Raw genomic sequence first — 72,089 nt, 5'->3', positions numbered from 1 at the left:
GACTTTTGTGAAACTCTTCTGCCTTTCTTGCTTCGTGCGCACTAAATTATTCATTTCTTTATTTACACCTTTCAAAGACCATTTTATCCTTTTTCACTTTTCACGACCAAAAGAAAAAGACATTGTTATATACTACTACTCCTACACTAAATAGCATAAAATCAAACCTTTGCCTTTGTTGGAAATTTCTTTTTTCTTTTTGACAAAAGATAAAGATACCTCATTTATTCAATTCAAATGTGTTGGACAAAAATTTGCATAATATTTGACTAACATTGCTTGTAACTGCACTAAGCCAGGCTTTCCCTGTGACAAATTTGGCCAAATAATGTGCATTTGAGTTGTTTGGAAATGATCTATATTGAATATTGAGAGAGGATAAGTGGTTCTCAGAAAAAGTATTAAAATAAAATGTTTATATTTGTTCAAAGATTTTATGCTCTCCAACTACTTTGTCTAAATTAAACCAGCCTGCACACACGCTATAATAAAAGTTTTTACCTGTGTGGATGATAAATATTTTTCATTGCAAATAAAGTTTTTACCTGTGTGGAGGAGTAATTGGTCTAATTGCATTAAAAATGTTCATCTGTAGTTTACAGGTATTTAAAACTACCACCAAATATATACTGTAAAAAAGACACCTAATATACTAAAATACTAATGGTAATACCAATTAAAATCCTGGCTGGAGCAATCAAAGTAGCAAGAGAATGGAAGATCAGGAAATAAATAATAATGTTAAAATTTGATACAAATATTTTTCTCACAAATTGGCCATTTGTAATGCAAATAGTGTTAATTAGAAGATATTATTGAAAAGATTACCTAATCTTGTAATAAAAAGTAAAAATACCATTCACTTTGAAATTATATTGTATTTTACAAATTCATCACTAATTGTAAGATAGATAGAGTGATAATAATATGATTTAAGGAACGGATATAGTGTGATACATGTCGGAGATATTTGAGTCCTTAGACTATTTTGTTTAGAGTTTGATTTCTAATTAATGTGTAGTGAAAAATGTCTGTTAGAAGACACCAATCTCTTAGATTTATCTTAATTATTTTGAGGGGATTCTTCTCTGCAATTGAATACATATGATAACTTAGGTTTAAAAATAAAACACAAGATCATTTAAGAAGGTTATGGTCACTAGTGATTTTATGTATGAAAGTTTCACTAATATTTTTTTTTTAACTAGTTTAGTGACCAAGATTTCACTCCTTAAGATAAATAAGTGAAAAACCGTGGGTTTAAATTTCAACCTTTGCGTATTGTAATGGATCTACCAACAGAGATATACGTAGTGAATATTGTCGTTTTAAAAGAATGTGTTTATTTGTTTTTGAAACGTAAAATATTAGTATTGTTAATTTGCATTAAAATTTTGAGATTCTTATTACTTCTTTCCTCAACTTTTTTATCCCTAATCACCGAGTCATTTTTATACTTTAATGGGGTTTATATTCGATCCATGAAATTGAAAAATATCTTGTATTACCAACAATGTAGTCGGGACCCTACATAGAATCTGTCGGATGGTGAAAGAATTTAAACACGAGGGATGTAACATGGTTCATAAGTAGGATCAGTAGGTTGTTGATAGAGTTGAGAGAAATAGATAGTAAAAATAGAGGAAAAACATAGGAACCAAGCATAAAAGCAGAGGTAATAGAGAAAAAATTGAGGGACCAAGCAACAAAATAGAGAAAAACGGAGGAAACATAGGAAAAACGGCAAAAACAGAGGAAAAATGACAAAAAAAAAACAGTGGAAACATAGCAAAAATAAACTAGAGTAAAGTCGAAGCACGGTCGAATTGTTGTGGGACGTAGAACCGTACGATCCTACGAGCCAACGCTCTATCTTGACTACACTAATTACCAGAGCAACACTTGCTTTATAAATGATTTACACATAAACATACATATCAATTACTCAATCCGATCACTATTATAAACAAATTTCTTTTTTTAGATACATTGAATAATTAATGTATCTAAACTTTATTATATACTAGATACATTAATTATTCAATGTATCTAAAAAATCAAATTTTGCTTATAATAGTGACCGGAGGGAGTAGTTTTTTAAAATGATGTTACTTTTCTCACCGATGCATGTGTCCACACATCATTTTGATTTGGGATCATGATCAAACAAGTTTTACTCATAATTCAAACGGGCAATATCACTCTTCAAAGAAACATAAAAAATTCATGATTCTTGCTAACTTGTGTCCTAGAGACCCTATGTTAATAAGTTTTAAAGTTGAAATTTGACAATATAACAATTTGCATACCTTGGAAAAACTAAATACACAACAAAATTATTACATGTAAGGGCAAGTAATCAATCTTGTCTTTGAATATGTAACGAGTAACCACAGTAATCTTTCAATGTAGCGAAATTATAAAATTGTCTCTCATTTGATACTTCGTTAATCGAAATAGTTTTTGACGTTAAAATGCTAACGTTAACGCTATGACTTTGGAGTTCTTGAAGTTTTAGAGCGTGGTGGGTTAACACAGAGTGGTTAAAATGGAGGATAGATACGAAAGATATAAACATTTGTTTTCATAATAAACTATTTTGACTAATAAAATAGACAAAAAATAGGATTGTCGCTATTGGTTACAAATTCAAGAACAAATGATTATTTATCTTTGTATGTAATCACAATATTGAAAAAGAAATGCTCTTGATAAAAATCCGGCAAAATTATACTTTTAATCCCTTAACTTTATTTTAGGTAACAATTTAGTCTTTATCTTTTTTTCATTTCAATTTTGTCCTTTTGGTCCATCTACATATGAATTTTTAAACTTAAAATTCATGATTTTATTTTCTTATGGTATTTCAGTCTTCAAATTTATGATCTTTGTCTATGTTTGCATAAGAATATTTAATTTGAAGCTTGAAAATGTATATGAAAATGGACAAAAAAAACCAAAATGAAATGAAAAAAAGATAAAGGACCAAATTGTTATCTGTAATTAAGTTAAAGGACTAAAAATGTAATTTTACCTAAAAAACCCCCCAAAGGAGTATGATTATAGTAGTCCTAGTAGTGGATTAGCAAAGAAAGAAAAGGAAAGTTTACGGCGACAGATTAGATAAGTGCACGTGTGGTGCACAAGCCTAGACAGTCTCATTTCATTGACCGGCTAAACCCCATACTTTCCCGGTTATCCATTTCTTGAAAAAATCATTAATTACCCAAAAAGATTCAATTATTTAGTTTAATCTTCTGCTTTGTTGACCAAATGCCCCCAAAAGAACATTGAAGAATAGCACTAACATTATTTACATTTGTTGCTTCTTCTCTCACAATCACATGTTATGTTATGTTATGTTTCTCTCTCTAACCTAACTCAACTCAATGAATGAGTGAGTATGAGTTGAAACAACAATAAATCTCACAAAGTACTTGTTTTAATTTCTATTAATCCTTAACTGTTCATTCTCTGATCTGTTTCTCAATTATTTCTCTTCAACCCACTCACCCATCTTTGTTTCAACTCTTTGTCAGGTTTTTTCCTTCTGCCATTCATTTCACTTCTTTCTTTCTTGTACTATCACTGTGGTCACCACTGTTTCTTCTTTCTTTCATTGCTCTCTTCTCTTTCAACCAAGTTTTTATTATATCTTCATGATTTGAGATTTGATTGCATTATTTTCCTTTTTGACCATACCAAAAAAAAGTGATTTTTTTCTACAGTGAAATAACCCATTCTCTCTCTCTCTCTCTCTCTCTCTCTCTCTCTCTCTCTTTTCACTTTTGTCATAGACTGTAATGTAATGTGATTTGATGACCCTTTGAAGAGTTCTTGTCATTGAACTGATTTTTGGGTTGTGGGTTTTTTCATTCATAGCTTTCTAGGTCTAAAAAAGGGATTTTTTTTTTTTTTTTAGGGAAAAATGCCTATGTATCAGCCTTCTAAAAGGGATATGGTAGTTGGGTATGAGGGTGGTGGTGATGGTCAGATTCTAGATCTGGACACAGCTGTTAAAGATGGGGTTTTGGGTGGTGTTGATTGTGGTGGTATTGTAGGAACTGGTGTTGTTGGTGAGAAATTAGATCTGAGAAAAATGATTCAAGAGCTTGAGTTATGTGAAGTACCAAGTGTTTTCATTTGTCCAATTTCTCTTGAACCAATGCAAGACCCTGTTACTCTTTGCACTGGACAAACCTATGAGAGGAACAACATTCTCAAATGGTTTAATATGGGACACTTTACTTGTCCTACAACTATGCAAGAGCTTTGGGATGATTCCATCACTCCAAACACAACACTTTATAGGTTGATATATACTTGGTTTTCTCAGAAGTATCTGTTGATGAAGAAGAGGTCCGAAGATGTTCAAGGAAGAGCTTCTGAGCTTGTGGAGACACTCAAGAAGGTGAAGGGTCAAGCTAGAGTTCATGCTTTGAAGGAGCTTCATCAAGTTGTGTCTGTTCATGCTACTGCAAGGAAGTCTGTGATTGATGGAGGTGGTGTTTCTGTTTTATCTTCTTTACTTGGTCCTTTTACTTCACATGCTGTTGGTTCTGAAGTTATTGGTATTCTTGTTAGTTTGACACTTGATTCTGAATCTAAGAAGAATCTTATGCAACCTGCTAAGATTTCTTTGATGGTTGATATCTTGAATGAGGGTTCAATTGAGACTAAAATCAATTGCACGCGGTTGATTGAAACGTTAATTGAAGAGAAAGATTTTCGTTCCGAGATTATCTCCAGCCATAGTTTATTGGTTGGATTGATGAGGCTTGTTAAGGATAAGAGACATAGCAATGGAATCTGTCCTGGATTAAGCCTTCTCAGAACAGTGTGCTTCTATAAGGAAGTTAAGATTTTGTTAGTTAGCATTGGCGCTGTTTCTCAATTAGTTGAATTGTTGTCTGGTATGGACCATGATTGTTTGGAATTAGCCCTTTGTGTTTTGGATTCGTTATCGTCAATACCCGAAGGCAGGGTAGCTTTGAAGGAATGTGTTAACACAATCCCTATCATGGTGAGACTTTTGATGAGGATATCAGAAAGCTGTACTCAGTATGCATTGTCAATTTTGTGGTCTGTTTGCAAGCTCGCGCCCGAGGAGTGTTCGTCGATTGCCGTTGATGCAGGGCTTGCAGCTAAGCTCCTTCTTGTGATTCAAAGTGGTTGCAATCCAATATTGAAACAACAATCTGCTGAGCTTTTGAAACTATGTAGTTTGAATTATTCAGATACCATCTTCATTTCCAAGTGCAAGCTTACCAGAACCATCCAATGACACTGGATTAAACTTGGTGGTGGTGCCAATAATTTTGTAAATTCACAAGGGGCAAGAGTAGAATTAAAGGTTAGCAGCTTCTCAAACCACAGAACAGAACTCCAATAACTTCCAAAATGTGAAAATGGGATTGAGGTGCAAGTCTCTCCTGTAAATATTTTTAAGTATTTTGGTTCCAACAATTAATTTGATGAATGAAGAAGAAATCATAATGTGGAAATTGCACACCCTTGCTTCTGTTACAATAAGCCCCATCATGAAGATACTTGAATTATTTATACTGCTTTTGGGGTTTGGTTATATGGATGTAGAAGTCATGCTGTTGTTGTTGTTGGATAAAGATACTTGTTAGGAGAGTGATCATCACATAGCAAAGATGGAGCTTGCAATTTCAATTGTAATTGTTGAGGAGTTGCTTTGCTCCAAGCCCTTACTTTCATTGTATCTTCTTCCTCTTTGGATCTTTTCAGAGGCCTCCAATTTTCCATTACAAAAATACTGGAAATTTTGCTTTTGATCTCAATCATGTGTAGAGACAATGGAGAGCCTCTGAAACCTTCAATTTTTATGTGTACAATGGAATTGGAAACAACTATTTCATTTTTCATTTAATTTAATTTTTCTGCACTTCAACATCTCAAATTGTGATATTTATTTTACTTTAATAATTGCTGAGTTCGAATTCCGATTTATTTTATTTTTAAATTTTACTTAATTTTCAGCCGAACTCTTGATTATAGGTGGTCTTCTTTGGAGGTTATATTCAAAAAATATGTAACTTTGGTGTTGCTGTAATTGAAATGACCAATGAGGGGAGGGAACAAAGTGAAAAAATGAGGGGAGAAGAGTGGTAGACCATGAACATCCACCAGAAGTGGTGAAGTTCACACAGTATTTATGGATGACTAGACGTTCCAGTTAGTGAATACTTTTGCTTTTCCTTTTGTAGGTAGTATATTTAAGGACAAGACCCAATTTAACCATTCACTGAATCAGTGGTTGATTGAAAAAGATAGATAAGAAAGCTTTAGAGCTTTCAAGGAATAGGAACGTTGAATTGCTGTTTGGCCATAGGAATACCTACAAATCACAAAACATCCTTTTCTAAATGTCTATGCAAATAATGCTACAAAGTAGGATAAATGCCAAGTCTAAAAAATAAAAATAGCCTTAGGGGCTTAAGGTAGTAGAGTAGTAGTGTTGATCATAGACTGTTTTATTTGGGGAAAATTAGGATATTCTTGTTGCTCAAAATGATTATATGTCTCTTTCTCTTTAATGTGATATTCAAACGATGAAAATAACATTTTCTCCTTTTCTATTCTCTCCATTCATTTTGTTGACACATTTTTTAATTTTTGGATGAAGGGTTATTTGATTCTACAATATAGATATTTTTGGTCGGGTAGTTCAGTGGTTAGAATTAACCTTTAAGGTGAACAAGTCGGACATCCAAAATTTGAAACTCGACCCCTATATATTACAATGCATTATCTTTGTCATCTCAGCTACGCTTGGAAAGACTACTATACATACATTTTAACTATAATTATCCCAAAATTATAGTACTTTCTTACAAAAGCATTGATTGGTATGTACTTATGAAAACCAACTATGATCATAACTTCGCCTTTTGCTCCTCCATTTATAAGGTGTGTACTAATGTTCTGCAATATTCATTTGGTTCTATTTAAGCATATCATTGAGAATTTTGACTTCAACTATTATTAATCATCTTCCCTGATTAACGGTACAAATTTCATTAACTCAACTAAATTAGAACATGACAGGACCAACTAGGATTTTAAAGTACATATGATTCATAATGCTAATAAGGACATACTAGCAAATCAGCACTCGGTGGTGGTCAACAGTCAAAACTCAAAACCATGTTGTCTGCTCAACTGTCTCACGTGTAAAAAGATTTAATATCTTATTACACCTCGTGTTGTTGACTCAAATAATTATGAGGAAACAAGTTGAGCTTTGCCTTTGAGCGCAAAAAGATTGACTCATATGCTGCCATGCTGGGGCAGATCTATAATCTAGAGATGGAGCATCTGCATCTACATCTACTAAGCTTGTGATAAACTCATTATTATATTTAAGGTTAGATGTATTTTTGGTCCCTATAAATATATAATTTTTTTATATTAATCCATCTAAAAATATTCTTTGATTTTTAGTTTCTATAGAATTTTCAATTACCACTTTGGATCCTTATTTTTAAGTGAATTCATGTGTAACATTTGAATTTTTTTTAACAAAATTATGTAGAATATTGTGAAAATCTGTCCAATTTTTTTTTTAGAATTTTTCAACAAAATATGAATTAAATAAGAATTTTTAACCGTCAAAAATATAAAAATTCATATTTAATTTATATTTTTGTTAAAAAATTATTATAATATTATAAATTTTATTCAAAAAATATGAATTCTACATGTTTACTGATACGGAGAGATCAAAAGTGAAAATGTAAAACTTTTGAGGATTAAAAACTGAAAAAATATTTTAGAGGAACTAAAACGAAAAATTGGTATATTTATACGAGTCAAAAAGGTTTACACCAGTAACTTTATGGGCTTAAGAGTCGTAACCTAGATAATGATTAAATTAGAAGGTTACTTTATAAGCCTCCCTCATATCTCTAGGGCCCCTAAAGTTACAAAAATATCCTCAAATAACACATTCTGTACATACCTACGGAAGGTGAATGTTTTTAATTTTATTTTTGCAGCTTCTGTACATACCTACCGGACAGAGAATTGAGGCAAATATTTAGGAAACTAATATGAAAAAAAGCCTGAAACTGAGTCCACGAATTATCCATTGATGAAAAGCTTTTAAAACTTTATAGTTGGAATCTTTACAAAGGAGTCTAAGATGATGTGATTTGCCATCTCTATTTCTCTGTCTACCTTTCAACAGGGACTACAAAGAGAAAATTTTCAATTGAGAAAAACTATGAACTTCCTGATGAACAAATGGACAAGTTATCACAATTGGGGCTGAGAGGTTCCGTTGCCCAGAAGTCCTTTTCCATCCATCTATGATTTCAAAATATCTATTCGGAATGTAACTACAGAAAGTGTAAATCTGAAAATGTGAAAATATGCCTCCGGTATGTACATACCGAAGGTGCAAAATGTGGAGAGAAAAAATATGCACCACCGGTTTGTATCTACTGAATGTGTGTTGTGAAGGTTATTTTTGTATTTTTAGAGGGCCTAAAAAGATATTGGAGGGGCCTAAAAAGTAACCTTCATTAAATTAAGCACCAAGAAGTAATCAATATAGTGGAGCAAAGATAACAAATGAAGTCCAATAAGGAGGAAACCCAATGTTGATGCATCGGCTAGACAGGAAGACCTGGCACGAAAATTGCTCTTAACGTTATCGTAGAAGATAAACAGATAAGGACTAAGGATTACAGTTTTGCTGTGCATTCGTGAAGTTTTGTTTCGCTTCATATAGCAGTACTGGTCTAGAAAATCCTCTGTGTTTCAGATCGGAAAACACCATAAAAATGGTATTTGTTCTATATTATATGAAAATTGTCCTACAACTTCAAACTATACATATGTTTTAAAATATGACTTTAAAAAAAATCTCACCGGTTCTTTTTATAAGATTTCTTTCCATATTTTTTGGTTTAGTGGTCAAAATCTCAACCCTTAATAAGATGAACAAATGAGCAATCGTAAATTCGAACATCAATCTCTGTATATTGAAATATTCCTACAAATTGAGTTATGTTTACGGGAACAATCTCTTTCAAGTTTTAGCTACATTAATAATTTTCATACAACTTGCAATAAATAGTAAATACTATGAGAAAATAAAATTAATTTTCTCTCCAAAAAGATAAAGTATTAAAAACAAATTGTCAAAAAATTTAATACTACTAATTTTTCTTCTTAATTCTTGTAATTTAGTCAACTTGATCATATATTTAGGGACGAGTGTAATATGTAAAAGTGTTATATCCACGGACCACATCTTATTTTATTTTTTATATCCAAGACATAGATCATGGAAATCCGAAGGATTTATCTGAGGGCCCTAATTTCCGAGGGAGTTTACACAAGAATGAAAGACCATTGTAGTTTACATTGTTTATACTCAAGCAAACAAGGACAAACAAGATCACACGATTAAGAATCAAGAAGAAACAAACAATAACCAGCAAGATGGATTAGAAGAAGAAGACACACTCTTATTTTTTATTTTTATTTTTACGGTATGATTGATTTACATGTCAAAATAAAAGATCATTAATATCAAAATGATTAAGCAGTACAAGGGCGTTCCCCAATTCTGATAAGGATGCATAAAAAGACACAGTAACTTTATAATTTTTCAAAATGTAGAGTTCAGAGACTTATTATCAAACTACACAGAAGTATCCTTCGCCTATTCTTGAACTAGGATCCAACAACGCAAAAAGGGCACAGTCAAAGCCACACCAACAAGAAACCCAATTGGATATTGTTGTAAGGATTCCAGAATTGACAATGTAACAATTGAATAATTGCAAATTGGTCATCTATTCTAAGGTAAAATTGATAGATAAGAACTCAATTATAGTTGGTGTTTTTAGTACATATATAAAAGAAGAGAAAAGGAAAGATAGAAGAGACTAAGTTTAAAGACTCGTCGTCAATTTTCTTCATATCTCTTATTTAGTGACATGTGGAAGAGGGGCATATGAGACTGATGTTAGAGTGAGAGGGCAACATATTTATTGGATGTAGATTGAAGATAATTAGAGTGATCCTAGTCCCCAATTCCAGGTGGGGGTGGTAGTTATGCTTTGAGAATTAGACTCGACTCCTATTTGCGGGAGAGAAAGCCTCCACCCAGACTGGTCCAACACATATCAAGACCTAAGATAAATTTTAAGATAAGGTCCTATTAAAGTTCAAAATAGTACTTTAATAAAAGTACTATATTTTAATTATAATTAATTTTTTCATGTGTTTTAAATACAAAACCATAAATTAAAGTAATGTAATTGGTTTCATTTTATATTTAATTTTCTATTGATAACAAAATCAACATATTTAATCTTTGTTGAAATAATTTTAATTTAGATAATATTTTATTAATTTTAGTAGAATATGGGGTCTTTTATCGAGATATTGTTGATTAAAAAAATAGAATATAAGATATTTATATCAAGTACTCCTGACTCTTAGGTTGGCCCTGACCTCTACAAAAGAGAAGGTGAGAAACCCATGACGACACAAGGGAGAAACCCTAATAGAGACGTAGGAGAGCAACACAAAGTTCATTCGGAAAAAGTAAGAAGACACCACTTTCAATCCATGAGGAATATAGAATGAAATGTCAAATGTAGAATCATCAAAAAGATGAAGTTGATCTTTGATAAGAATCTCAAGTTCATTCGAGAAGAGCCATACTCTACTCGCACTAAATCCAATTCAAATTTAAAGTTAACGACAGAAAAATCTTTTAAACAATACTTAAAAAAAAAGGGAAAAACACTTCTCCAATGAGATTAAGTCACTAACCCATGAAGTTTGGCCCTCTTAAGCCCCTCTTAGGCTCATATCATCCAACCTTAACATTCAAACGAAGGATTTTAAGCGATATCAGTGTATTATATTCTTTTAGTAAACTAAAAAGGATTTTAAGCTGGTCCATATACATAAATGCAAAACAATAACATGATCTGTTGAAAGAAACAAACCAATTAGAATATACAATTGTTTGAGCTGGTATATGTTTCTTTCCCTCTTCCTAACATGGACCAAGTCAAAATCAGACTGTGGCCAGCGCAAGCCATTAAAAAACTAAGTGCAAATATAGAACTAATTTGCATCACTGCTCTGCTCTATTCTTTATTGTTATGTCCACGTTTAATTAATTAAGTTCTCTTAAGTTTGATTTGGGTGGTTAATTAGTCCTTGGTTTGCTAACAAACTAACTATAAATGTATATATATATCTTCTTTCAAAAAAAAAAAAAACTATATATGTATATATTAGTTACACTCGTGCACATACATATTCTTCAAAGGCAACGGCATGTTGAATTTGATACTGCGTTGGCTCCTAACTAATCAATCTACACATGACTTGACTAACTTTTATTTTTCTAAATTAAAGTACTACGTCTAGGGGGAACGGAAGTATGTATCAATTTGAAGAACATAAGAAAAATAAAATAAAATAAAATAAAATAAACAATAGTTACTAGTGTGGGTGAAATTAAGTGAAACACTACAAATTCTTTACGTGAGGAGGCATGCATGCATGTCAAATGCCGTAAGAGGACTTTCGCTACCATGCAATAAGCCATCATATGGAAAATTTTCTGCAAGATTATTCAATTATTTTATACGTTAAATTAACTTACCAATTAATATGAACAAGATTACAAGACCGATGAGCAGCAAATTTGGAATTTGATTTAAAAGAGTTCATTGGTCATTCAAGAATAAAATATATTTATGGCTAGCTTTTGAAAGGAATTGAAGAATAAAATATTTGAGATCTAGAAAGATTATCTCAAATGCTTTAAAAAATGATTTTGTTCATGTTCAGTTTGCAAATCATGTCTCCCTTTTATAAACTTCAAAGGAGAATTCTACATAATCAAGTGATAATTTTACACACGCTCCAAGGAAGACTTCTACACCTTTCTCTTGAATTTTCTTTGCACCAGCTAATATATATGTATTATAACAAGAATATGATTTCTGAATGTAAACTCTGTTATTGATGTACAAAAGAGACTAGATCACATAATGAAGGAAATAGGTGTCTATATCACTACTAATATGTTGTATTATCTAATTGGATCTAACTTGATTAGTGCATTAGACCAATCAAGTTTAGAATAAGACACACCCACATATTCCTTATGTTTTTAAATAACCATTTTGCTAATGGGTGTCCTAACAGAATTAAGTTATTTGGCCTAACACCTTATTAGTCCTAAATTGACAATAAGACAATGTACACTATTTTAAAATCATGATTTTGCTAATGAATGTTTAAGAGTATCGGGTTACAAATCTATAAAAAGGATGTTTGTTTTATAACATCTATGAAAAAATGTTTGTTTTTAAATAAAGTTAAAATTTGTTGATACAATAAATATATCATTTTTTCATAAAAGCTTATTTCTTTTGATTTCTTAAGTAATACTTGAGGTACATACCATTCTCATTAACATAATTGTAAATTAAGATTTAGTATTATTTAAAAGTTCAAAATACTACAAGCATAATTTTGCACACACAAAGGGATCCTTATAAAAATAACCGAAATAAACAATCCATTAGACCGCAACCATTAACGGATGCAACCATCAATTATTAAAATTAAAAGATAAACAAGATTCTTAGCTTTCAACCACGAGTAGTTGATCAACTGATTCCTCTTTGTTATTAAAAAAATGGTTGTTCGTTTCCTTTCAAATTATCCACACATAGTAAAGAGATTCATCAAGTAGATACCAAACCATTGCCTTGCTACCATCCAAAAAAATCACATCCCAAAAATAAATTATTCACAGCTTCTGAATTGCCGCATCCCGCAACGCAAACATTGACATTTTGATAAATAATACCACGATGAATTAAATTATCTTTCTCGAGAAGTCTATTTTGAAGAAGCCGCCACAACGAACCAAATTATTTCTTGCATTTCCTATTGAGAATTTGACTATGATGTGATAAACACCACTAACCATATAACCTTGTTCCGGCGTCAACCTCCACCTCCCTTATCCTCTACCCCAACCTGCACTTAAATGTTAGATAACACCTGGTTACACTCCTCCACCACTTCCTCATCCCGAACAAATAAACGTCGTTGTCAATTCCAAACCTCTTCACCTATCCCCGAATCCAAAGCACTCATCTCATGTGAGTTGCAACAGTTACAAGTATCTTCAAGAATATTTTATAAGACACACATTTCAAAAAGAACTAAAAGCTCAACGGTAAAATAACTAAATTTCATCTACTCTTATTAAATAATTAAAAGATATAAGCTGCTTTTATATATATTAGACATGTTGTAGATACAAATATTCGATTTTTATAAATATCTTAGATTTTATTTTTAGTTTCACTAAAAAAAATTCAACGAGTTTGAGTCCTTAAATATTTTCCATCACAATTTTTTATCCTCACTTTTAAAAATACTCATGTAGCAATCATATTTTTGAATGATTTTTTTACAGAAATGTTTAGAATAATATAACAATAACTCCCACAAAAATGTAGAATTTGTTAGCAAAATAAGATGAAGCATAAATTTTTAAACGCTAAAAACATAAAATTCGTACCCAATTCATCACTTGTTAAAAAATTCAAACTTTAGCTAGAGAGATTAGTATAATCTACTAATCATGTCTCAAAAAATAATTCAAAATTCAGAATGATACACGTAAGTTTAGTTATAAATAAATATAAAAAATTGTGACATAAAAGATTTTGTAGACCAAAATTTGTTGATATGTTTTAAGGAACCAAAAAAAATTAAGATATTTATAGGGAATACAAATTTATTTAACTGTTATATTTATGATTTCGTGAAGGAAAAAAGAAAAGAAAAGAACACATGAGATATAAGTTTAATTTGGATGATGTCTTTAAACACATTATAGTTGAGCCATTCAACAACATAATGTTGACCAGAGCAAATTGAATTTGTTAATTTTCTTATGTCATGGCTAACACAGAATCAAATAATACTGATTCAGCCGACGGTCAAGACAAAATATACGTCAGAATCTCATCCTTTAAAGTTTAATCAATCCATCGTTGGCTTTATTTGACTATCAACGCAACACACATACATAAATCAGCACATTTCATTTTATTATATACTAATAACTTATAATATAATATAGTTGCCCTCACTTGTTAGGCTGCTAACAACAATCTATAAATAGTTGAATCAAAATATATTACAACACAAATTATAAAGTGGTCTTATAATTGAATCAACACTCTAAACTTTTATACAACTATGGAAGCTTATTCCACCACCTCTTATCCTAAGTCTCATAATAATTCATTACTCCATTCCGTTAGAAAGCCACAATCAAAACCATGGAAGAAAGCTTCAATGGCACCACAGCCTTTAACAGCAGTTAGAGTTTATGAAGTTGATGTTATGAATTTTCGAGAACTAGTTCAACAACTCACAGGTGCACCAGAATTCAAGCCTCAACAACATCAACAAAATCAAGTGGTCTCAACTAGTTGGAACAAGGGGGTGCAATCTCAGGAGAGTAGTGGTGTGACAAAGCAATCAGGTTTGTTGGAATTGAATTTGTCTTCACCATCTTCTCAGAGTTGGTGGTCTTCACTCTCATGAAGCTAAGAACAGAACAGTGACCGATTGATTAAGACATGGCTGTTGCATGTTACATTACAATTATACATTGTTATGCTTTTTTGGATTTGATTAAGACATGTGCATGTAAAATGCAAGATGAAATTTAATTCGATAAATGCTTAATTTAAAGCATATTAACAGACCTTTTGTCATTGCTAAGCTATACTACAATTACATTCTGTATCGATCATAACATTGTCAACAGAACTACATATTTAACAATGAATTTAATGTTGATGCAGAATGCTTATTTTATTGGACAATATACTAAATATTCGATCCTTGGCCAGTTAGTGGTCCTATATTTCAAACTTCACATTCTTAGAATTTGGATTAGATCTAACTCATTTTATAAACAAGTCACGTCTCGTCACACTTTTTATGGGTGATAAAAATACCTTATGGATGAAGCATCAACATGCTATTTTTTTTTTTTTAAGTTGATTAATGAAGAAAGAAGAGCCACGAATCTCTTTTAAAGAGGAATTCAAAAAGAAAATTGAAAAAAATTGTGACAAAATTGATGGCATCACAATTTTCAATTTCCATACATACAATATGGTGCATTTGTAAATCATGAAAAGTTATGGCGCATATGCTCATGTATCCCATAAATAGACAAAAAATTGTGGCCCCAAAAGAATTTTAACTTGATTTTGCTCGAATTCGTGACATTCCTATGCCTTAAAAAACATCAATAATTAGATCCCTCCCTTGTGTGTTGAATGTGAATACAACCACAATACATCGCCATCTTAAGTTAGGGCTCATACAAAGACATTCAAATTCTATAAAGCCTTTTCTAAATGAAGAGAATAAAAGAGCTAGATTACATTCTTATATATCAATGCTTGAAAATGTCATCTTGATCCAACTTGATGTATACCATCATTCATGTTGATGAGAAATCGTTGTATATAACAAACAAGTCTGAGAATTGCTACTTACTACAAGATGAAGATCCAAAACACACTTAAAGAAGTAAAAAATTTATTGGAAAGTTTTGTTCTTAGTTACACTAGCTCACCCAAGGTTTGATGCAAAGTGAAATGGACTATTGTCTAAAAAAATTGGTGTATCTTCCTTTGTCACACAAGAGAAGACTAAGAGGTCAAACTATAATAGAGTTACGTGAACACTATAGATCATATTTAATTTCCACTTGATTTTTGTTTTTGAAAAGATGATTCCACATAAATATGTAAAAGTTGAGTTTTCTTTTCTTCTTTCTTGATCGTTACCTTCCTCGTATTTCAATTTTGCTTTTATCTAAGTTACTTGCTACAATTAAATTTATATCAAATTTAGCTCCATTTCATAGCTAAATTTTTGAACAAGTTAATCCACCAACTATATACCAAAATAGGATAAATTGGATGAGAATTACTACTAAAACATAAATAAGAAAGTATCAAATTATACCATACTTCCCCACAAATATACTACTAACACAATTTAAACTTATCACAAAATCATGCACTCTAATCCATCCATTTCAAAATATAAGCAAAATTCACTTTTTAGATTCATTCATTTAATGATGTATGTGGTTCATAATATGGACCACATACATCATTAAATGAATGAACCTAAAAAGTGAATTTTGCTTATATTTTGAAACGGAGGGAGTATAGGCCAACAATAATTATGTCAGGCTTAACACGTTTGTTTGACGCAAGATTTTAGTGACATCTTCGATACTCTCGAATCTCGATATATTGTTTGCTCCCGAGGTCTTATGATAATTGTCACTTTTGCATTTTTTCTATCAACATAATTTTCACTTTCCAATACTAATGAAATATTAACTATTTTTTCAATCATATTTTTATTAATTGAATTTCACCTAATATTTTGTTTGGAAGAATTGAGTTCAATTTCTAAATAGAATTTTTTTTATCAACTTTATTTTACACTACATAATTTACCAATAATTTTTTCTTTGGAATTAACTAACATTACTCTCTCGGTATAATACTAAAAATAATACTCCCTCCGTCCAAATTAGGTTTAAATATGTAAATTAGTCCTTTTTTGTTTCTTCCTAAAACAACCCACCCATGTAAGTTAATAAGTCTTTGCTTTTCGCCCCTCTTGTCAAACTCTGTTACAAAAACGTCTTGATATCTAACGATGTGTGACATGGCGGGTGCTGACTTGGCTAAACACGTTTATGTGGACTGACAGATGATCCCTGACTAAATTACAAGGACCAAAATCAAAAACAAAAAGGTACATAGGGATGAAATTAAAAACACCTAAGTAACACAATTTAAAATTTAGGTGGTCTTCCAGATGATCCTTGACTATATTACAAAGACTAAATCAAAAAACAAAAAAATTAAGAATCACGAATTTACAAAATTTAAAAATAAAAACCCTCTCTCTCTCTCTCTCTCTCTCTCTCTCTCTCTCTCCTCTCTCTCTCTCTCTCCTCTCTCTCCTCTCTCTCTCTCTCTCTCTCTCTCCTCTCCTCTCTCTCTCTCTCTCTCTCTCTCTCTCTCTCTCTCTTCTCTCTTCTCTCTCTCTCTTTCTCTCTCTCTTCTCTCTCTCTCTCTCTCTCTCTCTCTCTCTCTCTCTCTCTCTTCTCTCTCTCTCTCTCTCTCTCTCTCTCTCTCTCTCTCTCTCTCTCTCTCTCTCTCTCTCGTCTCCTCTCTCTCTCTCTCTCTCTCTCTCTCTCTCTCTCTCTCTCTCTCTCTCTCTCTCTCTCTCCCCCTCCCTCCCTCTTCTTCTTTTGCGCCCTTGAAAACACATGTCCTGCTAACAATGTCTTCATCAGCCATCAAGTCTTTTTCTCCACAACTTCTTCTTCATGGCTTTTAATTTCGTCCCTCTATAACTTTTTATTTTTGGTTTTGGTCCCTATAATATAGTTAGGGATCATCTGAAAAGTTACCTAAATTTCAAATTTTGTTATTAGGTGTTTTTAATTTCGTCCCTCTGTACCTTTTAGTTTTTGGTTTTGGTCCCTGTAATATAGTCATGGATCATCTGTTAGTCCACATAAGCGTGTTTAGCCAAGTTAGCACCTCCCACGTCACATGTCAGTAGCCTGCAAGACGTTTTTTAACAAAGTTTGACGGGATGTACGAAAAGCAAAAATAATTAACCTACGAATGTTGTTTTAGAAAGAAAAAAAAAAAAAGAGACAGGACGAAAACAAAAAACAACTCAAATTACCTTGAATTACACATTTAAGCTTCTAAATTATAAGAAAACAGTTTTTTTTTTTAACAAGAAAACAAGTCATTTTTTTAAGGAGAAAACAACTCATTTTATTTGTCCTAAATTATAAATAAATATTAATTAGTAGTATTAACATCATCATGATTGTTGTTGTTTGTACTAAAACGGCGTCGTAGCTTGGTGTCTTATCTGGTTAAGAAATCATCACAAAACAAAACACTTGAACGAATGAAGTGATGGTAAAACAGCTTGTGAGAGATTGAAAATTGAGATCAACGAATCATGTCATGGTTAGCAAGAACAATCGCAAACTCTCTCAAAATCGACGAAGAAAACGAAGAAGAATCAGAAAACCCTAACAACAACAACAGCAACAATCCTAACCCAAAATCCGAATCACAAACCGATCCACAGCCCGAATCAGAATCACCATCCGCATCAAGCCCCACCGCACGCGGCGTCAAAGACGACATCTCCGAGCTAACAAAATCCTTTTCCCGCCAATTCTGGGGCGTCGCTTCTTTCCTAGCACCACCTCCCGATCACGATCACGATTCTAAAACTCGCGATTCCGATCCGAATCTCGCTGATGAAGATGTTATCGCTGGAATCCGAAGCGATTTTGCTGAAATTAGTGGAAAATTCAAAAGCGGAATCTCGAAGCTTTCTGGTAATAAAACTGTTTCTGAATTCACGAAGATCGCTTCGAGTTTTCTTCAAATTGGATCTGAAGAGGAATATGATCTCAACGGTGTTGTTGGAGTGACGGAGGAGGTTGTTAATTTTGCCAGAAATTTAGCTATGCATCCTGAAACTTGGCTTGATTTTCCTCTTCCAGATGATCCTGATTCTGATGGTATATTCTTCATTCATATCGAATATGCTTAAATTCATATTCAATATGCTTAAATATTTGTAATCTAATTTTTTATGTAATCATGATATTATTATTGTAGCTTACAAATTCCAGCTATTTTAGATATTCTAGTATGCATAGTGAATTGCTCTGTAGCACCGCGAACACTTATGATTGAACGCATGTTAGTGTCGGACACTGAGACACCTTAACACATGTGAATATGTGATTGCATTCAATTATGTAATTATTTCAAATAATTATCAGTGTGGACGTGTCGTCATACCTGATTTCTGTGTCTGTGCTTTATAGGTGAATTCATGTTGTAATTTTGTCCTTTTGCAGATTTTGATTTGTCTGATGCACAACAAGAACATGCTTTGGCTGTTGAACATTTGGCTCCAAGGTTAGCTGCTCTTAGAATGGAGCTTTGTCCTGGATATATGAGTGATGGTTGCTTTTGGAAGATTTATTTTGTACTATTGCACCCTAAACTCAGCAAAAATGATGCCGTTATTTTATCAACTCCGCAAGTAAGTTAAACTTTAGTTGGAATCCGTTTTGGATGCATCTGTCTCAGTATTTGTTTTTCAAATTTGGATGCATCTGCTTCTGCTTATTTAACTAATTTTGTGTTATTTACTTGTTGTTTCCGATCGTTTTAATTTTAATCATGTGTAACTAATGACTGAATTAGAGGCAGTGAAGGTGTTTTAGTTGATTATAGTATTGGAATCTAAATAGAGTTTGATCTTTTAAAATTATGGCAGAAACGGGTAACAATGCTCATATCATATGGTCAAATCAATTTGTTAAGAACCCTTGTGAGTTGTATGTGATTGTTCTATGTCACAACTAATAGGTGTTTAATAAGATGTTTTGAAATTTGAAATAAACACACACATGCTTTTCAAATTTTATTTTCTACTGCATGTTACTTGGTATTTTTAGTTCTTATTGTATTAACAGCAAATCCTGATTTGCTCGCAGATAATGGAGGCTAGAGCAACGTTAACTCAGGCAATAGACCGAAGAAGTAAGGAAAAGAAAGAAGTGGACTTGAGCAACATTCCCTCAAAAGTGGAGGAACAAGAACAACACCTTTCTGTACCAAGCAATGCTCAGCTTGAATCAGTGCCTCTTCAGACCTCTGCTGTTGAAGAAGCTCCGCCTATGGTTGTGTCTAATGTGAAGACGGAGGAACATTCTGTTAAAAGCGATGTAACACAACCTATTGAGAAGTCTGTGGTTAAAGAAACCCCAATTAATCCATCTGCAGAACAGTCATCATCTAGTTCAGCAAAACGATTCTCATATGAAGAATCAGACGAGGATGATGCCGATGATTGGTTGAAAGAGGAGGATAGTTCTGAAATAGTCGGACCCAGTGGAACTACCAATCATACGGGTGATGAAGAGGATGTCTCATTTAGTGATCTCGAGGAGGAGGAGGATGGTGATGTACATGCAAGTAATAAGAAAACATCAGGTTCTGATTCATCCACAAAAGACTCCCGAGATTGGGTTCAGTTAGGTAAAAGTTCACCTAACTCTGATAAAGATATAAACTCTATGGAAAGCAGACATGCAGGCTCTGGGCTTTCCAGTGCTCGTAATTCTGTGTCTAAGGATTCAAATGATTGGCTTAATGTTGATGATATTGATGTAATTTGATAATGCCACGGTAAATGTCCTAGAGGTAATTTCTTTATATGGTTCTCTTCTACTTTGTGAATACTTGCATACACCTTATCTGTACTCTATGATTAACCTCTGAAGGCCGTGCTTTGTGTAAATAAAGCCAGTCTCCACTGGGCTTTGTGCTATGTATGGTTACTACTGCACTGTACTTGATTCTTCTATTTGAATTTGATATATTGAAATATTTATCGATTATTCAAGTTTATTGGTCATTTTAATGTACTGAACATATTTCATACGTTCCTGAATGAAGCCTGGCTTGAAATGATTTTGTTTGTAAAAGGCAAAAGAGAATTTTACCGCTCACAAGGTGTACCCGTTGAACTGACAAACATCAGTCCAACTAATGATAGAAATGTAAACAAATCCATACAAGGCAGCAAAATAATTGAAACGTCTTACTCTTTTATCCAACGCAAAAAGAATCTGCCACCCTACTTCACACAGCCTGTACCTGGCTTGCAATTATTGGCGGACGCCATGATGAATACTTATTTATATATTATATCTTGATAACAACTTCCTCTTGTAAAATGCCATTCAAAAATTAAAAACCTTGTAAAATATAGTGTCGTATAGTCTAAGCAAGAATTATCAATAGCAGAATTTTTTAGCGTGTGATACATATAATCTTCGGTGTATTTAAATCCAAGGTACGTAGATGTTTCACTTAAAGGTTAACCTCTGGCGAACACCAAAGAGTTTACCTACACTGCCAGAATTTCCGCTCTAAATAGCGGCTGCGCCTAAACATCAGAACTCTGAATTTCTGAAGTCCAATGCTTAATGCTGTTGTTCATCTTTTGTTTTAACTTTTAACCCACTTCGGTTTGGGGCTTTTGGAGTACATGAGATTAGATGTTCTTAGATTAAGTGTCTTCTAATTGCATACTCTCTACGCGCTTATGGTTGCTATGTTTCCGAGAGAAATATTTTGAAAAATATTGTTGACACTACTATACCAGAAGTGGTGTGTGCAGTTGTTGATATACTATTTTTATTTTGCGTATCGGCTATCTATTGCTTTGATTCAAATTGCTGGATTGATTATCTTATCTCATATACATCTTAAATGGGAGTTGCTGATTCTTATTTGAGAATTCATCCTTTCACAGTAAAATTTTGGCAAAATTGCAGTTGTTGTCCTTTAAGTTATGTGTTCAACCAAAAATGTCTTATAATTTTTTGTCTCACATAGGTCTTTTAATTTTTAAAAGTGTTTGCACTTTTAGTTTCTGTTAAGAAAACCATGTGGCATAGGAGGTTGTTATTATGTATTATCTTCTATGTAGTAACACAAGATTTCAGGAAAACTACTTAATAACTGTTTCTGCGGCTATACAACCATGAACATGCGTCGAGCTATTGCTGCTAGTTGTAGCTTCTTAGAAATCACGTTGGTTTTGCTTTGGGATGCGAGAAACGTATAGGAAATACTTAAAAAAAACTCAGAAAAATCATCCACCAGTAAACACCATTCCCTCTTTTCCTCTCCCGTCTTCATATGCCCACACCATACCACACCCGTTCGATTCTCTTCTCCATCAATCAACCACAACCAATTTCACTTCTTTCCCTCTCCATATATGTGATTTCTATGTTGGGTTACTGTTTTTGCGTTTACTGAAGAAACTTTGTCCACAACTGTTTTATGTAATGTCTGTCTTATTTAGACTATCTTGTATATTTGATCTATTACCTTTGTTGGACTTTTATAGGTCTCTTCACTACGTCTCTTTCTATCATTTTATTTTCTTACAATGCACGTGTTATTTCTACTCTATTGTTTTAGAATTCAATTCTGCCTTGAGTTCCAAGTTATTCAATCATCTAGAGAAGTCACGCAATTAGAGTCTATAGTTGACTTTGCGCAATTAGCATCTAGAGAAGTCATGGAAAATCACGGTTTTAAAAATCAAAGGGAAAGGTTAGTTTTATGTGATGCTTCCTCCCTCTATTTGGAGCAATTCTTAAGTGATTTTAATGCTAAAACACAACAATTTTTAAACTCAAAACATATTAATATAGTAATAGTGATTCTAAAAAAAGTTGTGCTTATATCAAATTAAACGTGACTAAGCCTAAACTCAAGCGACTTCTATATAACAAAAGCATTTCCTATAAGACTTGCTGCTCATACCACTTGATTTCTTTGTGTAAAAATTAGTTAGTGGTTTTTATTTCTCATTGTGGAATAGCCTGGGATATATACATGTGAGAAATATATGTACAGAGTGACCACCATGAACACACCAGAGTACTCTCTCTCTAGCTTTAAAGAATAATGAGAAACATGAAAACTAACTAAAACTTTCGATGTACACAGATATTTGACTGGGATATAAATTCAAGTAGAACACCAGTTCCATAGATGAGAGAATCTCAGGATTTAATGGGGCTAAGGTTGCTTGAAATCTTTCCTATCTGAGACCATAGCTTGCTTCCAATAGAAAGTCTTGGAGTATCCTCTATACTACTATTTTCACTATTAGTCGATGAGGAAGAGGAAGATGATGTACGAGAAAGCTTACGAGGCGCCTTGTGATCAGTAACTACGTCTACGGATCCACCACACTCTTGTCTCAACAATTCCACTATATTTGGTTTTACTTCTTGACCTGAAGGATCTCTGACATAGAATGTTCCTACCACATCATCTCCTCGCATTCCAATCTCAACCCTTGGTATTGATAGTCCATTTTCGCGAATCACACGAGTCACTTTCGATAATAAACCCGTTTTATTTTCAGTGCAAATATCAACCCTTAAACCCTGCTCCATAACATACATCAAAACCACCATCAGTGCATTATAGCATAATAACAAGGATACATAAAAGGAAAATCTTAATGCTAGGTTTTATAGGACTTACATGCGACACTCTACGCTCTATTGCAGCTATTATGCATAAGATAAGCTTTTCCCTCTCACTTTGGGTTCTGAGAGCTAAACCATTCCACTTGTGCCTTATATAGTACTCCTGCAAGACACGGATCAATGTAATTAATGACGGATTCATCGTATATTATAGTTTGACTTCAACTCAACTTTATTATAAAATCAACTTGTAAAGTGACGATGAAGTACCTGATCGGCTATGGATTTCTTGGAACTAATGGCGGCATGAAAGACTACATACTGCATGTCCCTAAGCACACACACCGTATCAAAAAACAACTTGGGACGGTCCCTACACACCAAGTTCACCACCCAATACCCCCTGTCCTTGCATCTACTAATAGACACATGAGTCCCATCACACCCCTTTTTGTGATCGCCGCTACTGTCTCCGTGACAGGCGCGACAGCCCTCGTAGTCCCTGTCGGCATACATTAACTGGTGAAGCCGTCGTTCGGTGTGTGTGCGCCCGGCAGCAAAGTTTCTCAACCTCACATTGTTCCTCTCTCCCTTCTCACAATGGGCCACCACAACACTCTCCAGCTGTTCCTTTACCTGGGCCAATCGTCTTGGATCTCTAATGGGTCCAGGTTTGGATGCCTCTTCTACGTAAAGAATGCAGGCCACCCTTCCATTGTGGGTCCACGCCGTTGCTGAGGTGACATTGCAGCTCATGTTCACCAACACTGCTGATATTTCTGATAGTAGGCCTGGTCTATCCATCCCACTCATCTCCAATGCTGTGTTCTCCGTTGACACAATTTGTTTTGAGTATTTTGACTGTGAATATTCTGCGCAGCCTTGGAGTTCTTCATCATCTATGTCCTCTTTTGCTCTTGTGGCACATAGTTCCTGTGAAAGTAAATATACATCTTCTGTTTAATTTCATATAATTGAATTAGTTACTTCATATGATTAAAACAATAGAGAAACACACCAAACACGAAATCAACACCGAAATGACACATTAAAACCGATAATTATCTGAGAAAATGATATAAATGACATGTGCCAGTGTTGTGTCGGTGTATGACACTGCACACGTTGGATACTAGATACTCATTCAATCAGAAGTATGGTACAAAATATTTTATTGTTAAGAAGAGACAAAAAAGTGGCACATAGTTCCTATGAACATAAATACATCTATTTAATTTCATATAATTGAATTAGTTACTTCATATGATTGAAACAATTGAGAAACGCATCGAACATAACATCAACATCGAAATGACACATTAAAACCAATAATTATTTGAAAAAATAATATAATTAACTGTAATGACATATGTCAGTATCAATGTATGACACGGACACACATTGGACACTAGATATACATTCAATAAAAAGTATGGTACAAAATATTTTACGATAGGAAGAGACAAAAAAACCTTCTCAATTTGGTGCATGAGGTTCCTGTCAGTAAGCTTCTTGCCAGCTTGATCCGTGACGTGGAACACTGCATTGTGTAACAAAAAGAGACACGCACCACACAACTTGTATCAGAACCGAACCACTAAAATTTTGCTGATATCATATGATAATGTGGTAGTCATAATAATAGGTCCAAAAACAAGATAAAAGTAAGCTTTTTTTAAATGATAAATTGCTCAATTATCATTATCATGGTTTATGGAAAAATACAGGTAAACAATGTTAAAGGAATTCCACTCTAAGAAGGATAAACACTGACCGTCCATAAACCATCCACCATCTGAGGAAATGTATGACTTGGAAATGATGAGGTCAAGATCTGTCAACACCTGTACCATCTCTAATAATATCCCATACTTGTTTGCACTATCAACCTGTATATATTGTCGGCAACATTCAAGACCATTCTCATTATAATTAAATAAATGTTACTCTTTTTCATAAGAAAAGTCAAAATGCTTTGGTTACTAGTAACTTATGGTTACTAACTTCTTTAGCAACTTTTTTTTTTTTATGATAGAAAAACCCATAATATATTACGTCATAACACTAACATTTCTGTTGAAAAACGTCTTTGGTGTCCAACGCTTACACCGTCACAGATAACTATATTAAGTATATATTTGGTATCACGATAGTTATATCTGAATCAAAGTGATTTGTCGTGAACTTAAACATAAGCTAAAATGATCTGCAGTGATCTTAAACATAAGTTAAATAGTGTTATTTTCTAAAATTACTATGGGTGTCGATGTCGTATCTGATGTTCCGTAGGTTTCTGTACTTCATATGCCTTCCAATTTCTAAACTGGTGTGTCCTTTTTTGGTACATTTTATGAATAAACCGACTCTAATTTGATAACAGGATGACGTCATTTTCAGAGAATACCTACCAAATTAAATGTCTATATACATAAGAGGCATGATTTATTTTGAACTTTGCAAGGTCACTACAAAACAAGACATAAGGAATTAAATAAATTAGAGAATTGTATCGAACCTTCACAACAGTGCAGTCTTTACAAGTATTATTATCTATACAAACCCTGCCAATTAACAGAAAATTAATTACGTACTCATAAAGTAATCAACATAATTAATTAACTAATCGGAATATAATTAATCACATAAAACAAAGTGTTACCTGGCTGGATGTAATCTTTCAGTAAGCGTTTCAATCTCTCTATCAACACGAGAATGAAAAACTGTGTCCATTCTTTCTTCTACTACGAACAATTCCACAATTTTGTGGTGGTTTTTTCGGCGATAATGCGAGAAGAAGAGCTTGTAAAGAAAAACAGAAACAATAAAGATTCACATAATCACAGGCTGTACATAGTTTTGAAATATTCAAAGTATAATAACGTGAAACAATATGCATAATTATAGGAACGAATGAAGCCGTTATCTTGTTTCCTAAGCAATGAAACAGAAACCCGATTAATTAGTTACATAATTACACTTCCTTGCTAATTAATCTAATCACTGTTTTGAACAACCAACTTGGTCGTTTCAGAAACTTCTATAGAATTCATAACAGAAGAAAAAAAAATGAAAATATCTAAAATTACAAAGAAATTATACCTTAGGTTTTGGTTTTGAGAAAGAAATGGATCAAAGAAAACTTGATTTTCTATTTTTGGGTGTGGAAAGTGGAAAGACAAGTGTTGTTTGTTGCATATATATAGCAAAACGAAATCTGAAATGCAAGACTCAGTTTTCTGTGGTATTGTAGAATTATGAAAACAGGGAATTAGGTTTTTCCACTGTCTTGCAGCAATGATAATAAGTGTCATATATACAACGAGCGTTCCAAATATCTTGAGATGATAATGGAAATGAAATTAAAGAAGGAAATATGTATTAAAGAGAATTAATGTTATATATATTTTGAGAAATTAGAATCTGGAAATGCTTCTTTAAGAATGGTCGTGGCTTTTGGTGATAGGATGAATATACGAGGGTTGTTTTGTTTTGGCGTTAGAATCGGGAATCTGGTGGAACAAAACCTTTCTTTGCAAAATGAGAGAAAGAGTCACGAGGGCTAATCTAGTAGTGACTTAGGAACAGGTAGGCTTTAGAGATCTCTTTCAAATACTGGCACGTGTGCCTCTTGTTTTCGGGCAACACTTGGGTGACATTGTGGTTGATGACATTGGTCAACCACAATATCACATGTGGCTTTTCTTATTTTTCTTTCACAAGATTTTGTTGTTGTTTTGTACACTTGTAACATTGTGGTTGGTAATGTCACCAATGTTACCAACCACAATGTCACCCAAGTATTATCCGTTGTTTTTTTGGTGGCACTTCTTCCTTGCATAAGAGAATGGTTAATAGTCATTTTGATCCTTGTATGTTTAACAAATAGTCACAGTTTCCCACTGTATCAAAATTTCAAAATATCATTTTTCTACATGAAAGGAAAATATATTAAATAAAAATAAAATGATACAGAGACCGTGTGACATTAGACCTGGCCAATTATAAATGAGAATACACCGTGATAATTTATGGGCCAGCCCTAATCAATCCTAACAAACAAACATTTCTCACAGGCGTAACCTAGAGAGCCCGCGTACGGTGGTGAAACCAAGTTAAAAAGAAAAAAAGATGAAGAGTGCACGATTGTATGGACAAAAAAGGGTTATAATTTGGTAAATGGATCGACCGTCAACACAGTTTCAAGATCCACGTACCAACAACCCCTTGAACAAAGCAACATGCATAGTAGCTCTTTCGAGCATAACATTCCACATTCACGGGGACTGAGACAGAAAAGAAGACGGTACTAGAGTGGAGGCTGACCTGAAGACTTGACCTGCAGATCTTAACAGACCTGAAACATCAGAGAATCAATCACAGAATCACCAACACATCGGTTTCAAGATGCGCTTGATCCCAGATTGTGGGATGAGTCCAACACATTGTAACCAAACAGCCCTTTCAAGTTGATAGATCCAGACCCATTCAGGTTTACGAAACCGAATCGAGTCCACATCTGTTAGCACCCAATCTCAGATCACAAACACAAACATAAATAAACACAAACATACAAAACAAACATAACCAAACAAAAGATACGAACATCGACGGAAGAACACAAAATCGAACTTATAATGTTGATCTTGTCAGCCAAGGAAAAGAATGTTATTGATCTTGTTTGCTATTCAGACTCAATGCAATGTATTAATTTAATGGTTTAAATGTGTCATTGGTCCATGCACTTTCATCAGATTTTGACATTGGTCCCTGCACTTTGTAAAAATATTGGTATTGGTCCCTCTGTTAACTTTCTGTTAAAAAAAACACAAAATCAACGGAGTGCCACCTGTCCCAATCATTTCACGCCACGTGGCACCAATATCAATATTTTTACAAAGTTCAGGGACCAATACGAATATTTTTACAAAGTGCAGGGACCAATACCAATAGTTTTGTGTTTTTTTTTTTAACAGAAAGTTAATAGAGGGACCAATACCAATATTTTTACAAAGTGCAGGGACCAATTCCAAACAAAAAAAAGTGTAGGGACCAATGCCAAAATCTGATGAAAGTGCAAGGACTAAAGACATATTTAAACCTAATTTAATTAAAGGGCCAACAATGAAGTTTCACAGTTATGCAGTACTGATCCAAGACAAAAAGAAGTTGTTTGACCTTTTGAATGTCACTATTCGTCATACTTTGAGAGAAGGGAACCAATGTGCGAATTTTATGGCCAAGCTTAAAGCATCCTTTGATATTGACTTATGCTATCATGCATCACCGCCGGAGGGTCTCCAGAGCCTTCTATGGATTAATGCAGTTGGAACTATCTTTCCTAGATTGTAGTTTGCTTTGTTTCTTTTCTTTTTCTTATGTTGGTCTTATTTAGGTTTGTAACAAAAAAACAAATCATAATTAGATTAAAATCGTTAATCTCTAAATCTTTTATAACATTTTGTCTTATAGTTTTCTTAGGCCTTCTTCTATCTCTAGTGTTCTAATTATCCTCCTTATGATTTACCCTCTTTACTACATAATCTACAAGTTTGCCTTATGGTGTTTCTAGTTATTTGATGCTCTTATTTTTGTTGGGTGATATAATAGTTGGTTAATAGGGTGTACAAAGGACGAGTTAGGCTGGATTGTATGTGACTTGAACCCGATCCTCATATTAGAACGGGTCAATTTCTAGACTAAAACCCGTCCATGACCCCGATAAAATTATGATGAGGTTCGGGTCCATCAAATACATGACAATACACAGTCAAGATCGGGTTTGTCCCAAGACAAGTTGTTAGTACATACATTTTTTCAAACAAGAATTAATTAGAGTTTTTTTTGAATCATAGAAAACAACATGATCAAAAGTATAATAGATAACAACAACATAATCAAAAGTAGCACAATCTTACAAACTAATCAAAAGTAGTTGTAACATTATGTTATAAATTAATTAATAGTTTGTATTCAACATGACCAAAATAAAATATACATACATTAAAGACTATAATTGCTCTAAAAAATGGATTACAATGAGATTGAGTCATAGGATAGGTGAAGAACAACGACATGTGAAGTGAACCCTTGATTGAAGTTCAAATTAAAAAAAAAATGAATATTGTGGAAGTGAAAGAATCATGTTTTGAGAAAATTGAGTATGAGAGAAAATATAAGATAATACTCCCTCCGTCCCTGAATAAGTGACCTAGTTGACTCTGACACACGTACCAATGCATATGTTTTATCTTTAATATCTTCAATTCTCTACTAAAAAAAATTATAAAAATTTAATATTTTAAAAATATTCATCGAGACGAATCCAACAACATCTTACATGATATTATTTATCTTTGTAAATTAGTAGAAAAGTATGGTCAAAGTATGTCAAGTCAATAATGTATATTGTCAACTAGGTCATTTATTAAGAGACGGAGGGAGTATTACAAAACAAAACTTTGTCCTCAAAAAGATATCCATTGATAGTTACAACCCTAAGCAATGTTCTAATCTCACGGGCTTTATCCCAAAATAGATAAGTGTCCACAAAGTCCAAACCCACCCCTCTCCCACAATTAAAAAATGAATATTTTAGTGGCTGTTATAATTCAAATATGACCCTTTGACAACTAAATTAAAAACCATGGTTCCTTCCACCAATTCCCAACCTTCCTCCATACTCCATAATTTTCACCTCAAATTTTCAGTTAATGGAACTGCAATTAGTTGAAAACGCTTTCGATTATATCCGTAAAAGAAAGAAATGGACCTTAATCTTAATTGGTATTGGGTTTAGCAGTTACGTTAGTTACCGTGCTTATCACGCACCATTCATAGCTCGAAAGAGAAACAAAATTTCAAAGCTTCTGAATACAATGGTTTCTGTAGCAGAAGCTGTTTCAGAATCTGCAGATACAATTGGTATTGTCACAAAAGATGTCAAGAATTTTCTGCAATCTGATTCTGATCACGTTCCTAATAGTTTGAATCAAATTGCAAAATTATCGCGATCGAAACAGTTTTCGGATTCTTTGGTTAGTGTGACACGTGCTGTGACTGTTGGAGTTGTGAATGGTTATCAATCCATGAATCGGGTTGATGAAAATCAATCCGGTTCAAATGTTGCAGACCAGGTGTTTGATAAATTGTTTACACCGGCTGGTTCGGGGTTTGCTTCTGTTGTTGTTGGAAGTTTTGCTAGGAATATTGTTCTTGGGTTTTATTCAGATGCTGGTGTGAAATTTAGTGGAGGGTCGGATTCGAGTAGTGGAGAATCGGGTTGTTCTGATTCGAATGCTCCTGGTGTTCCGAAATGGGTAGATGTTGTTTGTAGTGATAAGTGTGGGGAGCTGATTGGGAATTTTGTTCAATTGTTTGTTAGTACGTTGGTTGCGGTTTATCTTGACAAGACAATGCATATCAATACTTATGATGAATTCTTTTCAGGATTGACTAATCCGAAACATGAGACTAGGGTTAGAGAAATGTTGGTTGATGTTTGTAATGGTGCTATAGAGAGTCTTGTTAAAACGTCTCACGAGGTGTTTAATACCTCGAACCCGAATGACAGTTCAGGTTCAGGTTCTTATTTCGATGCTGGAGAAACTCTAAGTTCTGTAGAGACATCGTGTGTTGAATCAGAAAGGGATGTTTGTGATGAAGAGGATAAAGGTGGTTGGGTTAGCAAGGTTTCATCCACATTGGCCATTCCTAGTAATAGGAGACTTGTTCTTGATGTGACTGGGAGGGTTACATTTGAGACGGTTAGATCTTTCATGGAGTTTATTTTGCAAACGTTGTGTGGTTCTGTGAGAAGATGTGCTCATAATGTTCACAAGGAAGTGGTTGAGATTATGAGATATGCTGCAGCTAAATTCTCTGTTATTGTTGCAATATGTCTCGTGTTGTGCCTGCACATAATGGATTGCAATTGGGCTTTGGTGCCTGCTTAAGTGGTGGTTACTAGTTTCATTCGCCATGTAGATAATGAGGTGATTTGAACTAGGAAAGTTTTATTCTGCTGCTTCAGTGCTGTATTATGATATATATCTTTATATCATGCATGGATTCATTTTGTAAATGATTTAGAAAACCTTTATATAGTAAAAGATTTACATTGACCATATACATGATATGATAATTCCTACTGTTCTGTTTTCTCTTGCTTTGTATCACACATGCATGGGACAGCCACTTTCCGAAACTCCCTCATAGAAAACCTCAAATTCAACATCTAGGAGTCTTCTTTGTTTGGTATGTAATGAATACACTAACTCTTGAATTGGTAGCTTGTTGTAAATATACCAATCTGCATATGTTGTTTTATGTGATTTTTATAATGACTAGGTGTCGTGTTTTCTCCTTTCTTTCGATATAAAATCTCTGTTCCGTGACCAAATTGAATGAGAGGGTGGACTGCTGACTGAGATTTCCTTATGCCCTATTAACTCAGTAGCTGCAATCCTCCTTTTTTTTAGTGTTTTGCATGAGGAGTGTGTTGGTCCAAGTTGAAGGGACTCTGATTTTTTTTATCTCAAGTGATTAGTCTCTTCTCTATCTGATGGAAGGGTACTTAGGATCAGCCAAAATAAAAGAAGGGTCAAAGCCAATGCCACCAGCATTTCCTTGCATCCCAGTCATTAAAAAACTGTTACTTTTTAACCCCTGTTCTTAAACTTTGGCATTTTATCAACCGGCTTAGACTTACCTATTCTATATCTGTGCTATTACTAAATGAATGTATTGCAATTTTTTGTCACCTATTATTCTTTCATCATCAGTAGAGGTGGAATCTTTGATATCTGACAGGTAATTGCACATGGAATTGTACTTATGAAATGTTTGGTACATAGTTTGCTTGCTTCATATATCATAGTAGTAGAGGTTCAGATCAGCAAAAACTACATTTTTACTGTCATTTTAATAGGAATTGTATAGAGATAGTTGTTAAATATTAGCTAGGTAATTGTGGACTGTAATCTGGTTGTTTCATTTCATACATAGAGCTCCGGATATCAGTCAAGTACTTGGTAGATCACTCTTGCTATGTAGACTTAGCCATATATGTACTTTGGAACAAAGTGTATACCGACTGAGTGTTTTCTAGACCACTCAAAGATCACCCGCATATTCACTGACCAATCGTTTGGTGGTGGGTCCTCGAGAAGTGTTAGAATGGCAGTTCACACACCTTGGTGAGTTTTTGAACAACGAGCAATGTATGTGTTGTTTGCATATATGGAAGACGGGAAATAGGATAGTATTTCACAACAGTGAAGTGAAGGTGGAAAACTTGGTGTATGAGGAAATGTTGTAGCTTGGAAGTTGGAATTGGTTGAAAATTAAAGTGGAACAATCTCAATTACTTACACCATCTCGCAATGGTGCTTGAATCTGTAGGCCTGCCTCGGTGTGATTTAGTAAAACTACTTGAATTTAGTTAGAATCAAAAGAGTCGAGTGGTTGGATAAGAAATGTGGTGCAACATTTCATTGTTACAGTCTGTAATTCTGTCACTTGCTGCATGTGCATAGACATGATATATATAAACAGGCAATACTAAGTTTGTTGTGTGGTTGGAAAGAATATACCATTCGGCTCTGAAATTTGTTATGCAGTAATTTGGAAAGATGCCGAGGAACGTGGAAGGTCTTATGGTGATCTGGTCTTAACTTGGGTAAGCAGGAATATTGTAGGGGCGGAGGAGCAGAATTTTGCTCGACCAGATAATGGAAGCTGGTGCATCTCATTGTCATAACACCAAGTGCTGGTTGTCTTGGTTTGAATTGGCCTCATTCTGGGCTATTTCAAAACAATGTTGAGGAATATAGAGGCTCGTGGCTTTGGAGGTGTATGATGTAATGGTTGCAGCTTCCCTTTCTCCCTCCCCTGTTGTCCAAATCATTGCCTCACCTCCACAGCTCTGCGGTCACTATCTCATTCTCCAAAAAACAGCTCTCCTTCACTGAAATCGCAGCTCCGTTGCCACTTGCCATTGTCCCTGTCTGGGCCCAGGACTCTATGGTTTCAACTACTCTGAGCCATTATTGGTGTTCCCTTCTGTGAAGAATCATGGGATCATAGTGCCATAGACCAGACTCGTGCGAGAGAAAGTGAGCATGGGAATACTCATGAGGTAAAAGCTCGTAAGAAAGCATATTGATTGATAAAAGATAGTAAATTAGTCCTATTTATAGAACTCAACTACTCTTACTAATGAAGTAATTAACTCCTAACTAATTCCAAATTGACTAACACACACTTAACTAACAAACCATAACTATCTTAACACCTTCCGTTTCTTAAAATCTCTGTGAATATTCACTTATCATTCGTGAAGGATTATGCGATTGAGATTGGTTTATATATGTCACCACTGCTTTTTTCAGATTCACTTTAAATGTAGATTTTGCATTAATATAAGATTTTTCTGATTCAACTGCAGTTCTAAATCTAATCCATTTCAAAAACCAGATTATAAAATCATAAACCAATTTTTAGGAAACAATTTTGTTCAATCAAACATTTAATTTGAAAATGATTTTTCTTATATATGGTTTAGTAAACCTACACCCCTAGTTTGAACTGCTGTCTTTCTTTAACAATTTTTGGGGCTTGACAGTGGAATAAGCCGGAAGTATCTGTATTGGGAGTGACTAAGGGTCGGTTTGGAAGTTTGGAGGGAAATGAAGAATTTTGGAGGGAGTAGAGTTTAGAAAAGAGAATTTTGGAGGAAGAACTTTGCAGAAAACATAATTACTATATTTTAAATTGAGAGTATTATATCAATATAGATTGGATTTGAAGATTTTATTCAAACACTCCAAAATTCTCATTTAAAACAATTTTTGACTTCTTCCATTTTTGGAATATTGTATTATGAAGAAAAATAAACTCCTAACCCCATTCAAATTGGGGTACTATCATTTCCTCCATTTCTTATTCCTCCTTCCTTTTACCCAAAGTTCTTCCCTCCTAAACACCCGAACAAGTCCTAAAAAAAATCAATTATTGCATTGCATTGCATATGTTGTTGTAATTTTAGTATTTGAATTAGAGGTAGTGGTGCGTTTTGGTGTTGATGTATTAAACTGTGATATCTCTGTGTATGACAACATAGCCTGCTACAACATCAAAATGCATGTCCTTTCATTAGCTGCGTATATCTCTTTATATGGAAGTCAAATAAAGAAGTCTTAAATAATATCTGAAGTTATAACTTTAGGCTCCAACCATCAACCAATTTGATCAATATGGCCATCTGAAGAAGCCGCAAAGGTTGTTGTTCACATTGAATATTTGAGTCAGATGAGAGTAATAGCTTGCATTAAATACAGTTATGGTTGCCCCTTAACAAGTCAAATACTCACGGTCACGGTGTACTTTTTTCTGTCACTTATTTTCTCAGCCATAAGAAGATTATCATAAATACTACCGTTGTGATAATTAATGGATTCAATGTGATTGATGTATGCTCTTGTGTCTTACTAGTAAAGTATTTGATAATTTCATTGAGGAACACTTTTATGCAGCTTCATGCACAAGCTCGCTAGCATTTGAAAACCATAGAAATTTATGGTTTAGGTTTGTGGCTAGGCAAACTTATAAATATAATAACCTCCCTTTTCTTATAAATGTAATAAGATAAGATTATCATATGGTTTTTGAATGTCCAATTTTAAATAAAGGAAAGGAAGAGTGATTATATCCTTTTCATAAGTCCCTTTCAACTTTTCACATAAACTAAAAAAATTGATAGAATAATTAATGTGTATATTTTGCATATAATTATTACTAAGTTACCATCTGTATATTTGATATTGACTTTTATCTTATTAGCATTATTGATTATAATTATATTTAGATAAAAAATATTATAAATATGTAACTTAAAGGATGATGACTTATATTTACGAACATATTTTTTTCTATAATATTTATAATTATGGATTGATGGAGCATACATGATAGTAAACACACCATCAAACACAAATATAACATAATTAAATATTTTATAGCATACTAGTGTTTAGACGGACACTCTCTTTGTGCAGAAGAACACTCTGTCTGTTCGTTTTTCTATTACACTTTCCTATTGTGCTATCATGTGTGTATATATAACATTAGCAGAAAAGTAAGTAAATAACCTCTGGCAGATTGGTTCAAATGAAACCAGCAACCAGAACCTTATAAACCGAAAAATACTAGAAATATATAAGTGATGAAAACAAGGAGGGTGAAGATTGTTTCAAGGGTTATGCTTCTGCGTATAAATATAGTCGGTATGAGCAACAAGTGTCCTCCTCATCAAGCATTCCTCCTCTTCTATTTCTTCACAAATTTTATCAACTGCATCAACATCCTATATGAAATGTAGATGGAAAAATACACTTGTTAAGCATCAATAGAAGACATGAAAAAGATGTATAAAAAAATTAACAACAAATGAATAACAGCATCAACAAACCAGTTTCTGTGTTGCTACCATAGATTCCTTTTGAAAAGATGGTTCAGGGCGTGAAGAGTGGGTGAGCATGCAGGAGAGGAAAAGGGTCATGAAGAACAAGGCTGCAATTTTGTTCATATTTGTATTATTTTAGAGAAGGCAACAAGAAAGTTAAAAAATAAAGAAAAGAAGGAGAATATGTGTCTGTTGAGTTGTTGTAGGAATTTATAGAGGAAAAGGAGTTGTTGTAAGTGTGAACCTTTAAAGGTTCTAAAAGATTTATTTATTGCACAGCCGATAATCAAATTCTAAGAAGAAAAAGACATTGTTCAAAAAAAGAAAGAAGAAAAAGACATCAAGTTGAGTTGCATGAATTGATTACATAAATTACTTACTCCCTTTGGCATCGAGTAAATGTTAAGTTTGAATTATTTTTTACTTATTTGGACACTATTGTATAAGCATAAAATCATTTTATTTTTTATAATAGTAATCGAGAAGAGTATTTGTTAGAGTAGACACAAATATTTAATACAAAATTGAAAATGTAAGAATATTTTAATCTTACTTAGCAATTTAACAATGTTGGGAAAGTAAAGCTGTAAGTTATTTACTAACCCAGATTCTAGGATGACAATGATTTTCAAAGCTAAATAATTTTTGCAAGGGAATTTTTAGGCGCAACCATTGGTTATAATCCCACCTATATTTGGGGTAGTGTTTGTAATTCTTGGATGGTGCTAAATGAAGGACATGGTTGGAAAATTGGTGATGGGTCTTCAAATTTGGACCGTTTGGTTATTGATACATGTGCAAGGCATGAATATACTGTTAGGAATCTATTCAACCCTCAGTAATGTTGAAGAGATTTTAAAAATTCCTTTACTAAGGCTTGGTCGTGCATGTATTAATATCAATGTTCATGTATTGGAATGCATGTGATCAAGATATGTTTCTTATAATGGCAAGGACACATTGGTGGTATATGAATCTTCAAGCAGAGAAGGTTGGGCTTGGTTTATTGCCCTAGATTGGATTATAGTTATTGAAAATTGGTGTTCGACATTTGAAAGAAGAATGAAAAACACCTGTAAAAGACGCTAATGTTCATTGCAAGTGTTTTTCAGGTGTTTTTCAACCTTCTTTCAAGTGTCAATAGCAATTTGATTGTAGGTAGGTTGTTGATGATGTGTCTCTTAGTAAAATTATAAGATCAATGTACAATTCTACCGTAGAAGATTGTAGAAACCATTTTATCTTGCCAAAACAATTTTCATGTTGTTTTGTTTAGTGTCAAACTAATAATAACATTCATCCCTTAGCAGAGGCCCCTATCTCAAAAACATCAAACTTTTTTATCTCCTTTATTAAACATGTGATCTCCATCTATTTCGTTTTATAATCGAATCATGATTGTCATTAAGGGTAAAATACCCCCAATTCATCAAGGGTAATATAGGTCTTACTGTTTAGTTTTTTTTCTTCTTACTTACAACTAGTTACCATCTTTATTTTAAAAACATCAAAAAATTTCATCTTCTTCATTAAACATTTGATATTCATCTACTTCATTTGAAAATTTGAATCTTACTTATCATTATGGATAAATTATCATCAATTCATCAAGGGGTAACGTAGATCTCACATTATTTACACTACTTTCTAGTCATTCAATCCCACTATTCATCTATCACAATTGATAAATTTGGCCATTTTTGCAAAATATTTACATTTATTCATTTATTCATTCATTTATTATTTTCCTTAATCCAAGCGAAACAACCTAAACAACATTTTGAGATGAAGAGAATACTATGAGATGGGGATATTTAATCTCGCATTGCTTCATTTCCTAAATATTAGATCAAATAGAAGAAATAAAGTATATTAAGAAGGCAAATTCTATGGTACACTCAAAAATTTGAGTGTACCGGTACACCAAATCATCAAATTCATATTGAAACGAGTTGTTTTTTCGAAGAAAAAGAATTGTTTTCTATCAATAACAATTACAATAATTAGATCTTAGTTACCGAAAGTGTCGACGAAAATAAAATTTTATATTTTTTGAATTTTTGTTACATATAACAAAGAATATTTATTATTTTTTATGAGAAAATGTTAAAAATTTAATATGATTCTTATAAACAATGAAATGATGTTTATTCTTATAAAATGATGTCTTATAAAATATAAATATCGATAAATAACTCTTTATTTCATAAAATAATCGTTAAATTGTAAATATTTAAAGCAGGAGTACCGATACACCTCAATTTGTGAGGTGTACCGTAGAAGTTCCCTATTAAGAAATCCTTTAAACTTTAAAGTGCCAATTATTTTTGAGATTGAGAAAATGTAAAAATGAAACATATTTTATGAGACTCGGGAAGTAGTATTTATATTTTATTTGTTTGTTAGAGAAAACGAGGTAAAGTAGTTGGGCATATTGGTAAAAAAATAATATTAATATAGTTGAATTTTTGTAGGGGATCTTATAAAATTGACAAAAGAAATTCTCAAGAGCGTCCTCTCTTAATAAAATATTACTAGAAGACATCTAAATGAATAAATAAAGAAGCTTATGATATTTTAAATAAACGGTCATATAAAATTAGTGGAAAAATCTAATTCGAGTAGAACCATCAACCAGAATGAAGCTACATGCAGTAACGTTGGAACCTCAAGATTTCTCATTTCATGACTGAAAATTTATTATTTATATAGAATGACTTGTTCTACTGTCACTGGTGTTAAGTGTGATTAAGGAACAACTGAATAAGGCAAGAATATGCCATGTTTAGTACTGCAAAAATGGAAAAATACTAGTAACTTGGTAAGCATTTCTTATGCACGAAAAGCACTAAATATACACTTTGTTTTGTTGGGAGCAAAAAATTGTTGCTTTTCACAAATTAGATTTTTAAAATTCATGTCCAATGTCCATAATTTTGAATAGTTGCTTAAAACACTCATCATGCCACTTAGTTCGAGATGTTCCTTAGAAGTTAGAACAAGGTATGTCACTTGTTTCTGCTCCACTTTTGATTAACCCGCTTTTCAACAATTGAAACATTTCTTCTGAAAACGAACTTCTGATTAAATTGGTATGGACTTCAGTCACTTAAGAGTAGGATGAAATAATGATCATATTGGTTTTATACATGCAAAAACTGTTATTGAGTATTATTAACTATGAGCCCGTTTGGATTAGCTTTTTTTTTTTTTTTTTTTTTGGTAGATAGACAAAATGACAAAGTCATTATAAACTCACACACACACAAGTGGAGGTATCGGGGTTCGAACCCCGGTCATGGCATCCGGCCTAACAATTTCGACATTTTTGCCTCTTGAGCTAAGACTTCTGGATGGATTAGCTTATTTTAGAGCTTATATAAAACAGCTTATGCAAATAAATAAGTATTTATGTATTATTTATAAATTTTTAAGGTAGTTTATGAGAAAATCATTTATGAAGATACAAATTTTGTTAGAGAGAGCTTATAAATTAAAATAAAAGCTTATTTATTTACGTAAACTATTTTTCATAAACTCAAACCAAACGGATCGGTAACAAGAAGTTGAACGCTAGAACTAACTATTAAACAAAGCTTTACAAGTGGCCTCCAACTAAGACTTCAAATGGGTGTGTTCAATAAGCCTCTTAAATTGCTCGACCGATCTGATTGTAACTTCAAATAGACTTTTTTTAGTTACCTATGTTTTGAAAAGTGGATCTAGAGAGAATCGAAGAAGGTGACATAAATTCATAAGCTCCTTGTTAAGCCGGAGGGTAAGCTGAAAATTTAGGCTTATTGAAATATGGCATAAGCAGCTTATGAAACTATGATAAACTATTTTTATTTATTTACCCAAACACCTTTAAAAAGACTTATGGGAGTAGATAAACCAACATAAACTCAAAATAAGTCAATCCAAACGGGGCCATAGTAGCAAAACAATGTTCGAATATCGACTAAGAGAGCTATCTATATTTAGTGTTCACACGCCTCATATAGGATTATTCTAAAGTGAACAATTAATTCATCTAAAAGAATAAAATAAACAATAACAACCATTGATAAACAAATCAATAGATCATATTATATGCACATGTATAACAAATTATAGGTGGTTAAAATATCTATTATTAATTTGTTTACTTTATTACTCATATTTATTATTAATTTCTGAGTAAAAAACAATAGGTTATAGTTTTTTTTTTTTATACAAAACAGGTTTTAGATCATATATGGAAAGATTTTGAATTACTAACCAAATTTTTTAAGAAATAAAATTAATGAATAAATAAATCTCTGATTTTGACGTCTGTAACAAAGTTAAAGACAATTTTCATTTTTTAAGGAGTAGTTTTTAAGAAATTTCATTTTTCAAGACTCTAGAGATTTTAAGTTCATTTTTCAAGACTCTAGAAATTTTAAGACTTTGATTTATAGGATAACTTTACGGTCCACAAGTGATATAAGTGGAGTATCATATACAAATTTATTTTTATCATTGTCAAGTAGATTCATCAAAAGAAAAACAAAAACAAAAACATTGTCAAGTAGATATTGAGATATGATAAAAATTTATTCGTCAAATATTAATACAACCCTAAAACCATACAACAATAAAGTGTCTGTATACATATCTCATGACGTACCGCACCGCTGTCATCATGTTTTCACTGTTCTTAATCTCTCTCTCTCTCTCTCTCTCTCTCTCTCTCTTAATATATATAAATAATCACTTTATTTGATTCATCCAGTTCAAAATCATTAGTGAAAACTCGCTAATTGGCAAACATACCCTGGATATATGAAAACCTAAATTACAATATAAATTATACGGTTCACGCACTTAAACAAGTTGTTAATCACATGCGGTTAAAACTAGCACAGCCATTAAACAACAGTTCACATGTTAGGAATAAGAAGGTATACCAAATGATACATTCTTTGGCTCAACTCTATTGTTTGCAAGAGAGTGTTTAAATTACTAGAAAATTATATACGTCACAAAATATACTTAATTGTGTCAAAAGCAAAGGGAACACTAATCTATTTCAACACGTTAAGGATCTAAAATTCACATTCAGTCAACGTATGCCATTGTATGTTATTATGTCATATGATACATCTTTCGGCAAAGGTTAACAAAAGCTGTAATATAGAAATCAAAATTCACGTAGTCAAATATTGCTGGCAGCACTTCTTTTGAGCAACATGTGATTTTAAACAGTGTATATAAAATACAACTAATATTTTTTTTATATAATGTTATAATATTATTAATATCTTATATTGTTATTATTTTAAAAAATTACAACTTTGATTTGTTTCATATGGTGGATTTTATAGTACCATTGGAATATAAACAAATGGTAGTGGGAATAATACATCATATATTATATTGTTCTTTAGTGCGAGGAAATTTATTTTATTAATTCATAGAACCTAGCTCGTGACATATCATATCGCACCAAATTATTATCATATATATCACACATTCACACATATATAACCAACAAGAGAATTATATATGAACCAAAAAAACAAGAAAATCATTTTTGCGAAGAATAACCTTGAAGTCTCTGCTTATGCATGATTGTTCTTGGACCTTAGAGGGAGCAGATAACGAAATGTTGACCAGACAATGGAATAGAAAATTATTAGTGCAGATGACTTTTTCCGGAAGAAATTAGTGCATAACACACTTAAGAGAAAGGCAATAACTACTAATGTCAAGGAAGAATTTTGTTTAATTGCATAAGCATGATGTCAATTTTTTATCGAAACAATATTTGTCTCTCAAACCTCGGGGGTTCGTATATTGTGTGGACTTGAGATCTCATAATGTGCTTCTCTTTGAATTTTATGTTTAAATCCTTCTGATGCTAACAATTAATATGTTGGATTAGTCCATACAAAGTTTTGATTCGACTTCAAAACCTCCACCAATAGAAGGTGAAATTGAATCTTCATATTAGTCCCACAAAGCTTTCCTCCAACATCAATTAAACCTCTTAGACTAAAATTATTATGATTTCTGTATAAATATATAAAAAGCAAGATCGTGAATTGTATGAATAATTTTAGAGTTAAATATACATGTAGTTCCTATAAAATAATAAATATTCTTCAAAAAAAGATAAAATAATAAATATTTTTTAGGAAAGCAGGGCCATTTTTCATTTACGAAAAAATGTTGGCTATATTAGCTGGCCCTGCTAGTGATATTCTTCTCAAATAAAAGTCCAGCAAGTCAAAAGGAGAATTTTTCTGACCGATAAAAGAAAATAAAGAATTCCATTTCTAACGATAAAGTGAGCATTTGGTCATAGAAACCGTTTATTGCTCTTTCTCAACATTCCAAGTTTCCAACTATAATCACGGTTAAACTTTTCCTGGTCAACAAATTAGAGAATTGATGTTGATACATTTGGTTTGGTTAAGACACACAAGTAATTTACCTAAATGTTCATCGGTAGTTAACTGTCGAAGTTTTAGAAAATCGGCTGCAGTTAACTCCCGAGGATTTCCTCGGCAGTTAATTATCGAAGATTTCATCGGCAGTAAACTGCCAAAGCGTCCTGAAGCCAAGACAGAGGCAACAACTTCATTTCCTGAACCTGCAATGTGTTTCAAACAGTTTCAAACACAAAATACAACATATGTACGTGTTCTTTTTACGCATAACGGTTCAAACGGCAAAACAAATATTGGCGCAAATGCAAAAATTAATTAAACCAACATTTTTATACCATTAAACAAAGTAAGATATCCCATGAAATTAAAAGTATTGTCATCAAAATACAAATATACAAATCAATGTCATCAAAATACCAAAATTAAAAAACAAGTCTAAAAAACAAACTACTACTACTGGTCCTGGTCCTGCTGATGCTGCTGGTGCCTCCTCCTCGGCCTCTGGCTTCGCCTCCTGGTCAAGATCGGCGCGATCTGCTCCCTAAGATGGCTCATGACCTGAAACCACTGCTGAGGGCTCATGCTCATGACCTCCTCCTGGCCTAACTGCGCATCAGCGTAGACAACGGCGCCACTAACCATGTCATAGGTGTCAGGCGAGCTTCTCGCCTCATACCGCTCCCACTGCTATGCAATGATCTGCTCTTCATTTGCTGGCCTCGGAAGATCTCCTAGAAGAGATGGCAAAATCTGAGGGTGAGACACCCTAGTGTACCATAACACATAGCCATCCGCCATGTCTGCTCTCCTGCCTGCTCACCTCAATCGGCCGCCTTAAACGTGTGAGTGCGGAAGTCGACGAATGCCTACACAATTTGAGGCGGTGACAGCTCTACAACATCCGTCGGATGTCTAGGGACCCTCTGGACGTATCCGTACTGCCTCAAAACCCTCTCGGGCAAGTGACGGTACACCCTACGAACATCGCACATAATTCAGCCTGAATACCAGAAAACCTCTTCAAAATCCTGGATCTCCCTGTGCTCTTCGTACGGCCTCCAGCATACGTCATCAAACTGTATACGATCAAACAGTGACCAATATGTGACCCCCTCTCAGTGACCCTTCTGAAACTTCCACCTCGCCGCAACCGGATAGTTTTCCATGTAGTCAGTATTGGGATCAACACTGTAAAAGTCAGGAAAATGCGCTAAAAACCATGCCTGCACAAACCAAACAAATCACATTTATAAATTATTACGCACGAAAAAATATAACAAAAAAATAAAAGTTAAGGTTCACATTTATAAGTTTCTTACTGTGAGCAGTGTCACGCTTCCCCCAAGAGCTCTGTCTCCAGGCCTACACGCCTCAGCTAACTCGCCGTATAGGTATGCGAGTGTCATCCCTCCCCAGGAATAATTACGCATCCCCGCGTAGCCCTCCTCCATGGTCGTCAGATAGACCAACTCGATGTGTTTGTTGCTTCTATCACCAAACAACAAGCATCCTACAAGATATAAGAGATAGGACTTCACAGAAAATGTCCTAACCCTCTGCAGCTCCTCCGCCTCCTGCTGCGACACACCCAAGTGCCTAATCAGTAGTGCCGCTCCCTCAAGTTTCGGCATCTTCTTCCCATGCCTCAACATACGCCCCTCAATCTGAAGATGCGTCAGACATGCGACATCATTCAAGGTCACAGTCATCTCCCCCAAGGGCATGTGAAAAGTGCAGGTCTCGGGATGCCACCTCTCGCATAGAGTCATCAACAGGGCATGAGGCACAGTGGCGTAGCCCAGGTAAACCAAATCATGTAACCCGCTCTCCCTAAGTGGATCCCAAAACCAATCCTGCTTTCCGTTTGGGCGTCCGAGACTCAAGATTTTAGCCACATGATTAATCGGTTTTACCACACGCAACTTATGAACCTGAAATAATAGAAAAATAAACATAGTTTAAACAATTTATACATTAAACAATGTAAACATTTAAGTAAACAAAATTAAACTTAACAAAATGCAAAAATTAAACATAACACATGTAAACCTTAAAACTTAAATAAAACACATAACAAAATAAATTTAAATCATAATTAAACTTAAAAAAAAAACAATAAAAGTTGAAATGAAGAAAATATAAAGAAAATAATTAAACAAAAAGAAAAGAATTAAAAAAACACATATAAAAGTTGATATAATAATTAAACAAACACACATATAAAGGAAATAATTAAACATAAAGAAAAACCAGTTAAAAATATTACACTTACGTTCTCTGAATTATACCAAAGCGGCAACGCCACATGATTGGCATAAGAGTGCAGCAAAGATAGGTCGTCCGGTCCTACAGGAAAAGGAGGGTCCACAGGTAACACCTCCGGGGCAGCAGCTGCTGCAATGTCATCATTATCTCCTACATGTTGCTGCTCTAGTAAATGATCCTGGTCATACCCACCATCCGTAACATCGTGGTGTACCTGATCCTGATAATTCAGGTACTCCACCTGCTGGCTCGGATCAACCACATGTGACTCTTCAGGCTGTGTAGCCTGAGAAGCCTCCTGTGAACTCCCTGAACCATCCACCCTCCGACCTCTACCCCTATTTGGGATGTGGCCGCTTTGCCTCTCCCTCCGATGGCTCTGAGTCATCGCACGCCTACCACCAATCATCTTAGATGGATCAATGGGGTCCTGATCGGCCATATCTACAAAAAAAATTATAAAATTAACATCATTCAACTTATACATTCAACCACTCTATCAAACACACTAAACCTAAACTTTCACATTCAACCACGTTATCAAATAAACACATTGAACCTAAACATTATCATACACACTATCATTCACATTCAAACATAAATAATCAAATGCATTATCATACACATTCAACCTAAACATAACCTAAACTAAACATAAACACTCATCTTCGTTGAAAAATCAAAACCACATTCAACCTAATTCAATATACACTTTTTCGAATTACAATCAACATCATATCCATAACCTAAACTAACTAAATAATCAATAAAATTGTCATTGAGGCATTTTATCAAACACTTTGTGTGCAAAGTATCAAACATACTCAAAATGTGTTCTTTTGCCACCATTCAAAACCACATTATACTCTAACATCATTCAATCATCAATTAAAGTAACTACATTCAATTATAAACTACATGCAATCATAAAAAATTCAATTCATACATCAACCCTAACCACATGAAAACTACCATTTTTAAAATTAAAAAAAAAACCTGCACAAACTAACATTATGATTAAAAATGAGTCAAGATACTTGTGATTAAATGGAGATTTTGCTCAAAAATTGAAATGGGAGAAGTTGTTTGGTTTTGGAAAGTTTTTGAATACTTGAACAATACCCAGAAAACTGAGTTTCTGCTTCTGTTTATGTTCAGTTCGCATCGGCAGTTAACTGCCGAGGGGCATTTAGATAAATTACTCGTGTGTCTCAGCGAAACCTAATGTGTCAACAACAATTCTCAACAAATTAACGACAAATAGGCTTTTTTTTTTTTTTTTTTTTTTTTTTTGGATTGATGGTCTAAACTAGGATCTTGTATTTTTCTTGACAAATAGTATCTTGTATTTAAAGTGTGTAAATTGATTCTTTTTCTCGTTTGAATATAATCTTTGTTTATAAAAAGTTTTGTTTTCATAAATAATGACTAATAAAGTTTTTGTTTCAATCTATCAGTATGTTCCATAAACCGTAAAAATAAAAAAATTGACACAAATCAAGAAATGGATTTTTTAAAGAAAAAAGTATTCAAGCGCATACATTCTGTTTATTTTTTCTAATAAAAAGTTTATGTGAGTTGTGACTTGGAGGGTCTAAATCTAATGTCCGAACCAAATCTTATGAGTTTTTACGGGTTCGATTAGGTTGGACTCTTGACTGATGGATACAGATAAATACTGGTTTGAATCGGTTTGGATGGTCAGCTTTGTAGGCCGGCCTGCAGCAATAAACACATTAAGGGTTTAACAAACGGAAATAGAAAATAGGAAATAAAACAAAGAAATCTAATGACATAAATTCTAAGGTCAATAAACAAACTAAATACACATGAAAAAGAACTGGGGTGCTAGTATCTCCTCAACTCACAAGACCATTATTTGCTCATATAGCAAGAAGTGGATATAACCCAACATCTCATCTCCTCAAGTCCATAAGGAAGGTCCAAAAGAACCAAGTATAAGACCAAGGCCGGCCCAAGCATATGTCAGGGATGCGACAGCTTAGGATCCATGTTCATAGGGGACCCAAAAAAAAATTATACATAGAGGTGTATATAGAAATACTTGTTTATATGTGGCATATATAGGACAAATCATAAAGAGGGCTTAACTATATATCAGACTTCAGCCCAATAGCCCTTCATCCTTTCTATTTTATATAAGTAGTATTTCATTTTCATAGACTAGTGCTTTCATTTAGAGGTAATAAATTAGTTGAATTCTCAAATCAGATAATAAAACTTATATAAAGTTTGGTATGTCTACCTATCTTTTAATTAGCTTTGCTTGATTTGGTTTGAACCCTCAATATTTTTATTTTGTTATTCTTTTTTATTATTAATCTATAATACAAAGTGTATTTGACCTAGTGCTTTGGGGTGTCAGCATAATTGGGTTTCAAAAACATCGTAATATGGTGATTTGGGGCGACAACATAGCTGAAATGTCAACAAATGCATGTCTCATCCATCATTTATCCAAAACAAATTATGGTATAATTATATAAAGGGGTCATTTTCTCATACTTGGCCTAAAGCCTAAAATGCTAGAACGGGGTTGTATAAGACCCAAGCTTCTGAAGGATAAGATGATGTGAAGAATGAGTATCGAAGGCCAAAGATGATGAGTTGTCAATAAGGAGGAGACATTTGCTATTTAGACATTTCAATTTTACTCCTGTCGGATGGTAACTTCTAAATGACTATTTTTTATGTGTTAAAAGTCAACCGAGTCGTAACTCTCGACTGACTATTTTCATCAGAGGGAGTAATTTTGAGGTGTCTAAAGAGCAACTCTCTAATGAGGATGAAAAAGAATTTAGAGAACAGTTTTATTAGCGAGTCACATGTCACCACTGGTTTGTTATGACAAAAAAAAAAGCATCCCATGTTCTTCATGCTTTGGTTATTTTTCTTAGATTCTGTTCGTCGAAGATAATTTTATTCAAGACATATCAGATGTTAAATGAATATGTTTCTTTCAATAGTAGAATGTGAATCTCGTCTCTATGAGCATAGCTCAGTTGGTAGAGACAAACGCATAATATATGTAGGGGTTGAGGTTCGAACCTCAGACACCTCACTTCTCTATATTTAAAATGTGTGAGTTCCAACTACTAGACTACTTGACAAAAGAAATGTGAATCTCAACTAGCATATATATTGTTGACTCTAAAGTTGAAGCAAAGAAAGCATGGAAAAGAAAACTCGCAAGAAAGCAAAATCACAAACCTTTGGTCTATCAACCTCATATCCAATTGAGGAATATAGAGACATATCAAGGGGAACCACAAAATGTGAGACACTTCACTTGCAAATGAAAGCTGCGTTACCATTAATAAAGTGCCCAATTGGCATAAGATCTGGTAGACCAAAGAATGCATGCATATTTGCAAATTGGTAAAATGTTGCATCGGACCATCATATCATAGAACTTTATGTTATTTCTCTTTTTCTAGATACTTTATCAAATCTCTCTAAGAAAATGACACAATTCTTTGCTTAATTAATCTTTTCTGAAAAAGTCTAAAATGATGGGAGGCTGCTCAAACCATAGAAAGACAATCAATACGAATCCGTTGAGACTAATCATTATATCCATAAAATTAACACACCCGACATGGAATGTCTTTTGAACTTAGAATATGAATAAAACACAAAATCACTTATCATTTTGTCAAAAATAAAATAAAAAACCAGCTATTTGGATAATTATATTCAAAAGCTTGGATAATTACAAGATGAAATAACTTTATGAGTTTATATGTATTCAGAACTTCCTCGTGCTTCAAATACATTTCCTCAAACAAAACGTTGAGTGGGGCTATCAAACCAAAAGCAAATTAAAGTTGTGGCCAAAGCAACTTGTTAAACAAACAATGGATATTGATTCAAGTTCTACGTGATTAATTTGAACTCCATGAACAAGTGTTTCGGAGTTCGATTTCAACTCAAGCGTATGAAGAAAATTCACGTGTAAGGAAAGAGCGTTACTTGAATAACGATCTAGGGTCAACTCAATGATAAGACTTTACTAAAGTCTCTACGCTCTCTTGACAAAAAATTATTTATCATTAGATTTTATGATCAAAAGGATCTTATATGTAGACAAAAAAGACTTCATATTAAAATTTATCTTAAATCTCATTTACTATTAAACATTATTGTCTCGATCCCGACGCGTAAAACAGATTCTCTGATCGAGATTAGTTATCATGGTAGAAAATTCATATCTAGGACATGATAACTCAAAGGAAAAAAAAAAAAAAGTAAACCTTGTTAGAAAATCTCTTTTTTCTACCGGTCTTGTCCCTATCGACACATTAAAAAATTAAAAAACATATATCGTGTTGGTCCTTTAATCTCCTCCTTTTCTCTTTGATGAATTTCATGCTTATTTCTTTACTTTATTTCATATCTCCTTCCTGTTCACATGGCTTTGCTTACTGTGCTCATTCTTTTACCCTAAATTTCAGCAATTATTGTACTCCCGCCAAAGTAAAGTATGCCACAAAATCGTTGTGAGGCCAATTCTCTTGAAACTTGTTGTTTGCTTAATAACCATGTCACAATCACATTGTTTGTATTAGATACACTATTTGGTGTTTGAACTTATGGTATGAACCCTCTTATTGCTTTTAAGAACACATTGAATCGGTGTACAATTGTTGGCCATGTTTATGGCTAATGTTCGTGCATTTTCCTTTGTATAATGACCACTCAAGCTTTGTAAGTGTCAATCACAAAACACTATAATTAAAATAAATATATTTATTATTTTAATTTATTAGTTTTCTTTTAAGAAACTAAATTTAGCCGATAACGCGAGATAATTTATTAGTAATTTTAAATTATATATAACAGGATATGTGTGAAACAATCATGCAATGAAAATAGCCAATTGTACTATGTGACTGCACAGAATATCAACTAACAATTTGTTCTAGTGCTCGATGGGATGCCACGGGTGCTCCCTAAAAACAGAAAAAATAAACTCATATTGTCATGTACAAATAAAAAATAGAGTTGGTCTACTAAACAAATTAATCAACAAAAGAATAAACCCTAAAACATATACAATGGAGCAACATTGAGTATTCACTTTCGTGCTTTTCGTTTTTGGCTTTTAGCATGATGTTGGTTCGATTATATATTCTTTTCCAACTTTCTTCGCCAACTCTTTGATATTATTCTAGTAACCTACAGATTCCCCTAGTTCTAACTTTTAGTGGCTTTATTCTCACGGAAATTGCTATTCTTACTAACGTATATACCTGCATGGATTTCCATGTAATTAATTAAACAATTGTACGTGTGAATGGTATTAATGTATATATACATGTGTATTCAAATGTGAAATATAAGGATTTGCCAGAATTTTAATTTAGGGAGGCATGTGTTTCCAGACATAAGGGAGGAATTGTAACATTCCATTTTTTTATTTTAAGTGTCCAATAGAGAGAGATGTCTTGTATTTTTGGAAAAATAAGTATTGGCGGTAGTCTCATTTTGTTGTTAATGTTTGTCTTTGAGGTATTATCTTGTTTTAGACCTTTATATATGTCTTTGTCATTCTTTTGAGTTTTGAAATCAAAGCCATTGAATCCCTAAAATCCATACCTACATTTTTTATGAAGACATCTATACATAACCTTGACGTTAACTTGTGTGATTCTAGGCGATCTCGTTGTGGTGTGACGAGCTTGCCTAGGTATATTTTTTTTAGATTACGCATGAGACACAACGACTGGCCTATGCAACCCATTGTAGAACATGAGAATATTTAAAGATTTTCATATCAAATTTTATCCATTCTCTTCAAACCTTTGCACAAAAATTAGAGGCAAACCCTAACATTCATTCTTCTATTGATTTTTGATTGATATTAGAAATCTCGCCATAAGAATTCTTCACTGTTAGTTCTTCAAATGGATAAGTCTCATTCAGTTCCAATTTCATGAATTCATCCTTTGAAAGTACTTTCTCTTTCAGTTCTCGATTATATTCATTGATTCTTAGGAGTCCACTGATTGCAAAGGGGGACAATCAATCTAGAAGACTAAATCCATTTTATGGAAGTGGGTTTCAATGGTTGTGGATCATCTTGGCTCACATTAATCACTTACCTCCCAAAGATTAGTGATTCCAATCGTAGAATCCCTAGGTTGCTAATTTTGAAAGTTAATTGAGATTTGAGCTAATATCTCTAAACTTTGTTTCCTTTTGTCTTCAAGCGATTGCTTTGAGGAAGAAACTTTGTCCCGCGTTTATAAGTTCATTAACTACTCCAAAGAGTGTTTAGTACGTTGTTCGAGTGTTTTGAGCTACTAAACTAAGAAATGCATGTAATGTAAATTAGTAAAGCAAAATGATAAAGGAACAATCTGTGTAAAAATCTTGTTTGATAATTTGTGTTGAAAAAATTACAAGTCTAGTGTTTATAGGCAAACACTAGTCATACTGGCCAAAATGACATTTCTTACATAATTTAGCCTTCATCGACTAATAAAGCATGAATTCCCTCGATAGTGGGGGTACATGATGCCTCATGTTTGACTCGATCTTCCCTCTTTTACAAAATTTCTTGTTTCCTCCATCCATACATGCGCAACCTCCGCACGTGCTCATATCTACTTTAGTTAATAGCGTTGCAAACATGTAACACGAATAAAATGCTAAATTGTCAAGTTCCTCTAAGTTTTTAGCGATTCTAACATGCTCGCGACCTTTGTGAACTGTAGTATATTTGATAAAGATTAAACTAATTAACTCGCACTTGGATAGTTTTTGGAAACAATTGTTCAGGTTGTAGGGAACAACTTTAGTTGGGAGCTCAGCTTATCCCCAATCTGATGGACAATCAAAGATATTAAACAAGTGCTTAGAAATGTATCTCAGATGCTTTACTTTCAGTAATCATGAGTCTTTGTTTAAGGCTTTGCCACTAACAGAATTCTAGGCACCATATGGAGAAGCCCCTCTAACTCTTGTAAGGAAACCATGTATGGCTATTGATCCAGAGGTGGTAAGGTATCAACCTTACTAACAAAGATGTCAGTCCTTGAATTGGATACCGAGTTTTTAAAAAAAAAAAACTTGCTAATAAAGATGAATTTTAGATCAGTTAAAACAAAATTTGACTATGGCGTAACATGTGATGAAACATCAAGCAGATAAAAAGTGACATGCATGAGATGATTATACATATTGGTGATGATGTTCTAGTAAAACTACAACCTTATAGGCAACATGCTGCATGCTGCATCTTGATCGAAAGAATAAAAAATGGTCCATGATATAATTTGGGCCTTTTAAAATTAAAGCTAATATTGGTTCAGTGGCTTATATAACAAGTTTCCACATACTGCTAAGATTTACCAAATGTTTGATGTCTCTCAGCTCAAGCATTTTAGAGGAGAATTTGCAGATCCTTACATGCCACTACCCAATTGAGGTCCTAGCAAATAAAACTATTATTAGGGGAGAGAACCATGTTCAACAAATTCTCGTGCACTGGAAAATGGGCAGCTACAAGAAGATACATGGGAAGACAAGAAGGAGGAAGCTATCCCAATTTCAACCATGAGGACATATCAAGTTAATGCCACGATGCATCATCATTCAATGTGGCCACTCAAACATAATTTTCTTTTTATAGGTAATATGAGACATGATCACATGAAGTTATCATCCTACATAAAAATGATGGTTTTTTTTTTTTTTTAAAAGGAAAAATCATGTTATGTATCTAACTCCATTTATCATATATGTTTTTCGAGAATTTAATTGATATTATGAAAAGGCAAAGATAAACTTAAAAAGAACGAAGATCAAATTTCTCTACTTTTTTTGTTGTTGACTAATCTAGTGTCTAAAAACTCATCTTTTAAAGGTGAATAAATAAAATGTCTATGGTTTAAACTCTAACATCTACATATATTATGCAATGTCCATACAAATTAACATTTGTACCTATATATTTGAGTAAATTATTGGGATGGATACATCATAGATATAATAAAATACTTTCATTTATTATAAAAAGAACTTAACATAAGTTACATAAAATGATGATTTTACTGTATTTTTACTCTCACACACTGGTGTACGTCCCGACGATCTATAATCAAATCTGGCCACTTGTATTTAAATTAAGATGTTTAAATTAAACTATTGGAGTTGTGTTCAATATATTCATAATATAAAAACATGTTAATTGGACATTACTTATCCTTATTGTGCTAACTAAAACTTTAAACCATTGATGTCATGAATCAATGAACAACAATCTTATACGTTGCATTATAGTTCATCAAGCAGTGTTCAACAGCTGTTAATTACCTCCTGCTGCTAGCATATTGCCACGTCATCAACATTTCCAATCATTGGATCCTCACACACTAACCTAGCCTAGAAATCTTACACGTGTCATTTTGGACCCCATCTTCTATTTTTACCTTCATGAGGAAGATTAAAATCCAATCTTTTTCTAGGACCCACTTGCTGATGTCACTGTAAAAAAAGTGAATATGACCCTTAAATTACACCCCACCACCACCATATAGTGACAACTGACTCAAAAGCTATACATTATTAGACCAAAACACCCCCATAAATATCATTATTTACATGTAGTACCTCCTACAATATGCCTTTAAATACGAGTCCCTTAAGCAGCGTTTCTTCCCTTTCTCCTTCTTTCCTTTCACTACTTTTTACTTAGCAATAACCATGCTCTCTTCCCTCTATTCCTCCGATTTCACGGCGTTAGACAAAAGTTTAACGCCGTGGGATTTTTCTAACATTCTGTCCCCCATCCAACCCACCAGCCCTAAGCTCACTTCAAGCTCCGGTTCAGGCGAACCAAACGAAAAACCGGTCATGGATGGCTCGAACCGGAATATGGAGGACCGAAAGCGGAGGAGAATGATATCGAACCGGGAATCAGCAAGGAGATCACGTATGAGAAAACAAAGACATCTTGAGAATTTACGGAACCAGGTGAACCGGTTTAGAGTTGAAAACCGGGAATTGAACAACGGGTTGCAGTTTTTACTGTATCAATGCAATCGTGTACGAACCGAAAATGAGTGGCTCCGGTTGGAACGAACCATGCTGGGTCAAAAGTTGTCAAACATAAGTCAAAATATGGTTTTTCAACCTTTCTCATCTGCATGGCCATGCAATATTGTCACAGCTGAATAAATAAACTTTGATGATGTTCTTGATTAACAAACGTTAATTAATTTATAAAGGGTCTACGTTAAATATAACTTGTTTTAATTTGTATGTGTAAATTATTAAAGGTAGATAAATTAAGATTAGGTAAAGTGGGGGAGGGTGCTTTTTTGGGGAAAAAGAGTAAGGCTTTGGAAAATATTGATGCCATATGGTGGTTGTCATTGTTTTTTTGAAACTATCGATTATAGTACTAATTATGTAAAAATTTCATCAAAATTAAAATAGAATTATATATAAAAAATATTACTTGAAGTGTATTAGTTTTTCAGTAATTCCATAGTGTGGAATTTGTGAATTTTTTGTGGTTAGTGATGTTCTAATATATATATTGATTCGTTTCCTCTAGTTAAGATTTCGTTATTTTATTATGGTTTTCATTCATCATGCAACACAACGACGCAAGGGTTTGATGCAGATTCCAAATCCCTTCTATACAGTATATATGAATTATTTTATTCATCAAAATGACAGCTACGAAAAAAAAAGGTACAAGGAATATTCCGATGACATAATATTAATTGACTTGGAATACTTAATTCTCATAAAAATAAGCATGCTGAAGTACGTTGCCTTGCATATGCCATATAGTATATCCTTTTAGCAAATAGTAGATGCCAACAATAATAGTGGAGTTTTTTTTTTGGAAGAAGAAAGAAAAATAATAGTGAAGTTATCGAATGGTTGGTCTCCCTCTAAGATATTTTTGGAAGATTTGTTGGGTCCTAAGTTTGATTAGTTTTATTTTTGCAGTTGTTTTTGTTTTGTTATTTGTTTTACCTCCTTTTGTATCTTTTAACCTTGTAATAGGTTAGAATACCTCTTGGTATTTGTGTGTATATACATAACTGATTTGTCGTTTAAAATAAAAATAAGTTGTTGGTCTCTAATGTTGAATTTGTTTCAATTGAGCTTAAATCGTTTGAAAGAATTTAAATTTAATTCATTGCCAAAAACGATTGTTCAAATTTTACTTATGTCACGACCAAACTCAAGATGAACACACAGAAAATAAAAGGGTTAAAAAAAAAAAAAAAACCAATCAATTAAAGTTTTATGTAATTTCTGAAATCATGCTTTCCCTTTGGTTATTTTTTTTAGGCTTAATTGCACTTTTGCCCCTTATCTTTTGTTAATTGTGCAATTTTGCACCCCCTATTTTTTTTTGAGCGATTTTGCATCACCCCATCTTTGCCAATTGTGTTTTGGTCAAAATCATCATCATTAAAAGATGGGAAAATGGACAAAAGTTAGGGTGCAAAATCGCTCAAAAAAAAAGAAGAGGGGGTACAAAATCGCATAATTAGCAAAAAGATAGGGGACAAAAGTGCAATTGAACACAAAGATGAGGTGCAAAATCAGAAAGGGGACAAAAAGATGGGGTGCAAAATCGCACGATTAGCAAAAAATAGGGGAAAAGAGTACAATTAAGCCTTTTTTTTTTATCGAAGCAATGCTATATAAACGGGTATAACATCATTGAAAACAATGATTTAGCTAATTATAGTTTATGTTTGGTATATTGTATGTATTAAAATTTTACACTTTGGTAAATTTTAGTCAATCATATGTGTGATTTTTTTTTTGAACAGATTTTTTTTATTAAACAACTAAATCTCTGCTCAAGAAGAGCAGAGATCGGTGAAATTGAGAATACAAACAAAAGGCGCCGCATATAGATGAAGCACCCGAAAATAAACACCATAAAAGCACTCATGAGGATAACATCCACCCAAGTACACATCACCACCTAAACCAGACTCCTTTGCGAAGACGAATGAGTATGTATTACTTAATTTTTTTTAGGCTTAAATGCTCTTTTGGTCCCTTAAATATTTAATTGGTATCGCTTTGGTCCCTTAACTAAAAAAATGATTGTTTGAGTACTTTAAGTTTTTGTTTAGTCTCGTTTTGGTCCATTCTGTTAGGTTTAATAAAAAAAACGTTAAGTGTGGACACGTGTCACCTTGTCATTGACTCTCAGTTTTTTTTTTACAAATATATATATACATTTAATATATATATTTTATTTTTTAAAAAAATTCCCAGAATCAATGACAAGGTGACACATGTTAACTCTGGGACACATGTCACTTTGTCATTGGCTTTGGGATTTTTTTTTAAAAAAATTTTTTTTTGTAAAAAAAAACTCAGAGCCAATGACAAGGTGACACGTGTCCAGGAGTTAACTTTTTTTTTTAAACTCTAACGGAAACCTAACAGAATGGGCCAAAACGAGACTAAAAAAAAACTTCAAAGTACTCAAACAATCTTTTTTTTAGTTAACGGACCAAAGCTATACCAATTAAATACTTAAGGGACCAAAATAACATTTAAGCTTTTTTTTAAAGAAAAATATTTATATCATTTCAATTGAATACCAAAAAATATAAAATAATAATATTCATGGAGAAAGATTTGTCCTCATCTTTGATCAAACTAAAGTGCTGAGCTTAATTAAATCCTATTAATTTTAGTTGGAAGGTGATTGGTTTTGGATTAACAGCAATTAGTTAGATAGTGACATTATCCAATATCAATATAAAGTGACATATGACTTTAAGTTCAATTTTTTAACAGGAGAGGTCGCATGCTTTAATGTTCAATTTATTTCAAATTAATCGAGCTCAAATAGTTTGAGAGAATTCAAATTCGATTCCTTGACAAAAATAATTGTTCAAGTTTTACTTATATTTCGTCCAAACTCAAGATTAACACATCCTTTTCTGAGAATCGAAGGATTAAAAACAAAATAAAAAATCAAGCACGTCGATCAATTAAGTGTTTTCGTAATTTTTGAAATCATGCTTTGTCTCTGGTTAATTTTTTTGATCGAATCGATGGTATATAAACCTGTGTAATATCATTGAAACAATGCTTTAGTTAGAGTTTATTTTTGGTATATTGTATGTATAAAAAGTTTTACACTTTCATAATTTGACAATTATGATTTATTGGTGACATAAAGGATATGTATAGTGCGATCGAGTGTGTATGTATTACGTACTTTTTATTTTATTTTAAATATTTATATCATTTCAGTTGAATACCAAAAAAATACATAATACTATTCATGGAGAAAGATTTGTCATCTTTAATCAAACTAAAGCGCAGAGCTTAATTAATTCCTATATATTTTAGCTAGAAGGTGATTGGTTTTGGATTAACAGCAATAGTTAGATAATGACATTATCCAATATCAATGTAAAGTGACATAAGACTTTAAGTTCAATTTTTTAACATGAGAGATCACATGCTCTAATCAAAGACGTAATCCAACTAATCAAGAAAATTAGCTTAGTAACTTTACTTTGATTATATATACTCACGACTTCATAAAATATATCTTCACAAATATCTCCATAATATAGCAATTTTTTCTTAATTGTAAATGTTAGTAGTATTTTTTCGTTCGAGTTTGAACTCACACCTCAAACTCCTTATCATTTAACTCAAATAAGTTGAGCTATTTATCCATCTCTATATTTGACATTCCGTTTTGTAATTGATCTCTAAGTCGCAAAATGACGTCATTTTTTAGGTTGTCAATGTTAAATAATTTGTGAATCATATTAAATTCTCTCATTAAGTGGTTTTTAGGTAAGTTATACGGATTTCCTTACACTTTGAGTAGGGCAGCATAACCCTCCTTTTGTTTGGGTAGATAGCATTTTTGCCGTTGGTTTGCCTCACTTGGGGTTGTTTCATTTTATAGCTTTGTCTCTTTCTTTTGATAAATTTATGTAGCTATATATATAAATAGAGTTAAATGGTAAAAATAGCTCAAGATCAATTCTTGAATTACGATGTTTACAAATTGTGCAGGTTGGGGTGACAACTAGGATACCCATGGAAGAATGGTGAGTAATTTACCCCAATCAATACACATTAGCCACATAAGCACATTTTTAAGTGGTATTCATGAACTATCTTGACCCCACCAACAAATTGCTCATTTTCATTGGTTGGTGGGTAAATTACCCACCATTCTTCAAAGGTAATCTAGAAAAAACCCTCTAAAATAAAAAAGACTAATTTTGATAGAAAAATAATATAGTTGACTATTGCATCATAAAATACTATTATAATGAAAATCCCTAAAAAAAGGGAATTTTTCTCCTTTAAAAAATTATAACAGAATTTTTCTATTGAGATTTTACAATTTCATTCTCACTTTTATCTTTTATTTTTTTTATAGGTACTTTTATTTATTTTTTGGTTAAATTTTCTTTTCTATTTTTTAAAAAGTGCTGTTGTTTTTCTATTTTCACTGAGCATATATATAAAAAGGGAAATATAATCGACAAAATTTAAACCTAACCACTATGTCGTTCGTTAAATATTAAAATCGAGCCCATAGATTTCTCAAATCAATAATCAATTTTAAATTTAAACATCGATTCTGTAAACATCTTCATTCAATTACAATTGTGTCAGTCATAATCAGTGGAGTTAGGTATATTCTGGGAAAGTCATTTAGAATCGTCAATTTATCATTCTGGCTAGAAATATTCATTATATATAGAGAATTATGTCTTCATTTTAATTGTCTTTGTTTGGCTGTTTGCATTTTCTTCACTCCCAATATACATATTTTGCCCTGTCTAGACACTTGTGTTTTAATACATAAATCAAATAGGTAAAGTATGTATGTAGGGCATATCAAAATTATAGTAACAAATGTTTACTTGTTTCCTTAAAAAAAAAAAAAAAAAAGTTTGCTTCTTATCAGAGTATTATTCAAGATTTGATATGCCACCTCTCGAGGTCATCATTATCAAAACATAAAATTCATGTTTTGTTAAAAAAAATTAGAGACTTTTTATAATATTCTAAACATAATTGCGAAAAAAATTCAAAATTTTGAATAACACATATGAATTGACTTAAAAGCATATAAAAAAAATGGTGATAAATTTTTTTTGGAACTAAAAGATGAAGAAATACTTATAGAGACAAAAAAAAACATATTTGACTCTCTAAATTTTGTTATAGAAAAAATTGTATATTACAATTTAACCAATTAAGCTACAATGCATGTGTTCATACAAATAAATATTTACCCCTACATGCACATGAATTATGCTATTAGTATAAGAGGTTTTTCAGATTTATTCTTTATTAAAAAAAACTAATTTATTTATTCAAATTGATACAATTCATAGGAAACAATACAAATTCAAAGTCGTTAAAATTAAAGATGATGAATTTGCGAAAAAAACTTACATAATCCATGTTAATAGTATCAATTAAAAAAATATTATATGTAATGATATCAAAAATGGTTGAAATACTCATGCCTCCGATAATGTCCAAGTCATTGATTGAATTTATAATTAGAGCACTAAACTCAATTCTTTTATTTTTGTGGTCAAAAGATACTTTTTTTTTAAGGAGTGGTCAAAAGATACATGAAACGATAATTTAAGAAAAGAACCACTAATATATGGTTGTTCTCTTTAAATGATTAATCAAGTCGTAACTCCTTATCAACTTTTTTGAAAAAATATGAGCAATTTTGAGGGGTCTATAGAGCAACATCAAGAATTTTTATAAGTTGTGTAAAGTTGAATATATTGGGTATGAGTCTGGCCCAAAATTTATAGCCCACATTCCAGGTGCAAAAGATGATATAAAACTAGGGTTTTCAACCCTCCTAGATCTACAACTCTGTTTCCATCTCTATCTCTATGTGCAATTTTTCTTCATATTCTGTTCTTTCAAAAAAATTATTCTTTGTTGTTTGTATTGGGTGATGATTTTCCGTTTATTTTGTAAATTTGTGAAAAGTGAGGCTGTGATGAACAACAACATTTCTCGAATCTGATAATTACAAAAGCAAATTATATTTGCTTTTTGATGACCGTGTTTGTGCGTGTCTGAGCCTCTTACTAGTTATATGTGAATTGCTTCAGCTTAATCTGAATAATAGCTGTTTTTAGCTTTTTGAATGATTTATTTTAATTCGAAACAGAGCTATTAACCTAAATCTGTATTATGCATTATTATGAAAACCAAATTCAAAAATTCAATAGTTATAGAGTTGAATTCTTCAACAACAACAACAACAAAAATATGAACAACATTTTGAGTTAGCATATACTAATGCAACATTACAGATTGTCCCACAAGAAAAAGGATGGTGAAATGTAATAAAGCAGGTAAAGTTTGGTTATATATATGCAGTACAAGAGCTAGCTCTCCTTTGCTAGCAATGGCTTATAATCTATGAATTTGGAAAAATCACATAATTTAGTGTCACGAGTCCGACACCGAGACACGCCTAATCCGGAAAATGTCCGTGCTTCATAGCTTATAATTGGTCTCCATTATTGGGTGGTGAGTGGATGGATATACTCATCATTACAACAATTAAAAGAGGGTTTCTTTTCTCTTTACAAACATTCCTCCTACCCCTTTTGTCATATCTTATTTCTTTCACTGCCAAACCAAATCATGTGCTATAGAATTCCTGTCTCCATTAACTTGGTCACGCAAATTTGCATGCAAATTGATGATGACATTGATCAAATTTAAATATTCACTTGAGAGGGGATATGAAGAAAGGCTAGTAAAAAACTTTAGGATGACTAAATTGCACGATCAGAGGTTCAAACTTGGATTTAATCATATATTCATATTCCTTAAATATTTGGAGGGTCGGGGAAGCCCAAAAGGGGCAACCCTTTCAGCAAATTGATGATAAAAAACATATTACAATTAATTAAATATCATGCCAAAGTTTTGCACGGTATTGAAAATTTGAGTTGGACTAATTCAACTTTACAAAATCAACTGTGGAGAGTGTCCTGACTTATACAAAGATATTTTTAGGCCATATTTCATCCATTGGCTTTTGAAATATCATTTGTTGCTGGAAAACTTGGCCACTTATTAGTCTATCCCATTGATGCATACCTTAAAGCCGTAATGCATAATCTTATGTTCATCAAAACGAGTCCATGTCAAGGATTATTCTTTGGTGCTTCATCTTCTCGTAGCCTCAAATGGTTTCGCAATTCTGACCTGGTAACTTGCATTGATACAAGGAGATCCACCACTAGGCATTGTTTCTTTCACGAAAATTCCTTGATTTTGTGGGAAAAGTAAGAAGCAAGAAAATAGTGTCATGCACGTAACGTTCTTCTGAAGTAGAGCACCAAGCTTTTGCACAAGCAACCTGTGAGGCACAAAGGATTTTATACCTCCATCAAGACTTTCACATCCTACATGCAAATTTCTATGACAACCAATATGGCTTTCATATAGCTGTCAATTCCGTATTTTGTGAACAGACAATACACATTGAAATTGATTGTCATGTGATTCGAGACAAAATTCAAGCTGGTGTCCTCCACTTTCCAATTGCTTCCAAGTATCGATTAGCAGACATATTGATCAAACTCCTCCGTCCTTGCCTTTTTATAACATTGCATTCCAAGTTTGAAATGATTGATATTCATTCCACCTCTAGAGGGGATTTTGAAGGATAGAAATCACTTCTTTGTATGTAATTGACTAATGACATTTGTAACTAGGAGCTTTTCTTTTAGGACCAGAACTTTTTCATTCATAAAACAAGCTATCCATTTTTAAGGATGTGTATTTTTTTTATTTTTTTTTTGTGTGTTCTAAAATAGCACATTTTATAGTAACAGAGCTCGCTGAATAGTTGGATCATTGGGACTCACTAGGTTTGGGATTCAAACTTCAAAGAATGCTTATCAGAATAATGAGATTTGAAATGTGTAACGAAATATGACTACCAACTTTCATTGCTTAATCTTAATAATTGTTTAGACATTAGATTTATGCATTGATTAATTAAACTATTTATGCATTGAAGATTCAGAAGAAGGGAGACTCTTCAACATTACCTCTTCACAATTCTTTTGATATCCTACTCGAAGAAAGTGAACCTCCTTTAGGGGAGGCAATGCTAGCTGACAAGGATACTAATCACAATTCTACTGTTGATTTGGTTGAAAGTACTGATATTGTTGATCAGGTATCCAAGGAGATAGTTCTTTTGAATCACACTGCTAACTCTAAAGTTTCTGATGATATGAACAATGAACCCTCAGAGTCTGCAACTTTGATTTCCAAAAAAAACTATTTTGGTGACTGATGTTGGGTCTCATTCTTTTACCGCATCCGTCCCACTTTCTCCTGAGCAGTGCAGCATGACTGGGAGGAGGTTATTCCCCAGTGCTGCTACTGTGCCAGTTACCATTGCTAGGGATCCTTCTTTTGACTTGTCATCTGTGTTACCTGTTCTCTCTGAATCAACTTCTGATAAAATGACTATTATTACACCTATTACTTTTATTGATGTGATTCTGGGTCCTGATAAAGGCAAGATATCTGCTCCTGCCACTTCTAAAAATACCACTGAGGCTTGTATGAAAAGTGAGAAAATCTTAAGCAAATTTTGGGCAGATGACTTAGATACAGATCAGGCTTCAGACAGCACCCTAGAGCTAGACATTAATGCTGAAGGACTTCAGGTTCTTCTCTCTAAATCTTTTGTAGCTGCACAATATCTTATGCAAAACTTTGGATCTACCAAGAAAGGAAAGAGAGGGCGACCTAGGAAGACTAAGAGCCCTAAGGACAATTCTGGTAACAAAGCTAAGCAGAAGGCTTCTTACAATCTGCAGAGTCCTAAAAGATCGGAAAATGAGTGCATTCACACCCGTGCTAAGAGTGGCATATTTAAAGCTTATAAATCATGATTTGTATGCATTGATTTAGGCTTTAGGTTTGTTCTATGTTTCTTTGTGTTTGTGTAGTCTAATTGGGTTTTGGCTTAGTCCCCCAATATTGTACTTTTCCCTTTATTCTTTTATTGCAATTTTCTAGCTTTGTCAAAAAAAAAAATTAAACTATTTAAAAATAGATAAAATATAGTCAAAGTATAGAGTTTAAATATCATGAACCAAAAATGAAAGGTAAAAAAGGAAAGGCAAGTAGGGAGCGTAGAATAAAGCAAAAGGGAATGTCTTTCTCAAACACAGATCCCAATGAAAAGCATAAACTAAAACCTAGCAAAGCATTCCTTGCTGGAACACATTCTTTTTGTTAACTAACTTGCTTTGCTTAATTTGTTCCCTACACAAATCTATCGCTGACTCACCATTTATTCACTTCACACACATAAATTATGAACAGATAAAAAAGTTACATATATTAATACTAGTAAGGTTAAGTAGAACTAGTGATAGTGAGTCTTGAAGATGAAGTTCATGGAAAATATTGAGGATACCTTTAACCTAAACAATCAAAATAGTAACATTTTTGGTTTATCTTTCTCTTCACAAATGAATATAGGTGCTCCTTCCACTGCTGCTGCTGAAGCTGTTCCAACAGGCTTTTATTATAACCCGACACCTCTTCATAACTATGGCTACTATGGACATGAAAGTGAACAAGTTGGATTGTATTCAGCCTTGCCCATCATGCATGATGGATCACAAGCACATGGTTGGTTTAGTTCCAATATTTGTTATATGCTTTTTTCTTGAGTTTTTTTTTTTTTTTTTGTGTGAAATGAAATGCTAATAATTCAACTTTTTGAATACTTTGTAACTATTTATGTGTAGCAATGGGAATTTCTCATTATGGATGCAGTACCAAAGAAGAAATGCAACTAAGCATAGATAGTATTTTTGACAACCAAACTTCATACCATAAGCCAAACAATTCAAATAACCTAAATCATGTACAAGAGAATATGAGCTTGTTGGGGAGTTTGGTAGAGCACCAGAAGCAACAGCTCTCATGTTACACCGTCTTAAGAAACGACAATGTGATCTTAGACGGGCCGATGAAATATCAGCTAGAAGATAATGTCCAGCTACCAAATATAGTTGAGGACGAAATTTCTGATCTAAGGAGATGGGTATCAAGGGACTTTCATGCTGCAAGCCATGCACAAGACTCGAAGACATGTGTGCTGTCTGCAAGTTCTAGCTCACAATCGAGCTGTGTTACAAGTTCACAACAAACATCACCTATTGATTCTGCTTCCATTGATACGATGAAAAGGAAGCATCAAATGGTGAACTTGAAAAAGAATCAGAACCAAACCTTTGGGCAAAGAACATCTCAGTATAGAGGTGTAACAAGGTTTGTTTTCATTTGTCACATTAATTATTAAAAGTGTAGTTAAACATTTTATATATGTATAATGATCCATGTTCGCGACTTCGACAGATTTATGTCACGATTTTAAATTGCAGTTGAGTATATTCTATAAACCTTTATATTGTAAAAAAATTTACTCGATACAATCGAATTTGCAGTTATGACGCAGATCGCAGACCTTAAAATCCTTTATATTGCGGACTACAATTTAAAACTGTTCATCTTCTTTCGAGTTTTTTGTTGCTTGATTTATAATGAATGTTGGTTTATCAGACATAGGTGGACAGGTAGATATGAAGCTCATCTATGGGATAACAGCTGTAAAAAAGAGGGCCAAGCTAGAAAAGGAAAGCAAGGTAAAAATTAAAGCAACTATTATTTCCTCTTTTATATGTGTATATTTTTGGTCAAACAATCTTATTACCTTGATTCTATTCTCCTTAGAAAAGTTGTGCATTTTGTAGCAATATTTGTCTCTCACTCTTGTTTTTTTTGTTTTTGTGTTTTCTCCTCATGCACAATGATTCTTCAGTTTATCTAGGTAAGATTTCCAAATGTTAAGAATGTGTTTCTTTTCCTTATGATGATAGAAAAAGAGGAACATTTATGTGTATAAGTAAGTCCAAGAATTTTATTGTAGGTGGTTATGATATAGAAGAAAAAGCTGCAAGAGCTTATGATATGGCTGCACTCAAGTATTGGGGACCCTCCACTCGTATAAATTTTCCAGTAATGATTAACTTCTTTGCCATTTTGTCTTCAATTCAAGGATCTAATTCAGTTCTGACAGTAACTAATATGTAATTAATCATGATCTCATGATAATTATAGTTGGAAAATTATCAAAAGGAACTTGAGGAAATGAAGAAAATGACTAGACTAGAATACGTTGCTCATTTAAGAAGGTACAAATATTTGCATCTCAATCATTATGCAGTTGAAAACCATATGTTAACAATATACATAACCATATAATTTAACTTTGTAAAATCAGGAAAAGCAGTGGATTCTCAAGAGGGGCTTCCATGTATAGAGGAGTAACAAGGTGAGTCTAACATCACATGCATTGCACTAATTTAATTTAATATATGATTTATATATGAAAAATAAAATTGGCTCTGATTATTATCTTTGTAGCAGACATCATCAACATGGAAGATGGCAAGCTCGAATAGGGAGAGTTGCTGGAAATAAAGATCTCTATCTTGGAACTTTCAGTGAGTATACTCTCACATTTTTGGTTATTCTTTCTTTTGTGATTGTAACCAATATATTTGAGAAATGATATTTTTGGTTATTCATTTCAGTCTTGATGAAGTATTTATTTATAAAATTAGGTTTGAAATAAAAAACAACAACAAGAAAATGTGCATAAGTGATTATGTTTGATGTTATAAACACTTTTGAACATATCAACTCAATGTTAAATGGTCCATAAATATTTTTTAACGAAGTTTGCTGAAAAAATGGGTAACAAAATGATCAATTTATAACAAAATAAAACTTAAAAACCAATTTGTAAAATCTAATTTAATTATATTTATATAGTTTTGAGACTAAATTATATAGCTTAAAGAATAAATTAGAGAAAGTGATACTTGAAAAAATTAGATTGATGGTTTATTCCTCATATTATTGAATGTACATTTATATATTATAGGAAGAGGGTGCTTTATAACTTTATAAAGCGAATCTTTGATGCATTTGTTGATCTCTTTGAACTCTTCTTTTCAGTCACATAAGGCTGAATCTGATCATGAACCACTTTAATATTTTCTTTTATTAAAGATGTTGGTTCAGAAGGAGGCACAATCATAACTTCAAATGATATTTTTATTATCTTTTACTTCAATATCATGTTCTGTACAGTAATCTAATTCTAATTACCCTTTTTGTTATGAAAACTTTTCAGCTACACAAGAGGAAGCAGGTGAAGCCTATGACATTGCTGCTATAAAATTCAGAGGAGCAAATGCTGTTACTAATTTTGATATAACAAAATATGATGTGGAAAAAATTATTTCAAGCCCTAACCTTCTTAGCAGTAAAGAAGCTAGGAGAAACAAAAAAATGGATGATGTAATTAACAATAATAAACCAGCTTGTGCGTTTGAAGACATTGAAGAAGCCATTCCAATACAAAAAAGATGCAAAATCCAACCATTCTCAATAAGTAACATATATGATGAAGAAGTAGAGGAATCAAATAGAATGCATATGTCAAATCCTTCTTCAATTGTGACAAGTTTGAGCAGTTCAAGAGAAGAAAGCCCTGAAAACATGACAAGCTTACCAATGCTCTTTGGAATGACTTCAACAACATCAATAATGTCTTCATTTTCTTTGCCTCAGATGCCACTGTCTGTTTTTGCTGCGTGGACCGATGCATAATCAGTTTTGTTTCGTACGGATTTGGATTAGGCGTAGTAACTTCATCACGCAGTTTTTCCTGATATAGACTTAACGAACGAGACAGTTTTAAACTGATTTTGTTATAGTGTAATATGAACCGTCTGATCTCCTTATTTTGCATGCATTTTTAGGAAGACAGAATTTTAATTTAATCCTATTAATCCTTTTAATTATATAGTGTTACAATTAAGCATTTTATTCGCACTATGATGAAGAGCTCTTGAAATCATATATATTTAAAAATTTGTGACACAACACTCACCCTTACAAAACTGACTTTAATATTCAGATTATATTTTATCCGTTGTGAAACTCTTTAACTGTCAGTATATGAAATCTTAACTAGAAACAAGTTTATAAATTAAATTCTCGAATATGGGAACGATACCATATTCATTATTGGTTTCAAATTTTCATTAATTTTTGTTGGTCTTTTATCTCTTTTGGTCACGTGGAATTTTAACACATGTAACTAAGTACATTCTTAAGTAATCTTTGTTTAAATTATTCATATTTATGATAGTACTATTGGTATTTCACGTCTAGTGTCATCATTACTTATTCGTTTTTCCAATTTAACTTTATCTAAAGGAAGCATTAGCAGATATTCCATACACAATTCAATCAAAGCCAAAGGAGGGTATTGTAGGCGCAAAAATAGATTCTCTTAGAATGACTTTTCTATGATCTGATTTATGACTTAATGACCTGTATCGTATCGAATTGCATTTTGTTTGCTACTTTAAAGAAAGTCTAATTGTTGGAATTGGAAATCCTATCAGATAAGATAATTTATTTTATTATACATGCAAGCACTGTATATAGTATTGTAATCCCAGTGGTGATGGTCGTAGAAGCCATCACAACATGGGTAGCTACATTCACACGTGAGCTAATGTTTATTCTCAATTGTCTGTTTTTGTACTTATATGATTTTTAAATGAGTAATGATAAGTTAACAACTAATATATTTATAGGAATTATTATTATTATGGATCAGTTATTAATTGAAAAAAGAGTCATTCTTTAAGAGTTCAAGTAGCTCATAAATACATTTTGATAGAAAAAGAAAAGAAGAAACTTAATAAGAGAAAAAAAAATGTCATTTTATTAAAATTTTCATTGAATTTTTATAAGCATTAGTCTATATAATATATATTTAATCAGTGTTTTTTTTATATTGCGGTTTGGTTTGGTTGGTAAAATCAAAACACAAACCAAACCAAACCACGTGGTTGAGTAAAAAAATGATCCAAATACATCCGAACCAAATGCGATTTTTTGCGGTTTCGATTTGGATTGGTTCGGTTTACGGTTTTTCTTTTGGATTGGTTCGGTTTTGAACATCCCTAGTCATTAGTTATAAAATGTGTTTATACTTTATACGGTTGTTAAGTATTTTCCCTCGTCTTATTTATAAGAAGAGATATTTGGATGAATAAACGTTGAAGCATGTCTTGTTTATAAGAGATATTTGAGTGAATAAAAATTGAAGCACGTGATTCAACTTATGATACATATCTCTTAAAGTAATTCAGATATATCAACTTTTGTTGATCTAAATGTCTCTTATAAATATGATCGAAGTGAGTTATTATTTGTTAGATGTTCAAATAACATTGCACTTTTTAAATTGATACATGTAAGAAGAAAAAAAAAGTATCTACGAGAAACTCATATCATCTATGTTAATATCATAAATGACAAAGCACATATATTTCTATAAATATGACTATATTCTAGTGTCCAAAATACCCACGTTTGGATTGATGGAACATAATTAAACATAGCAGAATGAATCATAATAGAATGGAACATAATAGAATGATGTAGAAAGTCTATTACATTGTTTGGAAAATGAGCTGTATGGAGTCAATTATAGCCTTCTAATTCTATTCTTACCCTTATTTAAAATTCACTAATACGTAAAATTAAAATTTGTTATTTTTATTAAAATGATCTTCTTCTTTTTTTAAGAAAAAATGATCAAAATTTTGTAACTTGTATAATTGGACAAACGTATGAATTTTTATAATAACTATGTTAGAGACATATGATAATCTAAAGTATAAACAGTCCAAGCATAACAAATTAGTATTATATAGTTTATTCAAAAACTAAGTTGCATCTGAGTTTCCCAAAAATATTGATATTTGTGGGCGAGCGTTGGTTATGGGCTGTTCTGAAAAATGAATATGAACCTGTAATGCAATGCTACATTCTTACCACAAATTTTGTGTCCTTGGTGAGTGAGTGGTGACGTTTTAATCTTAGTTTGGACATTCTCCCGTGCTCAGTGGCTATGTAGCTAGTGCTGGGGAAACAAGTTTGTTTTCATATGTGTCTCAATTTCAATTTACAAATCAACATCTAATTTGGCCAAGTGAAAAGAATATGTTGCAACAATATCCCGCCAAAGTCTTATTCAAGAACCAAGAGGCTCTATTTTGAATTCTTAAAGTTGGGGCACAACGAGCATTTGATTATTGGGATAGGATTGGGATGGCTTATCGGGTCAGCTGAAGCATTAAGCCTATGTTTGATATTATCGTGGATATCTTAGAATCACAGTGATCTACCGTGATTTTTAAAAATCTACATTTTGTAGCTTCTGTAAAATCACGGTAGATCACCGTGATTCTGACACGGTTTGTGTGATACCAAACACACACTAAGGCATTTCAAACGTTGCTTTAGCCGTTAAATCTGGCTCAAAATAAAGTTATCACAAGTATTTGTATATTTATAAGGAAAATGTCAAGAGTGTCATTTAGTTGTCTTTTTTTTAGCGAAGGCAAAACTAGTTCATTTCATTAATGATCAAAGAGTACAAATTAAAGGGTACATCATAAAAAACATGGGGGTTGAGATTAGATAAAGAGGCTCTAGCAATGCTATGAACTACTTTATTTGCTTGCCTCTAAACCGCATAATCGCTATTGTTAGCTATAAGGCTTTTACATTAGGAAATAATGTCTCCGGATTCACTACGAGGTGTTCTAGGCAGGGATAGTGCATCTACTACAGGTTTGCAGTCAGTTTCAAACTCCACATAGCGATGGCCCTTCTCTATAGCTGTTTTGATGGCCTCAATGAGTCCAATAGCTTGATCAGCTTCCATAGTGGTAACTCTATATAATCCAACAAGTTTGATTTCCCAAATAAAAATTGACCCATTGAATCTCTAAAACATATACCATAACCCATGAATGAATTGTTGTTAAACAAGGCACAGTCAACATTACATTTAGGCATTGTTTTTTTCTTTTTTTGGTACAACATTTAGGCATTGTTAAATAAACAAAATTAGAAATTTTGAAAACCGGTGTATTTGTTAAATCAACTTCTTAAGAGTTCAAATTTGTTACTTTCAACTTAAAGTTTTCATTTTTTTTTTCTTTTTAACAGGTGCCCTTGTTAGCATGCATGTCCATATTTATAAATATTTTTTTTTGGAGAAGATAAACATTTTTATTATTTAAAGTGACATTCATAGTCAGATTACAATTGCTATCAAATGAATTTGAAGTAATAGTTATAAGGCTAAGTTTTTATGGTTGAACTAGCAACTCAGATGGTAAGTTTTAGGATGTTAATGCGGAATATATGTGTTTGAAACCTTTTTGAGACCTTGCATAAAGAAATCTATGTTACCTTTTTATTTCTTTACAAAAAAAAAAAAAGGTTTACCTATTCATAAAATAGAAACTTAAAAAGTTACCATACTCTGGGTTCACATCAACTGAAAACTTGCTATGTTTTCACGTTAGTAGTGGCAAACAAATTTGTATGTTTTCACATTCTTGCTCTTAAAAGCGATGTTATTTGTAAAACATCAACACTAACCGAAGACAACATCTTTGATTTAATCTACATCAAACTCGATTTTTAACTATATCAAATAATTCATCAGAAGTTGATTCTTTATAACTAAAAGAAAACGTGTATTTTTCAGCAAAATCCACAAAGCCAACCAAAATAGCTATGAAGCAATCCCTGTTACTATAATGAAGACCTCTAAATTGGCATATTATGTACATATTTGTTGTCTCAGAAAAATAAAAATAGAAAAAAATATCATGCTTATCTACCAACCAAACTAAAACATTACAATGAATTGAGATTTGATTGATACACTGTTTCATGTTAGTTAAACATGAGTCACATCTATCCAGCAATGCTCGAACACTAACTCAAAAATATCTTATTGTCTCGCATTATCGCATAAACCAAAACAAAGATGCTACTATCCATCAAATTCAAAGGTTCAAAACCATCAAATTCTTGTGCATTATTGTGGGACATTATTGCGCTATGAGAGGTGGAAGATCCAAGATGATATAAGGCCTCATATTTTCTGTATTAAGCTTAAAGCTCATATTTCTCACCATAGAAATCTCGTAGGACCCCTTCATCATTCCTAACACAGCTGAATTTTACAGATTGAAACGTGGCTGTTGTACCCAACACTAACAGTTTGTTGTTGTGTCTATATAACCTGTGCTTTTATGTTGGGCCCTTTGTTACCTCTAGCGGAGGCAGTTATGTGCTCAGTTGGAAGATAATTGCTCTTTAGGCACTTGCTATTTCAACGGCAGTTAACTATCATTCGTTTATTTACAGTATTTAATTGATGTTCATTCAATATCAGCGGCAGTTAACTACCGCTGTGTTTTGTTCATATTTCACGACCGAAGAGCAACTCCCACGTTTGAGTAATACACAAACTAAACTCTCCCAAAACTCCTACAAACCAGCCTTCATCAAATTTCTTTAAAGTCAAGTGACTAATCGATCAAATAACATGTAAGTGTTCATAATCTCTTAGCATACGCATTCTTAGTTTTATATGTTAGTTTGTTTTTTAAATCGCCCATATGTTAGTGTTTAGGGTTTAGGAAATTGATGATTTTTTGGATGTTTATGATCAAATACTTACATGTTTTGACTATAATAAGTTAGAAGCGTCCAGATTACCTCATATGAACCTCAAAAATGACAATGACGTGAGAATCATATTCTCACTATTTGGTTAGTACAGTTCTAAATGACTATGTTCTCGTATAAAACCCTAAAATAATTAGATTGAACTTTGGCCCTCTTTTTCGACCAAAAATATATATAATTTTTTGAATGGGTCTACGTGTTCCTTGTGCATTGGTATACCAAGCTACTCAAATCTGAGAATGCAAATTAGTTAATGAGGATTTACATGGATGGCGGTTGTGTCTTTCTTTTTAATGAGAATTTATCATATTTCTTGAACACACATGTGTCTCATGTAATTATTAAAGTAATGGTCCTCAATCCATACATGAACAACTTCCATGTTTTTCCTCGGACCAATTTCCAATCCGCAATCTCTCATAAATTGAAGGGTGAAAACTGCAAAGACAAACAAAAATTCTTTAGATGTGGTTGTGACTGTAGCATGAAAGAAGGGAACTCTCTAACTTCTATTTTTGGTCTCTCGTGTACAAGAAAATTTATAGCAATTAGATATTAGACAATTGTCCTCAAAACATGTATTTTAAGATAAGGTATTTTTTAATTTTTCCCTGGCGATAGGTTTTGTTTGGCCATGTTGATATCGGATAAAAAACAAAGAAAGTACGTATTTCTTTCAGGAAAGTTCGAATTTCCTAAGTATTTATTTTTCGTGAGGAGTCTTTATAGATGATAAAGGTAAATTGAATCATAATATCTGAAAAAAGAAAATAACTTTGCATCCAACATTACAAAGTAATTGTAAACTAAATCAACTTTCAATAGCTTTTTATTGTCCAAAAAAAAAAAAATCAACAGTGTTCGGAGTTGCACGTTAGATGAGAGATAACTTCAAACGAATGTATATTTATAAGTGCGGCAGTGCTGATTTTGTGGGATTGTGATATCTCAACTACAAATTTTAAGATGATATCAGAGT

At 32.8% G+C, this 72,089-nt stretch overlaps 7 protein-coding genes and 1 non-coding gene across 9 annotated transcripts; 6 read left to right on the top strand and 2 right to left on the bottom strand.

Annotated features, from left to right (window-relative positions):
• Positions 1-3,280: 3,280 nt before the first annotated feature.
• Positions 3,281-5,919, top strand: LOC11420566 (U-box domain-containing protein 30). Its single transcript, XM_039834434.1, has 2 exons — positions 3,281-3,539; positions 3,923-5,919. The coding sequence occupies exon 2, from the start codon at positions 3,929-3,931 to the stop codon at positions 5,282-5,284; it is 1,356 nt and encodes a 451-aa protein (XP_039690368.1). The 5' UTR covers positions 3,281-3,539; positions 3,923-3,928; the 3' UTR covers positions 5,285-5,919.
• An 8,303-nt stretch (positions 5,920-14,222) lies between these two features.
• On the top strand, positions 14,223-14,967 carry LOC11420565 (VQ motif-containing protein 29). The gene has a single exon (XM_003611501.4). The coding sequence runs from the start codon at positions 14,296-14,298 to the stop codon at positions 14,644-14,646; it is 351 nt and encodes a 116-aa protein (XP_003611549.2). The 5' UTR covers positions 14,223-14,295; the 3' UTR covers positions 14,647-14,967.
• Positions 14,968-18,004: 3,037 nt separating this feature from the next.
• Positions 18,005-20,622, top strand: LOC11434947 (uncharacterized). Its single transcript, XM_003611500.4, has 3 exons — positions 18,005-18,709; positions 19,055-19,242; positions 19,700-20,622. The coding sequence occupies exons 1-3, from the start codon at positions 18,136-18,138 to the stop codon at positions 20,381-20,383; spliced, it is 1,446 nt and encodes a 481-aa protein (XP_003611548.1). The 5' UTR covers positions 18,005-18,135; the 3' UTR covers positions 20,384-20,622.
• A 1,935-nt stretch (positions 20,623-22,557) lies between these two features.
• On the bottom strand, positions 22,558-26,793 carry LOC11434946 (ACT domain-containing protein ACR1). The gene is made up of 8 exons (XM_003611499.4): positions 26,327-26,793; positions 25,887-26,026; positions 25,743-25,788; positions 25,002-25,116; positions 24,700-24,767; positions 23,498-24,160; positions 23,283-23,390; positions 22,558-23,182 (listed from the first exon to the last, which is right to left on the bottom strand). The coding sequence occupies exons 2-8, from the start codon at positions 25,955-25,957 to the stop codon at positions 22,793-22,795; spliced, it is 1,461 nt and encodes a 486-aa protein (XP_003611547.1). The 5' UTR covers positions 25,958-26,026; positions 26,327-26,793; the 3' UTR covers positions 22,558-22,792.
• A 2,946-nt stretch (positions 26,794-29,739) lies between these two features.
• Positions 29,740-31,514, top strand: LOC11418756 (protein PHLOEM PROTEIN 2-LIKE A10). Its single transcript, XM_003611497.4, has one exon. The coding sequence runs from the start codon at positions 29,938-29,940 to the stop codon at positions 31,177-31,179; it is 1,242 nt and encodes a 413-aa protein (XP_003611545.1). The 5' UTR covers positions 29,740-29,937; the 3' UTR covers positions 31,180-31,514.
• A 3,707-nt stretch (positions 31,515-35,221) lies between these two features.
• On the bottom strand, positions 35,222-35,927 carry LOC11418743 (phytosulfokines). Its single transcript, XM_003611496.4, has 2 exons — positions 35,694-35,927; positions 35,222-35,588 (listed from the first exon to the last, which is right to left on the bottom strand). Exons 1-2 carry the CDS (start codon positions 35,808-35,810, stop codon positions 35,475-35,477), a joined length of 231 nt encoding a protein of 76 aa, XP_003611544.1. The 5' UTR covers positions 35,811-35,927; the 3' UTR covers positions 35,222-35,474.
• A 23,470-nt stretch (positions 35,928-59,397) lies between these two features.
• Positions 59,398-59,493, top strand: LOC112422299 (small nucleolar RNA snoR126). The gene has a single exon (XR_003012667.1). It is a non-coding gene; the product is annotated as a small nucleolar RNA snoR126 (small nucleolar RNA).
• Positions 59,494-62,679: 3,186 nt separating this feature from the next.
• Positions 62,680-66,315, top strand: LOC11421820 (AP2-like ethylene-responsive transcription factor CRL5). Of its 2 annotated transcripts, none has more exons than XM_024783651.2 (9): positions 62,680-63,088; positions 63,208-63,733; positions 64,025-64,107; positions 64,284-64,292; positions 64,392-64,480; positions 64,583-64,656; positions 64,746-64,796; positions 64,889-64,968; positions 65,664-66,315. In XM_024783651.2, the coding sequence occupies exons 1-9, from the start codon at positions 62,842-62,844 to the stop codon at positions 66,140-66,142; spliced, it is 1,638 nt and encodes a 545-aa protein (XP_024639419.1). In that variant the 5' UTR covers positions 62,680-62,841; the 3' UTR covers positions 66,143-66,315. The 2 variants fall into 2 exon arrangements, with proteins under 2 accessions (XP_024639419.1, XP_003611540.2); XM_003611492.4 differs by having other exon boundaries at positions 62,682-63,088; positions 64,892-64,968.
• The last annotated feature ends 5,774 nt before the right edge of the window (positions 66,316-72,089 follow it).

Source organism: Medicago truncatula, chromosome 5, assembly GCF_003473485.1.
Source record: "Medicago truncatula cultivar Jemalong A17 chromosome 5, MtrunA17r5.0-ANR, whole genome shotgun sequence".
NCBI classification, from domain to species: Eukaryota; Viridiplantae; Streptophyta; class Magnoliopsida; order Fabales; family Fabaceae; genus Medicago; species Medicago truncatula.
Note: the sequence above shows the minus strand (reverse complement) of the source record. Positions and strands in the feature narration are given on the sequence as shown.

Bases quoted from the DNA above. Each gene is read 5' to 3' on its own strand.
- LOC11420566 (XM_039834434.1), top strand. From the start codon at position 3,929: ATGCCTATGTATCAGCCTTCTAAAAGGGATATGGTAGTTGGGTATGAG.
- LOC11420565 (XM_003611501.4), top strand. From the start codon at position 14,296: ATGGAAGCTTATTCCACCACCTCTTATCCTAAGTCTCATAATAATTCA.
- LOC11434947 (XM_003611500.4), top strand. From the start codon at position 18,136: ATGTCATGGTTAGCAAGAACAATCGCAAACTCTCTCAAAATCGACGAA. The intron at 18,710-19,054 runs GTATATTCTTCA...GTCCTTTTGCAG, and splicing joins AGATGATCCTGATTCTGATG to ATTTTGATTTGTCTGATGCA. The intron at 19,243-19,699 runs GTAAGTTAAACT...ATTTGCTCGCAG, and splicing joins TTATTTTATCAACTCCGCAA to ATAATGGAGGCTAGAGCAAC.
- LOC11434946 (XM_003611499.4), bottom strand. From the start codon at position 25,957: ATGGACACAGTTTTTCATTCTCGTGTTGATAGAGAGATTGAAACGCTT. The intron at 25,789-25,886 runs GTAACACTTTGT...GTTAATTGGCAG, and splicing joins GAAAGATTACATCCAGCCAG to GGTTTGTATAGATAATAATA. The intron at 24,161-24,699 runs GTTTTTTTGTCT...TTACTTTCACAG, and splicing joins TCATGCACCAAATTGAGAAG to GAACTATGTGCCACAAGAGC.
- LOC11418756 (XM_003611497.4), top strand. From the start codon at position 29,938: ATGGAACTGCAATTAGTTGAAAACGCTTTCGATTATATCCGTAAAAGA.
- LOC11418743 (XM_003611496.4), bottom strand. From the start codon at position 35,810: ATGAACAAAATTGCAGCCTTGTTCTTCATGACCCTTTTCCTCTCCTGC. The intron at 35,589-35,693 runs GTTTGTTGATGC...CATTTCATATAG, and splicing joins TGGTAGCAACACAGAAACTG to GATGTTGATGCAGTTGATAA.
- LOC11421820 (XM_024783651.2), top strand. From the start codon at position 62,842: ATGAAGTTCATGGAAAATATTGAGGATACCTTTAACCTAAACAATCAA. The intron at 63,734-64,024 runs GTTTGTTTTCAT...TTGGTTTATCAG, and splicing joins CAGTATAGAGGTGTAACAAG to ACATAGGTGGACAGGTAGAT. The intron at 64,969-65,663 runs GTGAGTATACTC...AAAACTTTTCAG, and splicing joins TCTCTATCTTGGAACTTTCA to CTACACAAGAGGAAGCAGGT.